The 72089-nt window shown below is 36.9% G+C and overlaps 1 long non-coding RNA gene across 1 annotated transcript; it reads left to right on the top strand.

The window, feature by feature from the left end:
• Positions 1–39445: 39445 nt before the first annotated feature.
• LOC120324093 lies at positions 39446–63406 on the top strand. Its single transcript, XR_005565102.1, has 4 exons — positions 39446–39495; positions 57539–57629; positions 58028–58224; positions 63322–63406. It is a non-coding gene; the product is annotated as an uncharacterized LOC120324093 (long non-coding RNA).
• Positions 63407–72089: the final 8683 nt, after the last annotated feature.

The following is a 72089-nucleotide window of genomic DNA, read 5'->3' as shown; positions in this document are numbered from 1 at the left end:
ATTTCAGACTTTATTAGAATTTTTAATTATACTGTATATTTTGGATATTTAAAATATTTTTTAGTGTTTTTCTTCAACAAGAGCAAAACCATTGTAATCAGAGAGTAAGTGACTGATGCTAAGTTTCTCACTCAACACTTTAAGGAGACTAGAAACTGGCATATTCAGACAACCTGAGTGAAATTCAAGTACCTAAACAGAGGCATCTAGTGCCACAGTTTTCTTCCTGGCCTCTAATTGCACTCAAGAAACTCACAAGTATCCCATATGTTCTTGATTGTATGTGCCAGGTCCCTGTTGGTTTCTTGGATGCCTTTACTCTTTAAGATTGCACTAAATACTGTCTGAATCCCTATTTTTCTTCTCACTTTCCCAAGCAACCTCTTGAGTGCCCAGAAGGTTAAAGAAATACAGGGCTGTGCTGGCTGCTGAGAGATTACTGCTAGTTGCCTTGTTCTTACTGCTGCTATCAGGGTTAGGTAAATGCTTCTTCTGAAAGAGAAATGGTTGCTTCTTCTTGAGGATGTGCTGGGTAGGGTCAAGAGAGAAAATCAACAAACATGACAGGCCATACAGGAGACCTCATCAAAAAGAGACATAAGCAATCAGAAGCATACCAGACATGACTGAGTACCAAAAGCAGTAAAACAAAACAAGAAAAAAAGAAAAGAAAGCTTTTCATATAGAGCCAATTATGGCTTTGTGCAGTTTGATGCAATCCAAAAGTTTCTAGATTAAGAGCAAGAGTAAATTTATAAAGGTTTTGTTGTTTTTTCGGTTAGTGCTAGAAACGTTGTGCAGCCAAATCAAGCTCAAAACTTTGTCAGTCAAAGCACTAATAGTTTTTGTGTCTAAAAATGTGTCTGGTTTTTTGTAGCATTTTTCCTTTTACCAAAATCCTAACTTCCACTCTCTTTACTCTTATTGTTTATGTTTCCATGTATGAATAAGAACCCAGTATGTCTGTACCTTGTGCTTCACTATGCTGGGATTAATTCAGTAAATATGATATATCTATGCATCACTACTAATTGACTTTCTAATAAAAATATCACAGCTACAATCACTACTAAAATTCTTTGTCTGGCAGCTTATATGCCTCATTAAGGTATGATAATGCTTTCATAAATTACCTCAGTGCTTAAATAGATGGTATGACAGATGAAACTAGGGTAGGAAGGGCTGCAAAGGCATGACAAAACATGATCAGAATACAAAACAATCTTGAGAAATTGAAGAAATAAACTTAAAATAGAAAGTGATCTGATAAGGACAACTGCAAGTTTTCTAACTGTAAGGAGGAATGATTTTCTGCACCAGTACAGGTCCCCTGCACAGTCATGTCTGAGTAAAGGAGATTATAGGGGATCACAAGCTAAACTTAGGATAAGATGTCTACATACTGTATTTATGTATAGTACTATTGAAACAAATGGCGATCATACCAAAATGAATAAACAAGAGTATAATTTGCAAGCTGTTACAGTTTCCTCTGGCATTCTTTAACCTCTCTTTTGGAGGTTTGTGATCAGTTGCAGGTATTGCATTTGATGGAAGCTATAAACCAGGTAAAGGTTGATCAGATGTCTAAAGTCTCTCAATCCGATTTTCATCAAAAGTCTAAAAAAGTGAGACTTTGAAGAAAAGAAAGACATAAAAAAATATAATGGTTAGCCTGAAGGAGAAAGGACTGAGGACAGATAATATTTCATGAAATGTTGAAAAAAAAAGGGAAAAATTGCAGAAAGAAGGCACGAGCTTAGTAAATATTTCTGATGTTGAGGACTATAAAGCATGGAAATAGATTGCCTAGGGAGGTCTATCATTAAAGTCTTTAAGAAAAGGTTAAACAAAAATATCTGTCAGGATAAGTGTTAATACTGCCTTGGAGCAGACTGAAGGACAAAATGAACTCCTAAGATCCATGTTATGGTATTTCTCATATCTTACTCAACTTACTTCGGCCATGATGATTGATTAGAGCGACAACTCCCAACCCAAACTAAAAACAACTGAAAAATATACAGAAGGAAGAAAATAAAAAAAGAATCAATGATAGATCAGAAAATTGGAAACTTCTGCATATATGACAGAAATTATTGCTGAAAATTTTGGATCTACACATCGTTTTTAAAGTTATTTGTTTTTTTTCTAACTTAAAATGAATACATAGTAGAAGAGATTACCAACTGGCAGTTTAGTAACAAAGGTGTCTAAAATTTACATGTGTAGAGGTTTATTAATCCCCACCATAAATTAGCTGCTCTCTTGCAGCTTATTATGTTCAGTTATACTAGTATACAATGCGTGTTTTTGTCAAAGGCTTCTGGTGTTCTTGCCCCTCTTCTCCAGTCACTTTGGTCACAAAAAAAGTCTCAGTTCTTGCTGCAACAATATTTGGTGGGATAGCTGGAAAAGGTATATGACCAACAATATTGACCTAAATGCTAATAGAAGAAAATTTCGGTAGTTGCAGAACAAAATAAGAATTAAAGTGAGACAGAAGAAAAATTCTATTCAAGAAGAAAAGTTAAAAATTAGTTTCTCATCACTAAGAAAACAAGAGAAAGAATTCTGCCTACCATGGCATTGCAGCAAAGTAGAGTGAATGTCTGGTTTTTGCTGTAAGCTGCCTGGTTTGCTTCCTCCATATGCTCCTTCCACAAGGCTTATGACAGTCCTCATGATCATCTCAGTGTGTTCAGATATAATGGTGAGCTAAACCAGCACAAAGGAGAGCCTGTTAGAGACCTACCTCTTTATTACTGGTTTACCTCTCTGATCTAGCTGGATAATAATAAGATTAAAGATTAAAGATTAAAATGTACAAGTGCGTAATTCTATAGCAACAGCCTTAAGATGATGTGTTCTCAGAGAAAATGAAGGACTAATTTTAACACAATGGTTTATATTCAAGTCATACATTTATTTTTTATTTTATTTCTTAGATTTTCCCCAAATTATGGGAGATTTGATGCCAAATGTACAATTTGATTCTTAACTCAGTATAATTACTTAAGAGGGGACTGAATCTGTAGCCTGGTAGAGCTGATGCTGCTGCAGCTGTGTGCCCCAAGTCTAACCAGCAGTGAGACTGAGTATGTATTATCAGGAGGTCCATACATGAGCATTTGTATACAGCACACATACACACATTTGTATACAGAGAGCTGGACACACAGAATAACATAGACAACCACAATCAGGTCTCACATCAACACAAAGAACACCTATGACCTCATATTTTCTCTGGCTGATTAGGATGAAGGTCTGGTAGTGGGAAGTACAGTGTGGGAAGTACGGTGCAGATCCCCGCAGAAACTGGGCTCAGACACTCAGTACACCTAGGACCTGCCTCTGTATCCCAATCTCTCCAAATATTGGCATCTGGGTATGTGAGCCTTAGTGGCTGCAGGTTCGCATCAGTTGCTATTAGAGACCTCCTTACTCACTTCCCCACCCTTCTCCATTCTCCCCCAACCTTTCCCCAGCACTCACACTGCAGATCCCCTAGTATCTGTCCTTGGATGCACAAGCCATCCATGATCTCTTCCTTAATCCTCACTATCTGCAAGTGCCTCACCCCTAGAGACACCTCATCATGGCTAGGCTTCGCGAATGAAGATTTGGGAAGGCTCTATCCACATTTGCTACAGGCACGCTGGTGGCTTATGAGGCCAATACGTGACAGACATATCCGATTGCAAAGAGACACCTACACACAGAGAAATACACATGCACATACCAGTAGGTCATGGTTGTTCCCCAGACATTGTGGTCTCTCCAGAAAGGTATCTGGGACTTTACAGCCCTCCAAAAGCCAGCTCCTTGTGCAGTGTAGGTCTGAAAGACACAGTCACCTCCTGGCTCCCAGGCCACATCACTTACTCACCAGCCCATGCATCTGGATCTTCACAAGCACTTACCCTCACTCACTCGCATTCAGTCCAGTTGCTGCACCGCACACACACAGGCTTTGGTCCTGCTTCCACTCCAGAGCTGACACTCAGATCCACACACATGTAGTTGCACACTGAATAGAGAGCCCCTTCCCCAACATAAGTTGGGACCAGAGTTTAAGCAGAAGACAGTGCAGATTGAGCTGATCAGACACACGGCATGGCCAAGGAACAGCACTGACCAGCTCTATCTACAAGTGGCTTATCCTTTTTACCCTTTTAACCCTTGATTTTTGTATACTTTTTTCTACCCCAAACAGCCTTTAAGCCTCCCTTTACCCATTTTGGTTCCTCCTCTAAATTCCCTTAATAAATCTCTACAAAATGCTCTTCCCATTGCTTCCCATAACGTGTTCCCAGGCAGTTAGCACCTCCTCAGTCCAAAAGGTCATCCACAGCCTTTCTCCTCTTGCCTTATCTTGATATGTTGTGTACCAGCCCTTTGGGGCTAAGGCTGCCCTGGGACAGCTCTGGTCAGGACCTGGATAGGATGTGCCTCCTTCCAAGTCCTTAATTTGCATTCCCCACCACCTTTGTGCTCTGGTCTTCCCTAGGCTTCCAAAGATAATCCTTTGATGGTGTGGTGGCTCCTGAAATGGGCCTGGGGGCAGACAGGGCAGAATGTTTTTTGGATCTCACAGCCATCATCACCTCTCCATGCTCCTTGTGGGTGCCCAGATAAGGTGGGGATTTTTATCTAGTATAATGAACTACTGCCAGACTCTTTTAGTTGCAATGGTATAATAGTTTCATGTGATGCTGTCAAGGCAATAGGCACACAATTTTACACTTTTTCTGGCAATTATAAGATTACAGACTTTTTCATTAATTTTCCAAGTTTTGGGCTAGCAAACTGCATGTTACATGTTACGTGTTTTGCATTATCATATTCTCCATTTTGGAACATACCATGAGCTGGTATTCTCTCAAGATAAAATCTGTGTTGAAGTATTTGTTTAATTAATGTATTCACTTTTGGGTTTGTTTTTTTTTTTTGGTTGGTCAAGGATTTGCATGGGTTTGTGGCCATTTTTATAGTATTACTGGGAAATCTCAGCAAGACTAAGATAAACCAGGTATATTTCTTTTTTAAGTACAAAACATAGATAAATTGTGCCAGAAGATCATGTAAAGAGCATACTCAATGGGAAAATAAACTCAGTAACATGCTTGACTGTGGAGCACAAAGATTTCCAAGATGGCACTGGCCTAAATCAGAAAAACCAGAGAACACAGCATCACATAAAGACTTTCTGCCAATTAGTTTCTGGAAAATCAACTTCCATCTCACACCATTCTAGGTTACTACCTAGATTAACCACAACAGATAGCAGAAAGTTGCCCTACATATTATGGTACTTATGCCTAAATCCAGAAAAAAAAAGAAAGAAAAAAAATCAAAAAGGAAAACTTTAGGTATCATAGTGTTTTTTGTTTTAAGACACTAGAAATTAAATAGAGAAATTAAAAAAAGAAATCTAAATCCAGTATTCTATCTGGTACAAGTTGAGAGGCAAGGCAAAAGGCAGCTGTCCAGCCCCATTCCCAGCCCCATTAAGCAGAGAAATGGGAAGACAAATAAAAGATGTTTGCAATTGAAATACTGTTTTGAAGACACAGCTGCCCCTCGTCTGGATAGATTCACAGGTCTGACCCATCAATGACTACTTCTTTTACTAGTCTTGCATATGTAGCACCAAAGTAACATTTTGTAGGGATTTTGCTACCACTTTAACAAACCTGTGGAATGCAAACAATGGATATTGTTTTCCATGCCATTAAAAAGAATAAAAATGTTTTCTTCTACAGAAGAAAAGAAAAAGGCAGCATATATAAAAATAAACAAAGGGCTAGATTTCCAATTAACCTGTGTCAGTTTTCATATCATGGACCTCCAGATAAGAAGAGAAAAGGACTTATACAGCAGCCTGTGAACTGTATTCTGCTTAGAGAATAACTCACTCTACTTAATGGGTCAAAAACTTAGAAGAGATATCAAAGCTTTTCTAATTACAGTTAACAAAAGCAGTTACCAAATTGCTGCTCCACTTATACCACTCTACAACAAAGCCAGACTCTCTTTTCATTAATGTTATTTAGCTTGGATTTGCAAAAGGGCATTCCTGTGCTGCATGTTACATTCATGTGCTCAGTTTAAATTGCAATTAGATTCTTTGAACATGTTAAGGAGGCTACAAAAAGACTGAAAACCAGGCTTTTCCAGATTTTGTCACCAAACTAACTTTGCCTGACAGCTATAGATAATAACAGTTTCCAATAGAGAAATTTCACCATGTTTAATTCAGAAATATGAAGAGAAGGTTTTTTACTAAAAGATGCCTTTTTCAAAGCCTTTGATATTAGAGTGAATAGTAGGAAGAGAAGAAAAAAAATCTGTTGTTCACTTTCATCCTCCTTTGAAAGCAAATTAAGATTCTCAATGTGCATTTAAAGATCACTTTAAACCTACTTTAGGATGATCCTGTATCCTCTGCCTTCCACTCCTGATGTTATTTCTCATGTTCTGGAACTAGAATTTGTACACAATTTATGTAGGGAATAAATGAAGACATGCATAAGGGACCTGAGAAGAAAACTGAGAAGTTGGCATGGGATAGATAATAGGGACTGGTTATTGCAAGAAAGCTGGAAAATGGAAGCGAGGTGGCTAAAGAAGATGTGAAAGAAGATGAAGTTTACTTGAAAGATGGAGATTACTTGAGAAGTTTTAGAAGACTGGGTCTTGCCGCGGTCCGAAAAGGGGATGGGACCGTGGCACAGCACGGATCCGGGACACAAGGCAGGGTGCAAGTAGAATCCTTTATTCACCCGTGCACGCTGTCTTTTATCAGCTCGGGAGGGGAAAGGGCCAGAATATAGGGTGGAGCATGAGACAGACAAGCGGGGGGACAAACCAGGATAGGGACATGGGCAAAAGGGGGAGGAGCAGGCAAACTCATGGCAAGCCTAGGCATGTCCAGGCTGTGCACTGTGTAGTGTGAATACAATGAAACCACATAATAACAGTAAAGTCCATATAATAACTGTAAGGTCCATATAATAAAATCCTGTCAATTGCTGTATGTTTTTCTCCACGCCTGGAACTGTTCCCATCACAGGGTCTAAAAGGTCAAGGAGATTGACAGGCAGATGAAGATGGAGAAGAAAACGAAGACAGATCTGATTGCAACCGGATTTCAGGAAAACTGCAATTTAAAATAGAGAAGCTCCTGTGAGATTTCCCTGGTAACAGACATTAAATTTGTCAAGTAGTGCCAACTGCTGACCATCATTTTTGATTGGCAATGCCATCAGAAACAAAAATAGCAAAACCACAAAATTACTAGGGGCTGTGACAAGCTGGAACTGAAAGGGTAAAGAAAAGAAAATAATAAGAAGAACTCTATATCAAAGTTTATGATTAAGAAAGTGGGCAGATGATAATAAGGCACAAGGAAAAAGGAGATTAGGATGAAAAATCTGACTGCAATTAGAACATGTCCATGTAAACCAAACAGAAGCAAGGCAAACTTGAGTGCTGCTCCACATTTATTCATCCTCTTTAATTTTTAGGTGCTATGTTCCTAGACAGGTTTGGGGATACAGTAAAAGCTTTTGATTCTTCCATCAAACAGGATGAACAAATCCACCCTGTTAGTCTGTAGCAGAGTTTAGCTATACACACACAGTACCAGCACCATTCACCCTGAAAACCAGAAGATGGATTTCTGTATAACTATAGCCATAAGAACTGACTAGTTGAGAATAAAACAGCCAGGACAAGGTACAGAATAAAACAGAAGAAAAAAAAAAAAAAACAACATGTTGTAACAGATAAATGGAGGGTAAGGATTTAAAACCATAGTTTAAAAATTATATTTGTCAGTAGGACTCAGATTTCTTCCAGCCATTTGAATGTGAGTTTGAATGAGGCCAAAACCATCACAGGAGAAAGGGGGACCTAACATTTAGGATGGTAGAAGGTTGCCCATGTTTGGAAGGTAATGTCTGTGTTTCCTCATCAGATCATATCTGGTATCAATAAAGCTACTTAATGGAAACTTTTAGTAGCTGGTCACTAATTATGTGGTTTTCATTTTTAGGGTATCTGATTTTATGCTTTGATTTCTGACCTAGGCAATTGGTGAACACTCGAGATGCATCTGAAATCAGTGAAAGGTGGGCTTTGAATATATAAAGTGCTTATATAAACCTAGGTCCTGTAAGAATCAGGTTCCTATGTTTCCCAGTTTGGACCCTTTAGACAAGAATCTTACTGTGATTTTATTGTCTGTCTCTAAAAGTGTACTTTAGTGTTAAATACATGACTAATTTGGAAGCACTCAGGTCTTATACAGATAAGCAATAAGAAAAAATAAAGACAAAATTATTAACTTCATTTTCAGAGTAGATCATATGCTGTGCTCTAAATGAAGGATAGAAAAATTTCAAGGCATTGTATTATTATTTACATACAATGAACAGAGGTCCCATAGAAAAATGTTATGCTGCATAGAAAAATATTGTGGAATGAAAATATTTTTCTCGAACATGTGGACAGTGAAATTAAATAAGGTTGCAAAAAGCATCCATATTCCTTGCATTTCTTGAAGCCTGAGCTTTTGACTTCTAAAGTTAAAAATTGTATTCACAGCATGCATATACGCTCTCTATCTCACTCTCTTTTGCATGCATATATAACAAGGAAAAAATTATCACTATCCCAACAAGACATGAAACAAAACAATTTCCCCCCCCAGATTTTAATATTTAAAAATTAAAATTATATCATCAGATAATGGTACCTTATACATTATCTATCAGTTTCTCTCTCCCGGTATTTAATAAAATCTAGTTCAGAAGACCAGTCTCTGCAAGAGTGAATTGAATGTCCTGTACTGCAGAAATTTCCCACAGCCAAAATAGAGGTCAAAGAGAAAAATTTTCAAGCCCAGGAGGTCACTAAATAGACAAAGTTTTCAACAAAATATCTATATAATGTTTAACCTTTAGGTTTTTAGGTCTCTAAGCAGTAGAGAATCTCTGAGTATAGATGGCAAAGAATACTTGGTATCCTTCAGGCGTTGCAAACCCTATCGTAAGCCAAAGAAGTGCTTAGATCAAAAAGACTTGTTTTCTGGAATTACAAACAAAGATATACCAATTGGTACATCTAGTTAAAGATGTATATCCTTTTTGAGTGACAAGTACCTTTTGAATGTATCTGGTTGCTGCCTCTCTGAACATCATGAAGCTGAACATTTAACTCCTTAATTAAACTAATTTTTAGGTAATTCTTTAGGTAATGCAGTATGTCGTCAGTTTTTCCAACCTAACAGAGACTGAGTAAGCCAGGAATAGCAAAAAAAAAAATTATTATCTACAACCATAAGGCATCTTTTGCTGCAGTGAAGTGCTTGAGTTAACATCTGAGTTATACTGATCACATTATTACAGTGGTTAGTCACCCTATAATGAGTTTTAGTGGTATTAGGTAGAGCATTGTAATGCTTCAAGATGCAAATGCAAGAGGTAAACAATGCTTTGGAGAAAAACATCTTTGCCCAAAAATAAACTTCAGCAAAATGACTAAGTATAATTACTTGAAGTTATTTAGGGCATAGTTATTGAGTGTACACTGAGCAGCAGACAAAACTTGCTTTGCACCTAATGAATTGCACTGCAATTCACTGCAAATGGAACATTTCTATGATACAGCTAGTATCATAGAAATATTACAGTAATATTATGTATGTAACAGGAGTTGGATAATAAACTGAAAAACTTTGGGAAATGGAGAGAGGAAGCAGTACAAACTTACTGCTCGAGTGCTTGCTTTTGTTTTTTTCTTTAAGAAAGATCCAAGAGGCTATGACTTTGGGATTGCTGCCTGAGTTCATGTTTTTCATTTTTGGTCTAATTCTTCATGCAATTTTCCAGTTTCTCCTCTGCAGAATCATGTCCCTGCAGCTACCATTCAAAGAGGACAGAGTATTCCTCAGGCTCACTTAGCTGCTGATGCTTGGTTATTTGTTGAGCTTATGTACTGTGGGATATCAGTACGGTCTGATCCTGCCTTTACTAAACTCAGTGCTTCAGAACCACCCTCACTACCAGACAGTTAAAAGGAGCTGCTTTACAGTGTCTTTTTTGGTTTCTGTGTCTTATATTGTTTATCATATTTATTTTTTGTGAGCTTGATGCAGTTAGACTCTCTTTTTAATGTCTCTCCCATTTTCACTTACATCTGTTAAGTTTGTCCAATTTTCTCTTTGTATCGTTGTGCTCTTCCATTCTTCTTTTTCTGAAATAATTAAACACCATGTTTCTGGTTTTTGACTGTTTCCAAATAATAGAATATGCTCCAGAAATTTTAAAGGTCTTCTGCAATTATAAGGATCAGAAGAAATCTAAAAAGCTGTTCCTTTAACTGTTCATTTAATTTTTGTCATAAATACAGCAAAGTTAAATCTAATCTTCAACCTTGGGAGTGAATAAATCAGCAAAACAGAATTGAATTTTATACTATTAATATGTTAACTGTAAAATAATTGCTTATAAAAATCTAATATTTAACTATTAAAATTAATGATTTTAATCCAATATTCAGACATAAACTACTACAAGTTCTTTACAGAGTAATAAATACAGAGTAGAAGTAGATCTTTTGTCCTTCAAAAATTATATTGTACATTTTGCAGTATATTATTATAGCTTTATTATCCTACTATTTTATGAAACTAACCTATAAGAAATATGCTGAATTTTTCAGATTTTTAATTGTCCTTTTTTTCTTGCTTTGTAATATTTCATAGAATCATAGAATCATAGAATCGATTGGGTTGGAAAAGACCTCCGAGATCATCGAGTCCAACCCTTGGTCCAAATCCAGTCCATTTACTAGATCATGGCACTCAGTGCCACGTCCAATCTGCATTTAAAAATCTCCAGGGATGGTGAATGCACCACCTCTCTGGGCAGCCCATTCCAATGCCTGATTACTCTCTCTGTAAAGAATTTCTATTGCTTCCATCCTTGATTGTAATATAAATTTACTACTAAGAAATATTTCTCTCCACTAGATGTTATTATAAAATTTTTACATGTGTACAGTACTATATGGTCTGATAAGTGCTTTGCCTAAAACATTTTTCAATGACAACAGTCAGTGTTTTTGAAACAAAAACTTACTGCCATTTTCTCAGATTGTTTTCACTGTTCAGTAAAAAGCAGATTTTATTCATATATCCCTTTTACATAATGCATGACACGCCTTCTACATTATTCATGACATAGTCTAGCACAAGAATCCTAGAACCCCTGTACAAAATGCTTATTGTGAGTAAATAGCATTTATAACCTCAAAAATATACAAATCAGTTATCAAAAACAAATGGCTCAGTGAAATCTGGTTGCTCTAAGACTCCATATAATTAAGACACAGAGTCTTTTTTTGCGATCTCAAACAAAGCTATTTTACTTTTTAGTACCAGTGAAAAGTGTATAAGAAGGAGAAAAAACCATGTGGAAATAGGCATAAATTTCAGTTTTGAAATTTGAATCAATCATGCATGCCCAAATACTTTTGTTCTTGCTCTTCTCCATTTAGTTTCTACACAGGAGAGTAGAGTCTGTCCATATTCTATACTGTGTTTTCAAGCAGTGTTCAAAGCACCAAATAAATCACAACCTGTCAGGTCGAACTATAATCAATTCTGAAAATGCTGCTTCTAGCAAGTGTTGAAAGCTGTTTTGGACTTGAGCATGCCCTCCAAAATCCAACTATTTCTGCAGATGGGAAACACCGGTATTAGTGCAACTTCAAACGAAAAAGAAACTAGTGACAACCTATTGAACTTAATTATCAAGAAAACAGTTGGCATACTTACATTAGTTGAACCTGGAGTATTTGAAACAAATACATACCAAAAGAGCCTTGCATGAAATCAGAATCACCTAAGAGATATTCACACCCAGTCCTACGCAAGATGCAAAAATGAGATAGCCTGAGGTATTCGAACTTCAAGGTGGAATCGCCCTATCACGATACCAAAATCTAGGGTTGGAAAAAGGCTGCAAGAAACTCTTTCTCAAATTTTGTATATGAATCAAGTCACATTCATTAAACCAATGTACATGATGGTCATTGTCAAGCTGCTGATACAACTGTAAAGTTACAGAACTTGAAGGGAAACAGGTGGCTAAAGAAATTACTAAGTGGCAGAAAGAGCTGGGAGAAAGTTTGTACTGCAAAACCATGCAAAATAGGAAAAATAATATTACTGATGGAAGTAGGATTATGGAGATGAGAACTCACAACAGCTCAAAAATTCAAGGGGAGAATTAAGATGGAAAGAGATAAAATTCTAAAAGAGAAATCTAAAGTTCAAGAAGGCAACCCATCAGGAAGAAACAGAGGTTGAATATTCCTCTCCTGACTGACACCTACTGCACTTATAGAGATTCCTTGTGTTTCTTATTAGGAGTGAAGAAAATTTTAGCCTGGTAAAGTTTAAAATTTTAGCTATCTCTTGTTTGTTCTTTAACAGCAGATAATTGCTTTGCACTTCTAAGTCGCAAATGTCCCACTCACAGGGAGTCTTCATGTTTGGCAAAAGGTGTCCAACCATATGACTTAAAGAGAGATAGAGATGGATCTCTTTTTATTCTACAACAAAGTACTGCAGCTGATAAAATGCTGAAATCAGTCATCTTACAATTTATCATAGAAGAATATGTACTCCAAAGCAATAGAAAAAGTAAAGAGAAGTTTCAAAGAACATATTCCCAAATTTCTGGAAATCTTACTTTCAGCTTGATGACATTGAGTTAGTTATCTATTTTTATATAAGAAAGTCAAAATTGTATAAATGTATATATATATATATATATATATAATCAAAAATTTAGTAGCACATTGCTCAGTCACTTGAGCAGTAATATTTTAGGTAAGACACCACAAAGGCATTTTCTGCAAGTTTGCTTATGCCTGAAGCCCAAGTGGGGCTTTGGTTGACACAGGTAAATAGTGCAGGTACTTCTGATACAGGTGAGATGTTTCGGCTTCGTGTTCTGGACAAGAGTCACTGGGCAAAGAGGACAAGCTGTGTTGGGTAGTGGAAATGGTGGTGTGTGTCAAATAAGGATTTCCTTGTTCTGAAGGTGGTTTCACTTATAATCATGTCAGTGCTACATCAGTCCTTCCTATGTAGCTTTAACTGGAACAGAAGTCTTTCGTGAAATGCTCATTGTCCAACACAGTCAAGAGATTTTCTGACAGATCCAGGCTGGTCAACAACACTAAGACCTGTTTTCTTTCTAGTTAAGTAGAAGAAGGCATGGGAGCTTCATATTCATTCTGAATTTGATAGAATGAGTATCGTGAGTTTTGACAAGATGTTTTCAATTTGGCTAGAGTGACAAAAGACAGGAAACTGGCTGTTCCTTGAGCATATCTAACAGTCCACAGGGGGAAATATGCAGCAACGATAAAACTTGAGCTTTAGTAAAGAGGACAAAGACCTTTCAAAAAACAGATTTCCTATTTTATTGTCTAAATGATTACTAAATCAACAATAATAATTAAGCATTCTACAGTAATTCATCATGGCTAGGCTTCGCGAACGAAGATTTGGGAAGGCTCTATCCACATTTGTTACAAGCACGCTGGTGGCAAATGAGGCCAATACGAGATAGACATATCCAATTGCAAAAGGCACAGCAGAAAGACTCCTTAGGTGGTATATTCTGCAAGACATGATTCTTTTTGCACTGTATTTTCTCCTCGAGAGTGATCCTGCGGGAGTTCTCAAAGGAAACAGCAGCGTTATAGATGGTGTGTCTCCAGGCCTCCCGATTTGAGGTAAGAGTAGACCAGTTATGTTAATCAATATGGCCGAGGCTGAGATGTTTTTTCAGGGAGTCCTTGTATCTTTTCTTCGGGGTTCCGCTCATGCGGCAGCCGGTGACAAGTTCACCATAAAGCAAGATCTTAGGGAGGCGGTGGTCCTTCATCCTTGAGATGTGCCCTACCCAATGCAACTGTGTTCTCAGTTACATGGCCTCAATACTTGTGACTGCTGCTTATTCTAGAACAGATGTATTAGTCACATAATCTGACCAGTGGATGTTTAAGATTGTACGGAGGCAGCATTGATGGAAGCGTTCTAGGAGTCGCAGGTGGTGGCGGTAGATGACTCATGATTCGGAGTCATATAAGAGAGTAGACAACACTATGATGGCTCTGTAAACACTGATCTTTGTACTTTTCTTCAAGTGTTTATTACACCATACTCTTTTATGGAGTTTCCCGAAAGCACTGTATGTCTTTGCTAACCTGTCTTACCATCCGAGGAGATGATGCTACCTAGGTAATTAAACTGCTGGACTGATTCGAGCTCTGATTGGCCAATGGTGATATGGGGATGATGGAAGACTTCCTGAGGTGCAGGTTGATAGAGAACTTCTGTCTCCTTTAAGCTGACTTCCAGACCAAAGAGCTCAGCAGCCTCTGCAAAGCAGGATGTTAAACGCTGCAGACCTGCTTCTGTGTGGGCAACAAGGGCGGCATCATTAGCATAAAGCAGCTCCCGGACAAGATGGTTTAAGGTCTTGGTATGGGCCTTCAGTCGCCTTAGGTTGAATAGCCTTCCATCAGTACGATATCGAATGTAGATACCATCCTGATCATCGAGGTCTGCCGTGGCCCTTTGGAGCATCATGTTGAAAAAGACTGTGAATAGGGTTAGTGCAAGAACGCAGCCTTGTTTCACACCATTGGTAATTAGAAAGGGCTCAGAAAGTGCATCACCATATCTGACTTGGCCGTGCTGATCCTCATGGAGTGAGATGATCATTTTAAGGAACTTGTGGGGACAACCTAAACGTTCCAAAATCTGCCATAGACCTTTTCTGCTCATAGTATCGAAAGCCTTGGTGAGATCAACAAAGGTTACATAGAGACCTTTGTTCTGTTCCCTACACTTCTCTTGCAGTTGTCTGAGAACAAATACCATGTCTGTGGTATCCCTGTTGGCTCTGAAACCACACTGACTTTCAGGTAGAATTCCTTCTGCTATAGCGGGTATTAGTCTGTTCAAGAGTATTCTAGCCAGGATTTTGCCAGCAATGGAGAGTAGAGTAATACCACGGTAATTTGAGCAATCTGATTTAATTCCTTTCTTCTTATACAAAGTGATGATGACTGCATCACAAAGGTCTGATGGTAGTTTACCTACTTCCCAATAGCATACCACAAACTTGTGAAATTTGGCATGGAGTGCAAGGCCCCCATGTTTCCAGACTTTGGGTGGAATTCCATCAATCCCAGCTGCCTTGCCGATTTTCACCTGCTGTATGGCTTTGAGGGTTTCTCCTAAAGCGGGGGCAGTATCCAATTCGTACTTCACCGGTTGTTGTGTGATGGACTGAATTGCTGAGTCTTGGACTACACGGTTGGTACTGAAAAGAGTCTGAAAGTGTTCAGACCATCGATTCAGAATGGAGGTTTTATCTGTTAGAAGCGTTTGACCATCAGTGCTGAGTAGAGGGCTTTGGACCTGGTATGTAGGCCCGTATGCTGCTTTCAGGGCCTCATAGAATCCTTTGTGATCACCTGTATCTGTACATAATTGAGTTTTTTTCATCTAGATCGATCCCCCACTTGTTCTGGGTGTCACGAAGTTTCTGTTGGAGCTTGCTGCATGAAGACGAAAGGCTGTTTTTCTTGTGTGACAAGATGGCAGTGCAAGGTGTGCTTGGTGGGTGGTTCTCTTCTTCCTCAACAATTCCTGGATCTCTTGATTGTTTTCATCAAACCAGTCCTTGTTCTTCTTGAAGGAGAACCCTAAGGATTCTTCAGAGAATTGCAGTATGCTGTTTTTAGTATGGTGCCAAATTGTTTCAGGAGAGGAATCTCTAGAATCTATGGAATGGTTTTTGAACCTAGTTTGAAGGTTTGCCTGGAATTTGTCTCTAACTGTGGCTGATTGGAGATTGTTTACTTGGAGTCTTCTCCTTGGGATACTGCCCCTTTTAGGTTTGAATTTAAGATTGAAGTTGAGTTTGCAGCGCACAAGCCGATGGTCTTTTTGGCATTCTGCGCTGAGCATCACGCGGGTATGGTGGACATCGCGGACATCTCTCCGTCGCACCAAGACATAATCAATGAGGTGCCAATGCTTAGATCTGGGGTGCATTCAGGTTGTCTTCAGACTTTCTTCTACAGTAATTAAATATACGACAAACATATTACACAGTCTTTAATGCTTATATAGCAGCTATAACTTATATATAGCTCTGTATAGATATACATATACACATTTGTTATTAAAAATTCACATTCCACCATTTAATTCCACATCACATGTGTATCCAAGACTAGAAACTGGATAAAGCTTGTCACTGATGGATCTTAGTTTTTTGCTCTTATTTTTATTTCCTATATCATTTTATATGCGATCAGGCTTGCAAAATAAATATGACTATAAAAGCAAATTGTATCACACAGATTTCTGATTTCTATCAAAAATAAAATTACTATCACAAATGCATGTTCAATCCAATCACAGTTACACAGAAGAAAACAAATGAGCATGACAGCAGAAGATTTTCTGTTATTTTATCAGTGTCCTAAACTAAAGAAACACTGAGTCTGGACAGAAAATTTCCATTTTATAGCAACCAAAGCAGAACTCCTACTTTGGGGGGGGGGGTGTGTGCACATACCTGGGGAAAAGAAATTGGTATCTTAGGTATTCAGGTTTACTTTCTTTGGTGTTTTAAATTGGCATACAATGGACTGAAACCCTTTATATGTATTTGCCATATTTTTAGCTGTCAGTGGATGAAATTATTCTAATACATGTTCATATCTATCCATTCTTCTAATACAGCTCTTTATTAGAAACGTGGGTCATCAAAAAATCTCTACATTGACTGCATGAGGAGCTGAAGTATGTCAGTAGAGAATGAGGTAATCCAATTGCCTCATCATTACCTTGAACTAAAATGCCACAGTGATTACAATGCCTTAATTCAGGTCCTGGAATAGATGATCTGAAAGAACATAAGTATAAGAATAAGGACCTGAATATTAATTAAAAACACAACACCCTTTTGTTTGTTGTTTTGTTTAGGCCATTTAAATGTTATTAAATGTTTATATGTAAAGTAAAGATTTTGTAGCATAATTATTAATATTGTCAACAATGCAGAAATATTTCAGATACTATTATTTTAATTTTGTCATCTGTGCAGGTAGAAGGCATAATTTCTGCCTCAAAATAATATTTTGAGGTAATTAGCCTCATTTGCCCTATTATTGTGGAACTGATACTACTGTAAATATCAACGTTTTTATATTAAGTAAAACTCTGTTTTTCATTGTCTTTGAGCATTGACTGAAGTTGTGAAATAAATTTGCATGTGTAGTTTAAATTGAATATTTTTTTCTTTGCAGCAAACATTTTTAACCCCAAATTTATGATGTACAACTATTTCTACTTTGGTTTTGCCTTTTGAGCTTTTCGGTAAGGTATTTTAAAATTGAATGAGCTTTCTCCATTCATTAACATAACAAAAATGCATAACCCTGACAAGTGAAACCTATCAAAACTCCAACATCAGAAAAGAAGAGTGAATTCGTACTGAGCGTGGAATAACAAAAATGATGCTGTTAAAATTCTGCAAGCCCTTGCAGAAATATAATAATATAGTCTGACTCAACATAGCCCCACCCCAGTCTTCTGGGAAATCAACATAAATGCAAACAACAATGAAAGCTACCCATCTCATTTTAAAAAAAATATCAGTACACCTTGGATATATTTAGTTGTATTGCTATTTATATTTCTACATGCAATTTAAAAAGTGAAACAGTTCCCAGGTCATCTGGGATATTAGTATTTTGAAAATAAACGCTGTAATTGCTGGCTGATTCACCATTCTTTTTATAAATGTATTCAAAAGATAAATTAATCCAATTGCACACTGCTTTTCAACTGATACACTCCACTTTGATTTCAAATAGGCATGTAAATTAGCAATGGATAATGGGATAAGATATGCACAGGTGAAATTCAGAACAGCCTTTGTTGAAAGCCCTTTCTATGCTTGGACTTAAGTCACTTATTCAAATACTGATGAAGTAATGGAAAAACAATTTGAGATATCACTGAACTTTGGGTCAGTCACTACAGAGGCAAAATGGACAATAGTGGATATTCCATAAAATCTTGAATCAGAACTTTGAAAAGTATTTACATAGTAGTATTCTAAGTACATTCACAAACGATTGCAATGGATTTTCAGCAGCGGTGAGGAGTGGAAACATTTTGATAAACAATCTATCACATCTGTTATAAAAATTTTCAGCTAAAACTATTCATAGAACCTATTATTTCAAATATTTTGTACAATTCTTTGAATGAATTATGGATGAATACACACACAAGTTATTTGACCAGCAGCATTAAATAAGCTAATCCCAGACTATGTATTTGTCAAACATTTCAAAAGAAAAATGCAAATGAATTATTTAGAAAATATTACTGAACTTGTTTCAAGTCTAAACTGCTACTGTCCAGAAAGTATGAACATGCAAAGAGAAAGAAATATGGTTTGTAAAAAAGTAGAAACTTTAACTGCATAGTTATATTATTTTTCTTAATGTAGGTGTTTGAAAATCTCATTTGAAAGCTAAAGAAATATGTGTAATTTGTAACATATGAGGCTATCTGTATATCAGTTCAGGCAGAGTAGTCATCCCTTTTTTCTGCCTGTAGGGATATGTCAGCCATGAGTCAGATATAGTCTTATGTCTACACTGTTGTCTAAGTCATAGGACCACAGTGTTGTGGTTTAACTACTTTTTCAGTCTCCTTTGACAACTAATGTAGAGAAAATAAGAGTCCCATAACAATAGTACACATTCATATGGATTTTGTTGAATTGATCTTATAGATATTTCAGTCCTCCCTAATTGATCCAGAGTTCAAAATTTTTCTTGGAGATGATAGTTTAGATGCCTATTAACCCCATTACCTTCTCTTAGGACTGATGCACAAGTTAACCCAAGATGTTTATCAGAGATATTACCTTGTTGTTCAACATGAACTATTCAAGGAGGCCAGTTCATTGCTGAAAACGGAAGCCTGAACCAGAAATTTGATAAATCAGTCTGACAAAACAAGAAAACAAATCTATTTTTAAAAAAAGGTGAAATTATATTAATTCTGGAGGCAGTATTCATCTCCTCCTGATGAAGTCAAAGTTTATCATGTAAATTCTATAATAATTGGCACAATTATTCTTAGCAATGATTACAAGATAAAGAACTTTTCTGTATTGAATATGTGAGTAATATAGCTACCATGTTGAACAGTGGAACAAAAGTAGAGTATTTAAATAAATAATTGCATTTAATGCTTACTAAAAGCATTCAATTAAAAAAAAAATCAAACAAAAAACTTCACTGCTTTGTTTGGAAGCCATAGAGCGACAGGAACTATATTGTACTGGTGATTTGCTATTAAAAGGGTCAATTTTATTTTTGTGCTAAGTAGACTGAATGTATATGGAGAGAGCTTCTTAATTGACAAGGCCGTTATTTGATTAAGTAATATAATTTCTCCTTTGTAAATCCAAAATTAAAGAACTCATCTTTGAATTATTTTTGAAGTACACTATCTCACCTTCAAAAAAGTCTTCAGTTGCTACAAGTTTTGCCAGGAAGATAAGAAAAGATCAGATTCTTGTGAACACTTTTCTTCAGATACAAATTATACTAAGGATGCATGCAAAGTGGTCTGTCTTGTACCTAGACCAATCAGTTAAGTATATGTTTTCTTTTTTTTTTCCCCAGGAAAAATTGTGTTCACAAAAAGAGGAAAGCAAAGCAGACACATCACACGGACATCTCAAGGATTTACCTGTAGCGTAATGATAAGGTAATTTATAATGATAAAATATTTTAATTGTCTCAGTATTTGCTCGTGAATTTTGGATTTCTACATGCACCACGTTCTTCCATTACAAAGATAATCAAAATGATCAGTGTTGTTTATCATAAAATTACCAGTTGACAGCCTATCTTACTACCAAAAATGAAGATACATAAACATTTTTTCCCAGTTCCAAAATGTATTGCAACCTGAAATCTATGTTGGAAAGCCAATCATGCTTGTCAAGTATCATGTTGGCTTTAGTTGCCAGATCAGATGCCAAATTCAGGACAGCAGTAGTCCAATCTTTCTTCAGCTACTGCAGCTGGAATTCTCATTTCTGCCATCCTCAGAAGATACCTGGCACCAATAGTATTATCCATATTTTAAAGTTTGCTTTTAGGTTAAAAAGCAACATGTTCTTGTAATGTTCTTATTTGACTTCTTTTAACTAATAGTCTGATAGCAGCATATGGAGACACATACTCATCTCCTTTCCTTACAGTCTCTTACCTGTGCCTTTATTTTGCTATATCTGAGACTCATCACTGTTGGTCTCTCCATCTCAGCCTTCTCATTAACTGCCAACAATGAACATTGTAACCTTGAAAGCTTTTTGGGTGACCCACCTACTTTTTCTGCTTTTTCTGAAATTATAGGGACAGGACATTTGAGAAAACTAAAGAACAACTAAAAGCACAGTAAAGCTCAGGGTGAATGTTGCCCTAATACACCATATTAGTCAAAACAGACTATGACTTAAGCGAGAGGAGAAGCATACATGAGTACTAGCGAATCACATAGACAGCCATATTTCAATAAACCAGCATAATGAATCGCTCTTTTTATGCAGTTTCCTTGGTGTTAGGTTTTGTGAGTATGTGTAGGCATGAACCTATTTACTTAAATAAGCAAAATCACTGCACTGAAAGCACATCATGGCAGTAATTGCAAAACCCTGTTAACATTCTTCCCATGCTCTCAAAGGACAGAACATTTTCATTCAAATTCTCATTTGCAAAATCACAAAGTCAGCTGGTTTTACAAAGTTAATGTGAAAAGGAAAGTTCTTAAAATTACTTTTTAATGTTCTGTATTGGCATAGGCTAGTCATACGGGGCAGCTGGGTACTGCTTGTCATTTGCTTCATTTCCACCACAACACAGCGACAGCAAATCCGTGCATCTTGTAGTTAAATATCTTTTTTTCTTCGTAATGACTAGATATATTTATTAAGTTTTCATTTCACTGCATTATAATACACAAATACATAACCAAGATAGAGCTACCTTAACAACCTTGTCATTTAAATTTTTCACGCTTTTCCATTGTGTGTGCCTTCTATCTCACTGAAGTTTCAACTCATTAGCTGACTGCCATAAACTATTACTCTGTAGCATTGCTCAGTCTTTAAAATAATAGAGCAAACAAAAAAAAAGAAAAAGAAAAAACAAAACAAAACAGAAAATGCCTACAGCCACTTTCAGACTCTTTGTCTCTGCAAGTTATGTTGGTTTGTTAATCCAATGTACCTTCAAAAGGAACAACCCCTTTACAACAACAGCAACCAAAAAAAGGCACCCAAAAAAGAAACTATTCATGAAGACTTTATTTTCAGAGTTCAAATTAAAGGTATCGCTACTCAACACAAACGACACTATTCATCTCATTACTTCTCACAAAGCCAAGCAAAATACTTTCATGTGTGCAGCATATGCTTCCTATGTATTTTGGTACCATGAAACTATGTCGAATCTAGTGATATCCGAAGGGCAGTGTATCAGTCTATACTGATTGATTTGGCTTCAGTTAACAATATTAAATACACAAAGTAGCAAGGAGTGTGCACGGTACTAGTTTGATAATCACTGCCTGCTGTAAAGATTGATTTAAAAAAAGTAGTATATTACCAAAAAATATTTATTTTGAATAATCTCACTATACTTCATTGGCTTTTACAACATTTTACCTTTGCAGATTTTTATCTTTGTTTGGTTGATTTTTTACTTCTTTTTTTAACCAGATTGTCACACTTTGTCCAGATTTTAATCAAATCTATACTGATATTCTATATTAGTCTATAACTACTAATACCATGTATGTACACATAATAACACTGTATTTCATAATAGCATTACATTAGATTAATATTAATTTCTGTTTTCCAACCTATTTTTACTTTCATTTTTATTTCAAAGTCATTTTCCTATAAAGCATTGCAAACGTGACTGTTATATTTTTAAAAGTAATTATTATTATACAACTAAAAAGTAGCAGCACCTCAAAGGATAAAGAAGCTTGGTTTACTACCTTGTCACCAACTGTCCTCAGTGCTTTGCTTTCAGGCTGCAACCTGGAATGATGCCAATAGATCTCCTAGCCAGGAAACCTGTACCCAGAAGCAAGAATAATGTTCTCCAGAGTCTGCACCCCATAGGCATTATAAGTATGGATTGTGACAGATTTCACTTCCATCGCACAAAACAATGTTGACATGAAGCACACATGACAGAAGCTTCTTGCTGTTTGGGCTTGCTACCAAAATATGAGCTAAGCTGAAGGGATGCTGATTCCTGGAAGATATCCACTTACAACTTCAGGACCAGCAATTACCTAATAGTTAATGTCATGTGCATACAGTTTTCCTCTCCAGGTGCACCTGGTGAGATAGTGTCCTAAAAGAGTCACTCTAGGGAGCAAATTACTCTCCTCAGAGAGAAGACAAAAAGTGCAAACTGACATCTCACTCTCAAAAATTGTGGCTGTGGCAGGACGAGCAGGCACACTACATTTGTTGTTTCCAAGTGGGCTTTGCTTTCATAGAATCATAGAATCATTAAGGTTGGAAACAACCTTTAAGATCATCAAATCCAAACTTTGACTGAACTCCACCATGCCAACAAAACTATAGCACTAAGTATCATGTCTGGTCATTCCTTGAATACTTCCAGGTATGGTGACTCCACCACTTCCCTGGGCAGCCTGTTCTAAAGCTTAACCTCCCTTTCAATCAAGAATTCTTCCCAGTGTCCAACTTGAACCTCCCCTGGCACAGCTTGAGGCCATTTCCTCTTGTCCTGTCACTAGGTGCCTGGGAGAAGAGGTCAAACCACATCTTGTTACAACCTCCTTTCAGGTAGCTGTAGAGAGTAATAAGGTCTCCGCTGTCCTTTTCCTCCAGACTAAACAACTCCAGCTCCCTCAGCCGCTTCTCATAGGACTTACTCTCCAGACCCTTCACCAGCTCTGTTGCCCTTCTCTGGACACTCTCCAGGCCCCTCAATGTCTGTCTTGTAGTGAGGGGCCCAGAACTGGACACAGCACTGAAGATGCAGCTGGTGCAGGGGGACAATCACTACCCTGGTCCTTCTGATCTCACTACTGTTGATACAAGCCAGGATGCCGCTTAGCCACTTGGATACATTTCTGGCTCATGCTCAGCCAGCTGTTGACCAGCATCCCCAGCTCCTTTTACACCAGACACCTTTCCAGCTTCTCTGCCGCCAGTCTGTAGCGCTCCATGGGGTTGCTGTGACCCAAGTGCAGGACCCAGCACTTCACCTTGTTGAACCTCATTTCATTGGCCTTAGTCCATCAATCCAGCCTGTCCAGATCCCTCTGTAGAGCCTTCTTACCCCTCCAGGAGATCAAGGCTTTGGTCTTGTCTGCGAACTTACTGAGGGTGCATGTTCAGATCAGGATGACTGATCTTGTAATTCATGCCCAAGTTAATTTATATTTGATTTTCAGGCTGGGAAAGAATTTCATTATTATGAGTAGATATTAACTTTGTAATTTGAGGTTGCATGAAATTGCAGATCCCTTTGTGCCTCTTTTCCTTCCCCAAGCTAAACATTGCCAGTGCCTCCCTTTCCATGCATGCAGGTCGGGGAAGAAGAACATATGAATTCTCAGAGTATGTTTGAGCAGAGGAACCTGTGTCTGAGGATGGCCTTTCTGAGATAGCTAGCAAGAACCAAGTATATTTCTGCAAAACAGTCTCTCAGCCTAAAAAATTTGCAAAGCAAATTTCTGGGATTTTCTAAGTCGTGTTTATTGTCTTTGCAATTACTATTCCTTCAGTGATTTTTCTTCCATGAAATTATCCTGTTTCTTTTTGAAAGAAATCATGCCCCATTCATCATTCTTGTTACTCAGAATCCAATTATTTGCCCTCAGATAAGTTTTTCCTAGATCGAAATGACCTTTTCTATGTAGTCATTCTTTGTATAGCATAGGTTCTGTAACTTTTGATCTTTCTTGTTGCTCTTCTCTGAATTTTATGCCTTGCCATACTCAGCTAACAGAGGAGGTTCTATCCCTTTCTGCATTTCTTGGTGTTGCCTGTTTGAAATGCAAGCTCTGTCAGTACCACCTCTTGGTGTATGACTGTATAGTGTCTAACACTTCCTCGTTTCCAGATGCCACTGTGGGAACGGGAGTTAGAAATCTACTTGAGGTGCTGTGTAATAGAAAAAAAGATCTTTGCTTTAGAGATTAAAATCACTTTTAACTAGGAAAAGACATGATCACAGGCAGTGATAGTTAGCCTAATTCATCCGATGCTGAAGTGCATGTAAGATATGGAAAATAATTAGCCTTCTCAAGGTTATCTTTCTCTCTGCACTGAAAGTATGAGAACTCCAGGTGAGAGTACAATCTAACTTTTAGATGGCAAAAATGAGGTGAAATGACTGCTAATACAGTTGCCAAGTAAGTTGCCTAAGTTAGTTAAACTTGGAATTCCAGCCGACATTTATTTTGCCAAGAAGCCCGAGAGTATGCACTACATTTTCAAAGTCTGCAGGAAATACTTCAAAGCTCTGTATCTGGAGATGCTGTTGATATAGTTCCCTATGTTTTGAGAGGATAATGTAAATACTTACCACGAAGTCCAATCCTTCCTGTACCACAGTAATGCACAGGATTGATGAAGAAAGAGGGTTATATTAATCAGATTAGCAACAAAATAATCAGAAAGCAATTTTGTGTTGCCTCCTTCCATGCCATTACCGAGATATGAATAAATGACAATATGTGCACACATTTATTTAATCTTTATAATGGGAAAGTACCTAGAAACTAATTTTGATTATCAGGGTCAAACTGTAGTGAGTCAGGTGTTCCACAAAAACACCTGGGTAGACGGTACATGCCCTTCAGTATTGAAACTTTAAAATAAAAAGACTTATGAATTCAGAGAGAGAAGTATCCATGCTTTGGATGGGTATACTTACATCAAATATTATATAACTTTTTTCTTCATATTCCTGCCATTGGTGGGTTTTATATTTTTTTTATTTTATTGAATTATAAGACTATAATGTTTCAGGTCAAAGAGCCTCAGCATGTTTTCAAGACCTATAAAAGACAATAATAATAAAAAATGGAAGTAAATATTTCATTCATAATTTTGCTTTCTCATAGTATATTTATTTACTGAAATATGCAGCACAGATCATTAATAAAATTCCAGATTATTAAGAGAAACATCTGTAAGTATTAAATAGACTACAAAGTAATAAAATATGGAATAAAATATACCGAATGAAGAGTTCTGTCTATATAGTAATTTCTGGCAATTTATTGAAGATTTCCAGTAAGTTCAATGAAAGCCATATCTAGAAAACCTTATGCTAGAGTACTCATTTTCAAACTTTTATTTTTTTTAATTTATTTTTGAAAACTAAATCATTTTGAGGTGCAGAAGTCTGGAACATAATAAATGAAATGTGGTGGAATCACCATCCCTGGAAGGCTTGTGTTTATGTCACTTGCCAATATGGTTTAATGTTCTTATTTGTATTACGTAGAGCACTTAGAAACAGTTCAGTATCCAGAAACAGGCATGGACTAAAGTTTGACTATTGTTCAATTAAAATGTGTACTCTTTGCATAATTCTCCCTTGAAAGAGAAAGTGTAAAGCATGGCAAGATGCTGCAAAGTTAAAGTTGTGGATTTCTATGTGATAGATACCTACCTTGTTTACAAGGTCTTGATGATACAGGGAGACTTTCTTTTCACCAAAGACGACATAAAAAATAAATAAAAATTCTCATACTCAGAAAACTGTATGAATTAGCAGATGCAAAATGAGAGATGTTCAATTCTGGTACATACTACTAATACAGTGTAGTTACCAGGACCTGCTGTTCTCCAAAACCTGACAGATTAGCTATGTTTGCCATTTTTTATTTAGAAATTTCTAATAAAAAAAGAGATGTTAGACATGCATCATTTTTTCCACAGGTTAGGCACATATATTTAAAACCTGGAGACATTCCCAAATGTTTCTTAAACTAAAGTAGCTGAATTCACCTGACTTTGAAGTTAGACATAGGTTGTAAAACAGATGAGGGTTTGACATGTATAAGTAATCCTGTAAGCCATATCATGCAATGTTTCCTTTTCTAAAAGTATTTTGCATTAAATATGAATTCAATTCTATATAATGATGTTGAAGGCACTGATGAGGTGGAACTGCAATGCTATTTCAGTTTTCACTCCGTATTGCAGCACAGGAGCAGTTCTGCCATCCCGAGTATAGAAGGAGCACACTCCAGGAGGTTTCATTTCTTTCACAATCTCGTTTCCAGTCTTTCTCAAGACCATATGTATCAATCTATGTCTTCTGCCTTTTGGGCCACTGTCACTCATCATTCTTGTTTTTACTTGGCTTTCTGTAACCTTTTGCCTCTTTCTGTTATCTTGCAGGTTGTGTTATTCTCAGACATACATTCCTACAAATCCATAACTCCACTCTCTGCACCACTCCAGAAAAACTCTACTCATTTTCCCTGTCATGTTTCTGTTCCAGTCTTTCCCAGTACCTCAGAAAATAGACTGTGCTATTTATTTTTAAACAGAGAGATTTTAATTCCTTTCCTGTCCAAAAGGAGTAAAAACTGGCAAACAAAAACCCCTGAATTCAGTGACCTTGGTGACTGCCTGTGAAGTGACATCACTGCTGGCAGCACACAGGACCTTTATATAATAACACCAGAATTGTCCGTATAAGCTGTCCCATCATTTTTACTGCTGTATTTGTACCTCTCTCTTTCTTCCAGTATTTGTATTTTCCCTTTGTACTTAATTTTTAAAGACAAATACTCCCTAAGATAAAATTTAAATAATTGCACTCTACTTTGCTCAATATTTGGCTGAAGAAATTCACACCTATGAAAGTAGGACAGCTCGGTCATTCCAGGAAATCATCAGATCATAGGGATACTTAGTTGGAAGGAATCTGTGGAGTCTCTCTGGTCCAACCTCCACTTCAGTCAAAAAAATAAATTGAGTCAAAATCTGCTTTCACTTATGAAGATAGTGAAGAATATTTGGGCTTTAGACTCTTTTTCTAGAGCTCAAAATTATCACAAAATGGGTAAAAAGACCTTAAAATCACATATCTCTCCTACTTCTCCTAAAGCACCACTCTTGCTCAGTGGTCATCTCCTAATTTAAGGTGTTTGAGATCTGAGCTAATACGTAACATCCCCCCCTCCAGAATTTAATTATTTCTAGCTAATTTTATGAGATGTTGCTAGGAGCACACCTAGAAACAGGTAGCTGTTTCTCTTCCTCACAAACTCTTCCTTCAATGTCTGCTAGCCAAATATGTGACTTGTAGCCCATAAGGATCTGTACAGCTCATTCTCACATATCCATGAGCTCTCCCTCAATGTTTATTAGCTTATCTTCTATATACTTAATACTTCTTTTTGTTATTACTTCCAACATAGATTTCCTGTTAACCAGCACTTAAGATCTCTGTGCCCTACAGCAATTTTTAAAAGCTTCCCTACTACTCTCCTAGTAAAGTTTTGCCTCTAAAAGAGTGACATGGTTGAACTTGTAATCACTGGTCATTACCAAGCAAATTTATTTTAAATATAGAAAAAAATCTGCTTCATAACATTTATGCCATCTTTGTTTTATTTTAGAAATGCACAGATGTTGGATTTGCCAGCATTTGAATGATTCATACTGAGATGAACAGAATTTATAAAAATGGATTTCAAACTTTGCTTGGTTTTGTCCATCTGTTGTCATTGTAAGCTACTGGGCTCTAGCATGCAGAAGTAGGTAGTTTGCTTTCATAAGTTTTCAAATATTTCATGGTAATAGGATGACAAAAAGGCTTTACACATGGAAGTAATTGAAATATCCATACTGCAGTATTTAGCCTGAGCAACTGACTGGGTAAAAAATGCAGTAACTGTCTTCAGTGATAATTTTGTAAATACGCCAGCTTTACACAGCATAACTATAATACTATTTTCTCTCCTTAAATATTTTATAGCATATTAATTCGATTCATAAATTGGTCACTTTTCCAGTCACTCACTCACTCACTCACTCACTCACTCACTCACTCACTCACTCTTATTTTTCTAGAGTTTGCAAATATTTGTTGCCTTTTAGTTAGAGAATGAACTAATTTTACAAGTACATGTGTGAATTTTATTTATTCAGGGAATTTGGACTCTTACAGGGACAAGATTCAAATGCACAGTTGTGTTTTATAATTCCTACATAGTTTATATATTCTGCTCCTGTTCAATGTCTTTTATAGAATTCAAAGCTATTAGTATGACTACCTATCTACAATATTAGGAAATGGCATAGAAATTACAGCAGGGAAATTTACTAAAGTTTCAAATTTCTAAGTATATCCTAGTGAACACTGATCAATCTGCTGTAAATCTTATTTTTTTAACATATTATCCTTCATACCTTTTAGATTAAATTATGTTTATAGTTTTAAAAATAATTTAAATATCAAATTATTATATTTGTTATTTTAATCTTTCAATGGAAATAATTGTCAGTCCACATTTATTTGCCACAACAATTACCATCCCCAGCAGAATGTGTGCACCTGAAAATAGTGTTGTATACAAATAGTTATTGTAAGGTTTTGGTTATTTTCCTGATTTTTATTTTTCATACGGTTACCATAGCAACAAAAACCTAGAATTGTACTTTTCATTATTAATATTATTATTTGGCTAAAATAAGGAGCAGTGGGATCTCCCCCTCATGCCACACCATGTTGGACTTGACACAGGTCCTATGAAGAGTAAAGATTCCTACAGCATTCTTTCATCTCACTTTTGAACAGAAGTTGGGCTGGTCCACCTGGGGCTTGTATTTGTTGTTGAAGTTAGCTGGTGGAATGGCCAAGTGCTGTGGAAATCTAGATTTTTAAATCTTGCTGATGTTGCAATGTTTCCTGGAAGAATAAACTGTTTTTTTAAAAGATAATGAAGGAGTTAAAAAATCTTCATGTGTTCCTTGTTTCTAAATAACTATCTGTATTTCATGGATAATGAGAAAGTTTAAAATAGCATCAAAGTGTGACAGACATGAAAGCAGAATGAGACAAAGGAATTCCAATTTTATAGATGTTTTACTTGTCTCCTATATTACTTTGTGGATAAGATTTTCAGAATTACCTAATAAATTCGGATTAACATTTAAATTAACAAGCACGGAGTGTTAAAAATCACACAGGCACTCTGAAAACTCCTGAGTAGCTCTTGTTAGAAATCACAAGTGTATGGGCATTTGACATCAGTCATATAATTTTCTTTCTCACAACACTTAGACAGCAAGATCAGGGGCAGCATTCTGAGCTATGAGTTTTTACATATGAATTGTACGTTCCATGTACATCTGTAATGGTTTTCCTTACCATTATGAGAGAACTGTGATGCAAGCAGTGCTTTTTACTAACATTGATCATCTTCAAGGTCCCCTTCAACCCAAACCAATCATTCCATGATTCTATATACTGTACAAATATTTCTTGTATTAAGATCAGAAGACCAGAATAGCCATTAGTAATATTGACATCAATAATGCTAACAGCTGTAATACCCAGCATGAAAATACTGATACTAGATAGTAATAGATTGTATTACTTCACAGATGATGTACAGAAATAAATAAAAACTTGAGTTTACCTAGCACAGTCAATCAAAATTTGTCAAAATCAGATTCTGTAATATGAAGGAATTATGCTATCTTCAATTCCTGAATGAACTCCACAAAAATAATAACTCCTATTTACAAAAAATAAAGGAATGTTATTAAAGAGATGTGAAATGCCAGCTTTGCCAGTTGTTTCACTGAGGTTTCTCACAGTGATATAAAGCCAGTTGTTTATTAGTTTAGGGGCAGGGGGGCAGAAGGTTGAGTAAAAAGTGCACTGAATGAACACTGAATATGCCTGTTCTAATAAACAAATTTGTGCAGAGGCCATAGTTTTCCCTTTTGTGCAAGTAACCATGTTGCTGGAATCTCTTTGCATTCTCCTTTCCTTTCCCCTTCCAGAAACCAAGAGGATTACCCTTATGCAAGGCTGGCAGGAACAGTCCTTGTCTTTGGCTCACACCAATCTCAGTCTGCTCTAGGCAGAGCCAGAACTATGGCAGAGATTCTGCTATTGATTTGGTAGTGTACATGCTCACATTCTAGTATTCAAGTGTTTGCCTTGAAAATGTTTAGTTTACTAATCTAGATAAAGCCTCAGGAATTAATTCTGGAGTGTGTTTTAACTCTGGAGTGTGTTATACTTGACACATTGAATTAGAGCACATGAACATAAGCTTCTGTTATGCTTTTCCTTCTTCCTTTCTTTTTTCTCCTGCTGTTTAGCACTGACTTTTTACATTCAATTTTCATTTTACCTAATCTTGTCTGGGTTCATTTGCATTTTTGTTTTCTGTTTGTTTCCTCTTTTTTCATCCTTTCCTCAGAGAGCTTGAACACAAGTTTCACATTTTATCTGAACTTTTAAACCTACAATGTTCCAGTAAGGAGAAGATTGTCACTATGTTGTGTTCTCATGACTTTGCGTGCTTGCTTGTGCTTCTCAAAACGTGAGTTAGGAACCACATGGAAGTGGTCTGCAAAAAAAGACAGATTTACATAATGCTTTCTTTTTTCTCTCATCTTAGTATTGCTACTCTACATGGAAGCTTATTTTATTTTCTTTTTTAATGTCAATATTGCTTGCTGATCACAGGAATATTATTCAGTCACTAGTCTCATTTGGTCCAAGTGATTGTGAGAGGAAAGGTGTTTTTTTCTAGTAAGATACCACAGCAGAAAACATTTTGAGTACCAAATATATAAAGAGGAAAAAAAAATGAGCTGCATGTTAATTTCAGAATGGAATAAGGTTTATATTTTAATATGAAAAACTAAAGTTTAAAAAAAAGACCACAATATGCTTGTTATGAATAGGAATCAGACAGCATCTTTTTCTTATATTTCAAGAATATCTGGTGTGGATATGGTTTTAGAATTCCTAAGGAACACAGAGAAAGAAATGAGACCACAATTCAATTTATTTCACATCTATTTTTCAGCAATAAACAATGAACTGTCATGACTGTTAAACAGAAATAAAAGAGCCAATCCTCAGAAAAGTAGGAAATTTCCAAAGCATGAGAAAGTTCTGTTCTCTGAAAAGTATGATTGGTTTATCCTCATGTCTGTTATAGCCTCACCATTTTCACTCACTCCCATGTCCCTTGATACATTTTTAACTTATTACTGAATTTCTAGGCTGAAGGGTATGTACTATGTGGTCTACATCTATTTGTGTTAATGCATATTTAGTTCTGAATATACAGAATACGCTCAGCTATAAGTTTATATAAATCATGTACAGAATATTGATTGCTCCATTGCAAATATTCTGCATTTTTGAGACTTTTGTATGCATCTCATAAAGGGGAGGAGGAACTTTATTACACAGAAGCAAAAATCTTAATGATAGTCTAGAAATGTTTGTTACAGTTAAAAGAAATACACGCAGTATTTCATTTAATTTTGAATAATAGATCACAGAATCTCTCAAATAAGTAAACATGAAACTAAAAAAAATTTCACATATATATGAAATGGAATCATGGTGTGACTCAGATGAACAAAAAACAAGCTCATAAAATAAATGCTACCTATAAACTGTTTTTTAATTGATAACACTGGAAAAGTTTTCGCAATACTTGAAAGCATGAAAAATGTAATTTGTAATAGAAGTTGAAGTTTTCAAGGTCATAAACTTTCAAAGGTTAAATCTAATCTTTGATCCAAGAACTTTTCAATGCCTTTGATCTCTAAATTAGGGTACTAACATTCAATAGACTTCTGCACACTAACTGTGCTAAATATGATGAACAGTTCAAATCCATGTCAGAAATTCTGCTGAACTTTGTAATTTTGTAGGTAGAAGTTATTTCAAATCTTGCAGTTCACATATCAAAAGTTTTAGTCATTGAAAAAATCTTAATGATTTAATTCAGAAGTTATTATGAAGGGGGACGGGGCCGTGGCACAGCACGGGTCCGGGATACAAGGTAGGGTGCAAGCACAATACTTTATTGAAGCGTGCACTGAGTTCTTTATCAGCTCAGGCGGGGAAAGGGCCAGAACATAGGATGGGGCATGAGACAGACAATCGGGGGAGCAAATCAGGATAGGGGCACAGGCGAAAAGGGGGAGGAACTGGGGAAGGAAAGGACAAATGGTAGCTGTCTCCTCTCTGCAGCTTCTTCAGCCTACTAGAGAGGGGAGCGGGGGAAGCAAAGAGCAGACAAATTCATGGCAAGCCCAGGCATGTCCAGGCTGTGCACTGTGTAGTGTGAATACAATGAAACCACATAATAACAGTAAAGCCTATATAATAACTGTAAGGTCCATATAATAAAGTCCTGCCAATTACTGTATGCTTTTCTCCACGCCTGGAACTGTTCCCGTCCTGAATCTTGCTCCTTCACACCTCTTATTGTAGCTTATTCATAAAAGATAACAAGTATTAATTGATGTTGCTGTGCAAATATATCTCACAAGGGCACCCTTTCTTCTCTTTGGGCCAATTTTCCTGATCTAATCTGGTTAAAAAAAATTATTTTAATACATCCTCTCAAATGCCTTTAAGAGTCAGCAGAATTAATTTTATGTATTACTGACTTTGATCCTGTGTAACAAATGTTTTTGCATCAACATCCATCTAAATATCTATTTTATCAACATCCATTCATCAATATCAACATCCACCTAAATACATATATTTTATTAACAACTGAAAGTTGAAATCTTAAATCCTTCCCTATTATATTGACAAAAAAGATAAGACTTTCACTGTATGAATATGATCCAGATTCTACACTAGGGGACTAAAAAAGAGGCAGTGCTATTTTCATCTTAGGTTTCTAGCCAACACTAGGTAACTGGACTGTCTTTTGTGTACTGAGTACTTGTTTTCACAATGTATTACTGATATTCCTGCAGTGGTAAGGAGTTTGAAAACAAAAGTTTCATAATGTGAAAGAAAGAAAAACTATTCCCGAAGGAGATCTGAGGTGCATCACAACCTAACAGCTGCAAGTGTGAAAATTATTTTAACTTTCCATTTTACACTATTTTGTGCTGTTTATCTGTGCAGAACTGCATTTCACTGGGTTGCTCTTTAGGTTTCTGGCCTCCACTGTCAATGCTCATATCAGCGTTAAGTTCACCCACGTTCATTCTCTCCTTAGTCAGCTGCTTTGAATCCCTAGCTTCACAATCGCCCAGCATCACCAGGCTGGATTTTCTACAGAGGTTTTCCCTGTTCACTTAAAGTGACTCAGGTCCAAAATTACATTCTTTAATTGCATAGCTGAAGTAATTTGCCTGTATTCTAGTTTTAGACACTTAGTTCTCAAAATCGTGGTAAAAACGGCTATGTGCTCCTTAGCCACATAGGGAGCTTTGTGGTCCAGATGAACAGCCTAAGAGATGAGACAGCAAACTTGACCTCCACAACTCCATGGGCCTTTCAGAATGCATCCATGAGAGCTGAGAGCTGGCACTATCAGGATTTTTTTCACACTATTTTTTTCTTACTCCTGTCCCTCATAACTGCCTCACAGATGTTTTTATCTACTCTTAGATATATTGTCCCAGAGATACCATCATCTTGGCATCTGGGACCAGTTTTGGCCAGTGGCTATTTTGCACCCAGTTGTGCCTGTCCATGTCTGGCATGAGGCAGCCCCTGGCCACTTCTCATAGAGGGAACTCCTGCAGACCCCTCACTAACAAAACCTTGACACCTTCAGCTGATACCAATAGTCTTCAGAATAATTTGATTTTACTTTTTGTTCAGAGCAGTGATTCTTTCCAAATTAAAGGTAGGAAACTTGTAATAGAGGTCAGGCTTGTGGTGTGATCCTGAAATCTAATCACACTATAGCCAAAAGCAGTGGACTGATATTCTTTGAGGTAAGTGGACCTGAGAATGACAGAAAGTTTTTGTTAATAAACTTCAACAAGACCAACAAAGTGTATAATATCAGGAAGATCTGAAAATAAACCTAGGTAAACATTTGTCAGTTAGGAGGAGTTGAGCAAAACCATCTTACTCATAAAATAAGCTCAGGACTATATTAGAATTTCAACTACATGAATGTTTAGTTGACAGGTGTAGTCATGGGTAGGCTTAGCAAACAAAGATTTGGGAAGGCTCTATCCACATTCGCTACAGGCACGCTGGTGGCTTATGAGGCCAATACGTGACAAACAAATCCGATTGCAAAAGGCACAACAGAAAGACTCCTTAGGTGGTATATTCTGCAAGACACGGTTCTTTCTGCGTTGCCTTTTCTCCTCGAGAGTGATCCTGCGTGTGTTCTCAAAGGAGACAGCTGCGTTATAGATGGTGTGTCTCCAGGCCTCCTGATTGGAGGCCAGAGTAGACCAGTTATGGTGATCAATATGGCCAAGGCTGAGATGTTTCAGGGAGTCCTTGTATCTTTTCTTCGGGGCTCCTCTCATGCGGCAGCCAGTGGCAAGTTCACCATAAAGCAAGAGCCAGTGGCAAGTTCACCATAAAGCAAGAACAGGTGTAGTAGTTCTGTAGTAAAAACCTAGTTAGTGTAAGCAAATGTATTCAATAGAACCTACAGGAATTTCACAAGAATGGGGAATTGCTTCCTATGCAGAAACAGCTGACCACAGAGAAGCAGTAACTGAGAAGGTGTATCTCCCCTGTATGGGAATCCTTTGATTACAGTTTTCACTGAACAAGAGACACCAATGTTAAATGAACGAGCAAGCTTGGCACCTTGCTTCTATGATAGGCAGTGAGCTGAAGTTCCCCTGGGTTTTGAACTCAGCAGGAATTAGGAAGTCATAGCATCATACAGACCACAATATCAGCGATCAACTGAATGGCAGCTTGTCATTCCTCAAATTAGCATCTCCCTTTTCTTTGAAGTTCATGCAGAAAGTATGCTGAAGAAACATTGCTTTTAACAGAAACAAAACACTGACAGTAAATTATAACTCAGCAAATGCAGGAACTGCTGCCTTCACAACGTATCATCAATTAGCTGATGGACATACTGCATCTACCTTGGGCAAATGCTTCCAGTTCCTCTTATATTCAGAATGATACTCAGATTTTTTTTTTTTAATCAGCACAACTAATATGCATGAAATACATTGTGTAATTTTTACGCATTTAGATTCACATATGCAAATATCTATGTGCATAGGAAACAGATAAGAATAGATGAGAAGTATTAATGTGTTTCTGTGTGTATGTTCACAAGCAAAGTACCACTCTAGCTACACATGAACATAATCCCCACAACATATCAAACAGGATATAGAGATCTGAGGTAGTAATAGTTTATGGTCTTATTGTTGGAATTCCTTTTTTTTTCACTTGAACACACCCTACTATTGCTCTGCACCAAAAAAAAAAAGGATCAAATCTGTCCATTGTGGACATACCTGTCTCACGCAGTACTTACTGTGCTTTGGTTGCTGCAAAAATACAATTTGCTGGTTCACTGATAGTGTGTTCAGAGTGAACCATGCTGAAATACCAATCAAAACTGAAGAAAACTAGTACTTTCAAACCAAACCAACACTTCAGAACCAGAATCGTCATTTCTGAGATCTCCATTTTTAGAAGACCCTCTACTGAAATTTGCAGAAGACGAGCACTCTATTAGAAACATGCAAACGAATTCATGCCAGAAATGATAAGCTGCCACAGCCAGTGACCTGCAGAAAAGATAGGATTGAAATGATATCTGCAGAAATAAATAACATGGTTGAGGGAATAGAATCGAAACAGTCTACAGAGGCTATGTAAAGTAAAGAACAGACTGCGAATTAAGAAAAAAAAAAAACAACAAGAATTAAGAAAAGAAACTCCTAATGTGTAGATTAAAAACTGCTATATATTCTTGTCAGAGACCAAAAAGCATGTCTTGTGAAATGGTATTTAGAAGTGTTGACACTCTTTGAGAAAAGATATTACAGTATCTTTGGAGACTTTCAAACCATTGAATGAATAAATGAAACCAGAAAAACAAAGACAATTAATTTATGAGTGTGGGCAACACAACTATTTCATAAAAGTGAGAGAGGGAAGCCAATATAGAGAATGGACCATCCTAAAGACGCTCCATAGTGCTAGCTAGCCCTTCACGACAGTATATAAAAATGAGTCCATTGAACAATGTCCCCCCTGCACGTATGTCATATTTCGAGTGTAGTGCTATATTTCATATCACTAAATGCTCATTCTGACCAAGGGAAGGAGGAATAAACACAAAACTAACTCTTGAGACAGACTTACAGAAGATCGGAAATGTGACTTTATAAGTAAGATTCTTTTTCCTTGGTCCCTAGAAGAATTAAACTTCCAGATTATTTTAATATGGACCAATTTGAAAAGCAAGGTTTATATCCTAGAAAACATATAACTGTTTTGCTTAAACATATATATTTCTTGGTTTTTGACTCTGTGGATCAGGTTAGATTAATAAGAGAAAACACAGAACCAGCTTTTCTTTAATGAATTTTGGTTTTATTTATATAAAATATTACTAACCAGAATATGACAAATATTTATTATAAAGATTTTTTCTGATTACACATTGAAAAAAACATGAAAATAATTAAGACATTATTTCTGCTTAATTAAGGGTCATTAACTTAGTATAATATTGCTTTGTGTAAATATTTCTGCCTTATTACATGGTGTAAAAGAATAGTGGGCCAAAATGTTCCACTCTAGAATGCTGTACTGTAAGGAAAATAAACTAAAATCCATACAAAGGTCTCTTAATTCTGTTCTAATATTAGCCTCATAAATTTTGTTATGAAAACTCATAGAAGACCTATTAAAGATGATGTCCTGTTAAATTATACCTTTACAAAGAAATTTAACTTGTAGAAACATAAGTAGGTAGCACAACTTTAACACATCATGGGCTTTATGTTTAACATAAATGATGCCTGCCTGTATGGGTCCAATTCATGTTATCTTTGACTTCCATTTCTTCACTAGGAGTTTCACAACCCTAGTTCTTGCTCTTAATCCCACCCAAAATTCATAAGAAGATTACTTCCCCAGTATGCAGTAGGAAATTCCTGCTTGCATAGAAATGTCTTTTATTTGTATTTGAAATGCTTCATGAAGAAAATTCAAAGTGTTTGCAAACTGTTTGAAATTTTCTAGACATTAGCATGTTCTATTTGCTCAACTACAGCTTTCCATTTGGTATGGAAAAGGAGAAGTTTTGTTACCTTCTTTTTCCAGATTCTTCTAGTAAGTTTATAACTATTCTCAGCAAGAGTTATGTTCATGTGGGTACAAGATAAAGCCACACTTTCATTTGGCTGGAGACAGTCTTACCCTTTGTCTTCAGAGTGATCACTTTTGCTACATGAAGCCTCTGGCACATCCACTATGTATTCAGAAGTTTTGTGCAATTCATTATTAAAGTGGTAATATAAAGATAAATTCTTTTAGTCATTGTACTACTGTCAGCAAAATCCATCACCGCTTTCTTTGTTAGTGTGATGCTTTAATTTAGAAATTAAACCCAGTTTGAAATAGAATTAATAATCATAAATAATATTCAGACATAAAGTTAAAGACTTGATTAACTATTACAAGCAGAATGGACATTTTGACTGAGGAACTTTTTGCGTAGGTGCAGGGAAGGAAAGATAACTTATGTCTCCTTATATTTTCTCTTCTGTTCTCCCTTCCGTGCCCCTCCAACCTTGGAGGGGCTATCATAGGTCTTCATGGTAATTCCTTAAAGTATCAGCTAAAGTAAGAATTTGGAATGGGCAGGTTTTCTTACTGACACTAAAGGTGAGATTTGCAGAAGCACTCAACCTTTATTAATCTCTGCTCTCATGGATGTCAGTGGTAAAACAAGGTCAGTGGAGTAATTATTTCACAGTTGAATGCTCATAGTAGATGAGAGTTGTCTTCTTTTTCCTTCTTCTTTTTTTTTTCTTTTTTTTTTTTTTAACTTCAAGCTCTCTAGGATTCCTACAGTTTGAAATATGCCTCTGAACTCTGCAGCCCCAGAGGGGCTGTTATCTATAAAATGTGCAAGGTCATCCACATGGAGATTTTCCTCCAGTCTGCTTGGGTTTTTTTAGTGTTTTTTGGTTGGTTGGTTGGTTTTGGTTTTGAGGTTTTTTTGGGGGGGTGCCTCTGAGGAAAATGATGATATGAGCCAGTGTAATTCACAATGCCATTCACAAAGGAATGCTGAAAGACAAAGGAGAAACCAAAGAATTATAACCTTGAAACTACATTTTACATTTATAGCAAAAAATATACCTCCTCTGTGGATAAAAAAAAGAACACATTTTTCACCCAAATGCAAATATTTGACAAAAGAAAAATTTAACCGTCATTGCATCATAGCAGAAAGGAAAGGTGAAGGTCAAAGGGCAATTTGCTTGAATGATGACCTTACTTGCTGAATTTCACTTTCCAGACTAACAGATGATAAATCACACATCATAATTAAAAAAAAATCAAAATTAACAACCTCATAAAATGAATGCTTTAAGAGGAAAGAAACTCAAATGGCATGAGCTATAGGGCTGAACCACTCAAAATGTTTAACCTTCACAAGATCTAGTATCCTTCCCACTGCTATAAAGTCTAATAATTTTCATTAACATATAATAAGTCAGTAAAGCTTTTCACCACAGTTACTCTAGATATATATATAAGAACTAAAGAAAAGTGACTATAATATGCTGTTCGTTCATTGTTATTCACATTTAATTTAGTATTTTGTAATAAAGTGAATACTAGAATTGTCCAAAGTAGGGTTTTATATGAGTCACTGCATCAGGATCCAAGCAGCACCCCTGTTCTCAGGCTGAGACTTCATAGAAGGCAACCTCATTATAATTTCACTGAAATGTTATAATGTGTAGCAGTGAAAGAGAACAGTGTGTATATAGGTCTGCTTAAGCAATGTGGTAGTTTAGTCTGGGCCTTCCCTGGTGACCAGTTTGTAACCAAGGAAGTGGCCAGACTACCCGGTATTCCCTACGATTTTTACGTAAGTCAGGGTGTAAGAAGAAAGGAGTAGAGGCCTTTGCTCCTCTTGCCTTCCGGTGGCTTTGGAGGTGCAGGTTCCCTGCTGTTGAGTCTGCCGTGTTGGGGAGTGAGGCCTGGTAAGGCCTGGCCCACCTTGAGAGACGGAGGTTGCCGGCGATCGTTCCAGCGTGACTTTCCGTTGTCCCAAGGAGAATAGTAAGATATTCTTTTGCTAATTCTTTTAGTTGCTAGATCTTGGGCTGTCGATCGTGTATATTTTATTTTGGTTTTGTTCTTTTTTTTTCCTTCCCCCTCCCCTTTCCCTTTTCCTTTTGAAATTGTACATATATTTCACTTGTTATAAATGTAATATAAGTGTAAATATATTTATATATATATTGCTTTAGCTGCCTCTCTCTCTCTTCGGTTCTCTTGGTTTTTTTTTCCTTAAGTTTTTTTTCCTTTCCCTTGGTTTTGGGGGCGGGGGGAGCTCTTGTGGTGAGGTTTGGAGACTTGGTAGGGAACCAGCTTCAAACCACCACAAGCAATTAATATCTTTTGCATATTTTTGTAAGCAATTCTTGCTGGCAACAGAGGCAGTGGATTAAACAAGTTTACTGATGACACCAAGCTGTGTGGTGCAGTTGACACAGTGGAGGAAGGGATGTCGTTGAGAGGGACCTTGACAGGCTTGAGAGGTGGACCCTTGTGAACCTCATCAAGTTCAACGAGGCCAAATGCAAGGTCCTGCACCTGCATCATGGAAATCCCAAGCACAAATATGGGCTGGATGGAGAATGCATTGAGAGTAGCCCAGAGGAGAAAGGCTTAGTAAAGTTGGTGGTCAAGAAGCTAAGTGCGTCCTGGCAATGTGCACTTGGAGCCCAGAAAGCCAATCATATCCTGGGCTGCATCAAAAGCAGCATGGCCAGCAGGTGGATGAAGGTCATTCTGCCCCTCTATTCTTTTCTGGTGGGACTCTACCTGAAATATTGTGTTTGGCTCTGGGGCTCCCAACAGAAGGACATGGACCTGTTGAAGCTAGACCAGAGGAGGCCATGAAGATGATCGGAGGGCTGAAACATCTTTCCTATGAAGACAGGCTGAGAGAGATGGGTTTGTTTAGCCTGGAGAAGAGAGGGTTCTGGGGAAACCTGAGACCAGCCTTCCAACACCTAGAAGAGAGCTTAAGAGGGGCTGTTTTGATAAGATAGGGGGTAATGGCCTTAAACTGGAAGAAAAGATATTTTTATCCAATTAGACTTCTTAGCTATGTTATTATTAGGTATGAGGAAGAACTTGTTTGTTATGTGAGTGGTGAGGCAGCAGAATGGGTTGTCCAGCCAAATTGTGGATGCCCCATCGGTGGAAGCATGCAAGGCCAGGTTGAAGTGAGCTTTAAACAACCTGGTCTAGTGGAAGGTGTACCTGTCCATGGCAGGGGACTTGGAACTAAATGATCCTTAAGGTCCCTTCTAACCCAAACCACACCACTATTCTATGAAATATAACTTAGTTTAGGCATTTTGAAAGCTTTTGTTTAAAAAAATTTTGTTAAAAAAATTAAGGCATAAATATGTAGAAGTTTCTGAAGCCCTTGACACTTCATGTCTATAGAATTTTACCCAGCTGCAGGAAGGATAGTGTGCAGATAATGCAGATAGCATCAAGAAAGCACCTTTGGAGAGAAAATGTCATGAGAGAGATCCGCAAGTTAGAATTACAATTTCTTTTACAATGGTAGATTTAAAAGAGGTCTTTTTCTAAGCATTACAGACCCAGAGACCTGAGATGTGATAATTCTTTATTGTTATCTGCCTCATAGAAACTAGATTTGGTGAAAAGAGGAGGAATTAAATATTGTGTCATGGGAATGAAAAAGGCCTAAGTTCACTGGTGAATGAAGAAGCAGTGTATATAGGTGTAAAGGGTGGATGTTAAAAATGTGTAAAAGCAGATGATTTTCTCTCCCATCCTGTGTCTCAGGGTCACTACCAGTGCAGAAAGGGCCACATTTACAGTCAGCTATCCCATGTGAAAAAGGTCTTCGCAGGCATCCTCTCCCAGCTTGTGTGACACTGATATTGAATCAGCTGCTGAATGCACTCCAGCTTGCAATGAGGCAACCAGAATACTTGATCATCGTGGCAGGAAAACAGAAGCTAGCTGAAATTCCAGTAATCCTACATATCCATGGATAGGGAAGGACTGGCAGGGTAGGCAACATTAGCCAAAAAGTAAATGGACAGCTTAACACAGTATTTTTATCTAGGAGAAAGAGGAGGCTGTTCTACCTCAATGAAAGACAATCAGATAAAAAAGTACAGTTATCATAGACTAGGTTGCTGTCCATAGCTCTGTCTTAGAAGTTAAATAAGCATAGACAGACTCTGTCTCTTAGCTGGATCTTAAATTGGCACTGGAGAATCCAAACCATATATTTTTAAAACTCTGAAAATATCAGTAAGATTGTAGATGATCTGAAAAATGAGACTGAATGCCCGATTGCAACGAGTTGACTTATTTCCCCTGAACTGACTCCTCTTTGACCAACTAGGAGGTGGTTTTCTGGCATTGTGGAATAAGTCTTGGTAAGTGATCCTTCTCCCAGGTCTGGAAAATAATACCAATGAACAAGGTGATGCATTAGCAGAGCCTGTCAGTGTGGTTACAAAGCAGACAAGGCTGAAGAGGTGTAATAGAATGCATCTTATCCCATTACTACACTCCTGCTGATATAGCATATTCTCAACAATCATGAGGCAATAACAGAATGACTACTTATTTTTATAAATCCTAAATGGAAAAATGAAGAAAATAATGAAAAAGCTCAAAGGACAGAGCATTATGGTAGCATAAAAAATACATGGAGAAGATTTAAACAGCAGTTTATTCCATGTCTGAAGCGGGTATGTGCAACAAAATAATAAAACTCAGCAGATAATATCATATCTCACAATAGCTAGCTCTGAAACGCTTGATGTATTTAATAGTTTCTAGTCAACTCAAACAGATGAACTTAAACTGCCAAAGCATGTTACAGAAATTAGAACATCACTGTACTACATTAGAAAATGAAATGCACACAAGAGAAACAGTTTTTATCAGAGAATACAGAAGGAAGATTATATCATCAAAGTGTTTGTGACCGACCTAAAGCTGAAGAGCAACAAGGGAATGAGGAGAGGGAAGGAGAGAGGAAAGGAGACTGCTTGAGTGTCTGATAAGAAATTGCATCAGAAATGAGAGGAGGGAGTAAAACTCAAGAGAATCTAAAAATTGACAGTGAAAGATACTCAAAGGTGATAATATACTAGATCTTATTAGACAAGAAAATCATCAATCCCAGGCTGAAGTTCTGCTATTTACAACAGATGCTTGAACAGTATTATAAATTATAACAATTTTGCAGTTTTTAGCAACCTCTTTTAATAAATATATTTGGCAGCATAATCAAATGAAGAAAACATTCAGTATAGATTTATTTACTCACCTTCACTTTTTATTTCCTAAAATGGAAATTCTTTTTTTGCTATTAAAATATTTTTCTCTGATTGTTCAGAGATATGAGTGACAATGTTTACTTTTCCTCATTTTGGAGTAAAGCTTCTTTTCCTTAGAGCAAAAATAGAAGATCAGAAACAAGGTACTGGAGAAGTTGTTCTATATGAATAATTTTCTTTTTTAATAAATAAATACAATCATCCTGCATAAGGGAAGAACTACCATTTCTTAATCTCATTAAAATCAGTGAGAACTCATTTTTTAAATAAAATTGGAGCAGATTTGAAAATCTATTCTTCCATCAAAAAAAATTTTTACTAGACTTTTTAAGAAGTCATTTGCAACAAACTCTCATTATGTTAGTGGTAGTTAGCTATTTAGATAATATGGAATGATACATGAGGGCAAAAATGTTTGTAATTTATTACATAAATATAGTTAAGGGGTTGATCCACAGACTTTTGAAAATATGATATAGAAAATTCCATGCTGCTGTACCTGACTCAAGAAAGGAAACTCAGGTATTTTTAAAATCCTGCATTACAGTACAAAGCTATTAAGAACCTAGGAAAATATATGATACATATGAAATTTCATAATTGTTTACAAGAAACCAGTCAATGCTCCTCTATTATATAGCTTGGCCATGTCATCCATGAATGGGTAGTAGTTTCCTGAGAACGAACTTACAGGAAGATTTCAGATTCTTAACAGATGTCTTAAATCAGTTAAGATGCTCACTTTAATTGTACTGTTTCATTTGTTCCATAGAATAGGATTATTGAATTTTGTATTTAAAAAAAGAAAGGTTTAAAAAGGCAACCTGCATCTGAGATTAAACATATGGGTAAAAACATTTCATGATTTAAACACAATTATTTTCTTGGATATGACTGCTGAAATGAGTGAGTAAATTCATATTTTGTGAAGTCCAAACAAGCTCAGGTGTGAGGTAGATACTTGCCTAATTTGATATCACAGCACTTAGTTTTCGTTTATATGGCCAAAAGAAGGAAGCTGAACATTTTAGTATTTGACCAGTGAAAAGCTAGTTGTTGTGAGACTTCTGTATTTTCAGGGTAACTCACAGACTTCTTAATGACATAAATCCTGACACAGGATTTAGATTTAGATTTGTATGTAAGTTCACCTGTGAAGAAGAGAATGGTAAGAAGAGAAAAAAATAAGAATCAGAGAAGAAAATAAGAAGAAAATAATCAGAGATTAAAATAGGAAAGAAACAACTATTAAGCAGCCCATCTCATTGTTTTCTTACCTAGACATTAGTTTTTAAATAGTGTCAGACATACAGTCACATAGCCATATAACAAAAGTTATAAAAGTTAACAAAAGTTATAAAGTTATAAACCCAAACTCTGTTATGAGTTCTAGACCATAAAACAAGTCTCAAAGAAACAGAACAGAGATACAGATCAGAAATGTCCTATGCCTGGAACTTCTTTACCTCAGTTGTATGCATTTTCCCTCGGGTCTGGGCCTTTAAGTTCATGCATGAATAGAGCTGAATAGAGCTGAGTGAATAGAGCTGAGTTTCAGTGCTTGGTTCTGAAACTGGAAGTTTGAGTTGGAGTCATGCAAGTATTTAAATGCTAAATTTAGAAGCCACTTTACTGTGCCGGGTTACAGGTTAAGAAAGGAATGAGTGAATGTGATTTGATAAGGGAAGGTAGACCAGAGAACAAATTGTTAAATACTGTTTGTGAAAATGAAAGATCTCAGCACTGTTGAGTACACTGTTGAATATCCTGTAGCATCTGTATTTTTTGAGAGTAATTATATTAGAGCCACTGCAGAGTAATTACATGAATTTTTTTTGTTGTTGTGACTACACACTACAATACAAGTGCTGCTTTTCAGTAGAATGTGGATGGTACAGTTCTTAAAAATTAACTAAAATGTGTAAAAGTATATGGTGAGAGGAAGTGACTAGTACAGTTCAGTAAATAATTTGTACGTAAAAATTTCTTTATAAGACTTGAAAATTCATTTAGTCTCATTTACATTTAGTTTCAAGATCTATTCAATCACACAGTCACAAAGCACGGTGAAAAAATCATCGTTCATACACAATAGCAGAAAAGGGTATACCATTTGCAGGAGCAGAAGGAACAAGTGCATTGTAGAGGGAAAATGAATTTGCTTATACAAAAGTGTGGGGTTTTTTCTCCGTTTGAATTACAGATCCTTTTTTATATATAGTTAGTCCTGTGAGATTTCTCTACCTCACAAATTATGAACGTCTTAATATCATTCTGTGTTCTCAATAAGATATAAAGGAAAATAAGATAATTAATAGATTCTTCAGTTATTTCAGATAAATCTATTTCTCTTACTATAAATTACTAAAAATGTCTTGACTATCAAATTTTGTGATAAGTAAGATCCTGTCTGTTGTCTTTCCCAGCAAATACCATACTGTGTTGTATACACGTGGAAAGAAAAAAATAATTTTTATATTTTTTTATTTTTTATGATTTTTTGGTGCTCTTTGAGCATCTTCCCATAGACAGTCCCCTGTGTTCTGGCCAGAATTTATTATCATAAACAACAGAATATTTGATAGGATTCAAGGCAGAAAATAATTTGCTTACCTTCCTTCCTGCATGATGAGTTGTTCTCCAAGACTGAATATTAATTCAATTTTCTTCCATTTAAATTTATCAGCAGAGTACATCTGAAATATTTCACATAGCAAGCAGATTTGTCTTAATTTTCTTGTTTTAAAATTCTGTTCTAATAAACTTAAACATATGGAAAGAATATAATTGTATCTTCATTGTAACTTGAAGTAACAATCTAATATGCATAATAACAATCACAAGATTCAAGATATCATTTTTTCAGTCATCTTTTTGTGAATAATTCATGGATATAAAACCAAGGAAATCCAATAAAAAAGAAAGATTCGTTCTATTTATCGGTTTACATACTAGAACAAATTTCATTTGTATTTGTTTATAGAATTGCTAACAATTTATCACATATCTCATAGTGATTGAGCTTTTTATAGTGTAGGAAGGACATTCCAGAGTATAGTGGAAAGTACGCTAGATGTGTGTTATACATACCAGATTTTAATTTAAAAACAAAACAAAACAAAACAGTACAATGCCTATAAGGGTTTTTTAAAATTAATCCAAGCAGGTAAAAATATAGACTAGGGTCTCCTAAAACAGAGAGGAATACAAAACCAAGCAAACCAAAACCACAAATAAACAACCTCCAAACAAAACCTTCTTGAGTCTAGTTGTCTTCACAGAATTATAGAATCATGGAATAGTTTGGGTTGGAAGGGACCTTTAAAGGTCTTCTAGTCCACCTCCCTCTGCAATGAGCAGGGACGTCTTCAACCTGAACAGTTTTCTCAGAGCCTCATCTAACCTGACATTGACTATTTCCAGGGATGGGGCATCTGCCATCTCTCTGGGCAACCTGTTCCAGTGCTTCACCACATTCATCATAAAAAATTTCTTCCTTATATCTAGTCTGAATCTACCCCTTTTTAGGTAAAAACCATTATCCCTTGTCCTATTCTAGAGGTCCTCCTAAAAATTCTGTTCCCACCTTTCTTATAATCGCCCTTTAACTATTGAAAGGTTGCAACAGTCTTCCTGAAGCCTTCTTTTCTCCAGGCTGAACAACCCAACTCTCTCAGTCTGTCTTCAAAGGAGAGGTGTTCTATCCCTCTGATAACATTTTAGGGCCCTTCTCTTGACCTGCTCCAACAGGTCCATGTCTTTCTCATACTAAGGATTTCAGAGCTTATTCCACTTAATCACAGCTGAAAGGTCATCATGACATATTTAACATGGGTTTCTACAGCACATCTTTTTTTGATTCCTCAGTCTTTTCATCTTAATCACTAGCAATGATTTCTTAAAATAAATAATTTTAAAGAATAGGTTTGGACATTGCAAGAGGGTGGTGTCTTTTATTTGAATTGATTATATTTAGCAATCAAAACAAAACAATAAGGACAAATACTGCACAAACTTTAAAGAATTATATAAGAGGATGCTTCTATCTATTTTTACAAAATAAAGATAGAACTGTTAAAAAAATCACTGACTAAGCAATTTCTTGATGCTAAATGAGATGCTCTTTCTGATTCTGTTCTTCATGGAGCAGTGTGAGATTCTAGACATTTGTGATGTAAGTATTTGCACCATCTTCATAGTTAGGATAATATTTTAATGTTCTGTAATTGACAGGGATCACTCTATAGTTTATACAGATCACGTTTTTTTATTAATACTGATTTAGTAAATGAAATGTTTGCATTGAGAGGTCCAAACATAAAATAGCTATGGGGTGTAATTTAGTTTTCTGTCACTTGGTGCATTCACTATACTGAGGAAGAGCTTTCAGGTAAAGCGATCTTTAGTCTATCAGAAAGAAATACGAAAAGATCCAGTAACTGGAGCTAAAGCACAATGATTTCCAACAACAATGATTTCCAGCATTTCCAATGTTCTTTAGAAATATTACTGGAGCAATCAATTACTGAAACCATTACAGGAACATTAAATACAGGTGTGTGTGATCAGAGATCTGCTGTGAGCTAAAGCCTATATACAAAGCATGTGACGAGAAAGCTTAATCAGAAGGCAAGATCTTCTAGCTATAAAAAGCTGACTTCATATTCTTAGATTGCTCCTAATTCTTATTGTCATTTTTGCAAAAGCCCTTCGGTTCCACTGGTAAAGCAGGTTTTTATACTATTCTTTTGGTCTTCTTAGAAAACACAAAAAATGGCTAATTTAAATTAGAAAAATTAAATCTGTAAAATGAATATGTAAACGAAATAAACTTGAACAAATTAAAATAATGCAGACAAAACCATTCTAAGTCCTCTCTATAGGAAAATAAGAATAAATGAGACATAGAGGTGGTTTCGAAGCTAAGTGGATAATAAGTATGAAAGGAAACAAATGGGGCTGCTAAAACAAGTTATCATTTAGCAGTCTGTGTACCTTTGTGTATGAGAGGCAGATAAGCACCAGGAGAATTTGACTAGCATATTTTAAAATTTCCATCTACTGAAGCTACATATTTTAAAATTTCCATCTACAACATGAGAAGGGATTGTGTATTAGGAATATCCATCTTTCAGTATTTCCTATGTATTTTAGCAAGATACAGGACTCTGGGAGGACAGGGAGTAAGATGTAGAAAGGTTTTATGTCTCTTTAAATACATCCTCCCATCCCATATATTAGCTGGGGATGTGCTTAACTGGGAGCATAGCACAACAAATACAGCTCTTCTAAGGAACTCTGAGCTGTGCAACAGTCTGTAACCAGTACAAGAAAGAACAACATAAAATAAAAAGAGATCTCAGTGCCTTAAATTGTTTTATGGGAGGTACTGACTCCCCAAAAAATCTGTAGTTCTATGGGCAAATTGTAGCTTAAAATGACCATTTCCTGCCATGCTGATGGTCACTTCCTTCATGTGTCATTTGTACCTCTGAGGGTCATAATGAATAAATGCAATGAAAGTCTACAATATGACAATATTGCTTATAAGACTTTATGATCAATTAAGCTGTTGTCATTGCAATTATAAAATGGACAGCTGTCTAAGCTGCTGTTGCAAGCTAATGTCTGAGATTGCTTTTCATTTTAGACCTAGTAAAACATCCTTTTTTGTCCTGAAACTCTTTATTCTTTGCCAGAAGATATAATTTAATCAAACACACAAGAACGTATTTTAAAAATATAGAGTTGTTGCACAAATGTTTCTATCTTTGAAGTGCAAGAGCACTTGGTTTATCTGTAAAATCATGTATATTTTTAAAATTATCTCAAGTTTCAAGTCAAACTGAAAGTGGATGTAAGCACTAATTATTTACATTAATTCAGTATGTAATGATGGTACCAAGGAAAGTCGAGGCTGCAGTTAAATTGTGGAGAACAATGAAAGAAAGTTAAGGTATAAATGTAAATTGTTCTGGCACTAGAAAAGTATGGAAGATTGATCTGTTGATTAAGCTGAGGCAACCATTCAAGCAGCAATTATAGAGAATAGGAAGGAATAATGCATGCTTCATTGCACAGTCTAGACCCTGGTAAAATTTCAAAGTCATTTGTCGCTTCTCCAAATCAGACAAGTGTGCACCCTGCCAAGAGCATTACTTAGATGAAAATTACTCAAGGACTTGTGAGTCATCCTTTTTTCACCAGTGCTGCAGTCACAATACACTTTTTTGTGGACTTTCTCTCTATAAAAGCTTGTGTTCTTAGACGGGTTATGAATATTGTATCCAATTCAGCTCCAGCATAAATATGGAACACCATCAGAACATGAATGAAAAGATATATATATGCCAAATAATATTTTAATTGACATAACAAAATGATAAATAAATAGTTGCTAATGATACACATGATATAAAATTTGATTAAATAGAAACTCATAATATACTTAGTTCTATTCAATATGATAAGGTGTGATACTTAAAACAGCTCTTTAAATGTAAAATAATTATTTAAATTCATATTTCCTGTAAATGACACATGACAATAAATTCATATTAATAAACTATAATAGAATCATAGAATCATAGAATACACTGAGTTAGAAGGGACCCATCAGGACCATTGAGTCCAACTCCTGGTCCTGTGCAGGACACCCCAAGAATCACACCATGTGCCTGAGAGCATTGTCCACATTCTTCTTGAACTCTCTCAGACTTGGTGCTGTGACCACTTCCCTGGGGAGCCTTTTCCAGCACCCAACCACCCTCTGAATGAAAAAGTTTTTCCTGATATCCAACCTAAACCTCCCCTGAATTAGCTTCATGCCATTTCCTCGAGTTCTGTCACTGGTCATGGGAGTGAAGAGATCAGTACCTATCTCTCTGCTTCCCCTTGTGAGGATGTTGAAGTCTTCTCCAGGCTGAATAGAAAAGGTGAAGTCAGCTGCTCCTCATATGCCTTCCCTTCCACCATCCTTGTTGCCCTCCTTTGGATGCTCTCTAAGAACTTGATGTCTTTTTTATCTTACGATGCCCAAAACTGCACACAATATTCAAGGTGAGGCTGCACCAGTGCAGAGCAGAGCGGGACAATCCCCTCCCTCCACCAGCTAGCAATACTTTGCCTGATGCCCACCAGGACACAGTTGGCCCTCCTGGCTGCCAGGGCACTACTGACTCATATTCAAATTGCTGTTTACCAGGATCCCCATGTCCCTTTCTGCAGTGCTGCTCTCCAGCCTCTCATTCCCTAGTCTGTAGGCACAACTAGAGTTGCCCCATCCCAAGTACAGAATCTGGCACTTGCCTTTGTTAAATTTCATACAGTTGGTGATTGCCTATCTCTCTGATTTGTCAAGGTCTCTCTGCAGGGCCTCTCTACCTTCAGGGGAGTCAACAGCTCCTCTAAATTTAGTGTTGTTGACAAACTTACTTAGCATTCCTTCAAGTCCTGCATCCAAGTCATTAATGAAGACCTTGAGGAGCACTGGGCTGAGGATGGAGACCTGTGGAACCCTCTAGGGACTAGACGCCAGTCTGTTACCCCATTTGCTATAATTATTTGTGCCTGACCTGTGAGCCAGTTGCTCACCCCTCATGTGAGGTCGCTATCCAGCTGTACTCTGGACATTTCTCCAGAAGGATCCTGTGAGAGACAGTATCAAAAGTTCTCCTGTAGTCAAAAAAACCTAAATCTACTCGCTTTCCTAGATCCACTAGGTGGATTATCCTGTCGAAGAAGGAAATCAGGTTTGATAAGCAGGATTTTCCCCTCATGAAGCTCTGCTGGCTGTTTTAACTGACTGCTGCATTGTCCTTCAGGTGTTTTTTCACCTGAAGATTATTCCAGAATAATCTTCTCCATGATTTTACCAGGCACTGAAGTGAGACTTATGGGCCTGTAGTTTCTGGGGTCCTCCTTTTTGCCCTTCTTGAAAATTGGGACAACATTGACTAGCTTCCAGTCAGCAGGGACCTCTCCAGATTCCCAAGACTGCTCATCCATTAATATATTTGAAAAAATTCTTATTGTCCCCCAAATTTCTGGCCTGCTTCAACTCCAGTTGAGCTTTGCACAAGTTTTCTCCCTACAGTTGCAAGCGGCATTTCTGTATTCTTCCCATGTCACTTGACTTTGCTTCCACTGGGCATACCCCTTTCTTTTTTGCCTTATTTCCAAAAGAAGATCCCAGCTCAGCCAAGCCAGCCTTCTGCCTTGTCTGTTTGACTTCTGACATTTGGGAATTGCCTACTCCTGTGACTCTAGAAGGTGATGTTTGAAAAGTGACCAGCACTGATAGACTCCAGTACCTGCAAAAACATTTTCCCAGGGGACCTTACTTATTAATTCTCTGAGCAGCCTGAAGTCTGTTTTCCTCATGTCCATAGTTTTAAGTTTTGCTGGCACTTTTCCTTTTGTTAACAGAGATTTTAAACTCTATCACCTTGTGGTTGCTGTGTCCAAGACAGCCACCAATCACCTCCCAAGCGGGCATCTTTGCAAATAGGGTCCCTCATAATCTGTTCCATAAAGTTGTCATCCAGTTTTTTTAGAACTTTATTTTAAAAAACATTGAGCTAGTTAGCAGAAAAAATTGATCAGCATGATAGTCTGAGAAACAACATATTCACAACAGTGTAAATCTTGACAAGCTTATTTATTTCTGAATAGCCATTATTGTTCTGATGACTAAACATCTTTAATAGGTGCTACATGTACAGTAGTAAGGAACTTAGCATTTGTAAAAATGCAGATACAATAGTGTACAGAAAAGAACCACAATATGTAGCAGGAAAGAACTTAGAAAAATTGTTTCCAGAAAAAAGCAAATATTTTTTCTTATCCACTATCAAAATTCATTACAGTTTCTGATAAAATGGAAATGACATAATTAGTTTAAAAATTAAAAATTTTATAATTTTATCTAATATCCAAGTTTTCTCTTTATAGAAAAAGAAATAATTACAGTCAATGCTACAAAGAAAACCATGCTGAGTAGATAAGCAGAGCGATAATAAAGAGGAGAAGGAGTAATATTTTAAAAGGTAAATTCCACTGCATTATTAAAAAGCCAGGGAGATACTATAAAGATCAGTAAAAGGAAGTATATTAGGAATACACTGGGGCAGTACTATGTAGGTTTAATCTGGGACTCCTGATAAAAAAGAAGCAGCCCAAATTATGTTTTCTCCAATCGTCTTTTCGTCAATATAAAGAGATGCTAACAAGACACTATACTTGCTAACAAGAAACTGAAATTATCATATAATCCAGCTACTTGAAGGGTGAGAGAGAGGAGGAAGGAGTAAGAACAAGGGTGTGGCAGTGAACCTGATGAGAAACTTGTTTAAACATGTTTTAAAATGGCTCTTTGTGGTCCCTTTGCAAACACGTGTTTCTTCTTCCCAACACCCCCCACAGCAACTGTTATCTCCCATGCAGGAATGTCCTGGGAAAGGTGTCCTGAGGTGTCCTATTGGTCCTTTGTTAAACCCCTTCCTATTGGCTGTTGACCCTTTACCTGATGGTTTTTTCTGTGTGACCCTGAACTCGTGATTGGTTCCCCTTTGACCCTCCTAAAAGCCTTATAAACCCCTTCCCAACAATAAACTCTCTCTTGCCTCCTCTCCACGCCCGGTGTGCTGTCTCTGTGCCTGCCATGGAGCCACGTGGGTGGTGGGGGGAGGGGAGGGCACCTCTCCCCTCCAGGCTCGGGGCCTGAAAAACCCTGTTTCTGGAGTCCCCCTTCCCCGTCCCACAAGACGTCGGAAATGGTTCTTCAGACGGAGAAGGAACTAGAGCTGGGCTCCCCCACGTCGAGGATGGGGAAAGGGAAACCCATATCTGGTGCCCACCGTGTGAGGAAACGAATCTTGCTGAACTCTTCTATGAAGATAGGTGGATTCCTAAAGCACAGATGCGACATCTGTGTTCCCCGGCGCCCCGAAGTCTCCCCCATCCCCCTCAATTCGCCGTAATTGGGCCACGTGGTGAGGCCACGATTGTTTGAACTCTTCTGTGAAGATAAAAGCAATCCTAACGCATAAACGGGGCGAGTTTATGTGCAACGGCGAACCGGGTCTAAGCGGCAAAAGATATTAGCAGGCTTGCATCACCACAAGAGAGGAGCCTGATCTGAGTATCTTCAACCTTCCTGAGGACAGTCAGGTAAGGAGCAGGCCCGGCATATTCCCTTTTAAGGAAACTTCGGCATACTCCCTAAACCTCTCCCCCTGTAAACCTGTAACTACAAGAAGCGTGCATGCCTCTTTAAGAGAGAAAAAGCAAGCTTAAAGAACATATGTAATTCCATCTGCAAGTCATCTAATAAGACTGCTTGCTAACCTGAAAGATAGTTACCACGCCAGCATGGCGAAAAAAGGGTTAAAGCTGCTCGAAACAGCTCCGCAGCAATCCCCCTGCGCGGCCCCGCGCCGCCCGCCGTGCCGCTCGCGCCGCCCGGCCCCGGGCCGGCCCGCCGCGCCGCGGCTCCGGGGAAGCCCCGACATCAGCCAGCCCCGCTCCTGCCTCGCTGCTGCAGCTCCCGCCGAGCCGCCCGGGGCGGACCCTGCCCCGCAACAGACCGGACCGGACACCCGCGGTGCCGCCGCCGCCCCGCCGAGACCCCGGCGCTGCTGGCGGCCCCGGCCCCCGCCGATCCCGCCTGCACCCTGATCCTGCTGCACACAGCAACCCCCCGTCCCGCCATGCGGCCGCAGCAGCCACCGCCGCAACCCCTCCGGACGCCGAGACTGCCTCCGAGAAACAGAAGAAAACAACCATTTGGACTCTAATGAAACTAAAATTAACAGCAATAAGTAGTTTGTTTGGTTCTGCAGTAAATTGAAAGTTTGTGCCAGTGAAAAACTTGTTTCATCAATAAAACCATTTTTAAATTCTGTCTTATAGGGACACCCTCAGACACTAAGAGAATGAGGTAAATTTAAAATCCTTATATCAATAAAAGACATATTCATCTTTAGGGAATAAATAAGGTTGGGATATGGCAGTGAACCTGATGAGAAACTTGTTTAAACATGTTTTAAAATGGCTCTTTGTGGTCCCTTTGCAAACACGTGTTTCTTCTTCCCAACACCCCCCACAGCAACTGTTATCTCCCATGCAGGAATGTCCTGGGAAAGGTGTCCTGAGGTGTCCTATTGGTCCTTTGTTAAACCCCTTCCTATTGGCTGTTGACCCTTTACCTGATGGTTTTTTTCTGTGTGACCCTGAACTCGTGATTGGTTCCCCTTTGACCCTCCTAAAAGCCTTATAAACCCCTTCCCAACAATAAACTCTCTCTTGCCTCCTCTCCACACCCGGTGTGCTGTCTCTGTGCCTGCCATGGAGCCACGTGGGTGCTGGGGGGAGGGGAGGGCACCTCTCCCCTCCAGGCTCGGGGCCTGAAAAACCCTGTTTCTGGAGTCCCCCTTCCCCGTCCCACAAGACGTCGGAAATGGTTCTTCAGACGGAGAAGGAACTAGAGCTGGGCTCCCCCACGTCGAGGATGGGGAAAGGGAAACCCATACAAGGGGGGTAAGGAGAACAAGAGAGGAATGAGAAAGAGAGAAAGATTAAGATAGTGTCTACAAAAACCTTCCCGTTGTGATTTTTAAAGAGATTTAACACCCATGTGTTTCTGCAGATACGTCTTTTATTAAATGAAATACAAAATTAAATAAACCCAAATTCAGAGTGCACAACGAAGATAGAAAGGACCTGGATTGTTTTTTAAAACTTCTTACTTTGAGGATTGATATCAATTGACAGGGAAACTTCAGAAGAGCAGGAATGTCAGTTCAGATGAGGATTATAGAAAAGGAATTTTTTTATCATCAACTGAACCATTTGGTTTACTAAGTTAGGCAGGAAATTCTCAAAAAAAAGATTTTCCTACAAAATTTTTCTGTTTGTTTTTACCATACTGGAGAGAAATATGAAGAAAACATCATTTTATGAAACTGAGCTAATCCAGTTTCTGATAGAGACAAAAAGTACCACAGGAATCAAAAACTATTTTTATCAAAACTTCTGTACCAGTCCTCTTTAACTTGTACAGGGAGAAACAGATATTTGATGTTAAGCAGCTTCCCAAATCTGGTTAATATTGGTGTAATATTTTGTGTCAATAAGAAAGAAAAATGTGTATTTTTATACGAAATATAGCAAAGTTAATTTTGTATATACTAATCAGAATTCAAATAACCAACAAGTAAAATAAGAGGCTTGGGATGCAAGTACTGGGAAGTCTGTAAGTCTGGGCTGAATAATGGAGAGACTAGCAGGTCTGAGTGTTGGCTACTGCAGGGCCCAGGGCATTCAAGACAATTCCTGAAGAGACTGTGGGACCTGGGAATCAGCTACTGATTCAGTCATAGGTGAGGACCAGAGAGACACACCTGCATGTGTGACTTTGGAAGCAACTGGAGATCTAAGGGAAATGTAATGAGTAGACTGACTAAGACCAGTTATTGAGGGGATCCACAGCTTGTATGTAAGTCTGAGCACCAGCAAGAAGAATGGGGCTGTGACCTTGATGACTGGTAGGCCCAGATGCCAATAACCAGGTAGACTGAGAATCTGAGTTCAGATTCTGGATAAACACATCATGCAGTGGGTGAGCAATTAGCCTACGGGTTGAGCACAGAGGGTAACAGTGAATGGGGTAACATCAGACTGGCGACCTGTCACTAGTGGGGTTCTGCAGGGCTCTGTCTTAGGCCCAGTTCTCTTCAACATTTCATAAATTACTTGGACACAGGACTAGAAGGGATACTAAGAAAGTTTGGGAGGAGCTGATGACTCCCTTGAAGGCAGGGAGGTCCTGAAGGGAGACCTTGACAAATTAGAAGACTGCGCATTCAGCAATCATACGAAGTTCAACAAGGGCAAAGCTGGATTCTGCACCTAGAAGGGGCCAACCCTGTCTGTTTGTACAGACTGCAGAATGAGATGCTGGAAAGCAATCCCATGGAAAGGGACCTGTGAGTCCTGGTCAATGGCAAGCTGAATATGAGCCAGCAGTGCCCTGGTAGTGAAGAGGGTCAAGTTGGTGTTAGTGTCTTTTACCTTTAAGAACTCAAACCAGTGGATATAAAGAATTTTAAAGTCTAGTTATTAATTAGCTAATATAGAGTCTATACCCCTATCCCTTAATGACCTTAATATTAGAACAATATATTTCCACATGGCAAAATTAAATGGAAAGGTGTAATTTATTAATCCCATAAATACATTCCCTGAAAAAGAGGTTTCAGTTTGTCTTAGTGTTTAGGAGTTTATATGCAACATTTCTCTGCAAATGCCCTCATTACCTTACAAACTTCAGCTGCTATCCAGATACACAATGCAACTATTCACACCTCATATCAATTTACTTTCTTTTGAGTGTATGATATGATGGACAGGTTTTTTTATCATTGTTCTTTCTATATGCATTTGAATTTTTGGTAGATTTGAACTTTAGAACAGGAAGACTAAAATATGCCTAATCTCTGTATATTCTGATGTTTTTGAAATAGTACAATTAATCAATATGCCAATAAACATTACAGAAAACAGATGGTAATTTTAAAATATGTTTTAAAGTAGCATTCAAATATAACAGATAATAGCAAATACTATTGTGGGGGTATGAGTCATTGATATTTAGTACTCCAATAAACAGATGAAAGCTTATGCAGGGATTATGATAAAGATGAAGGAAGAGATTCAGATAATTCTTTTTAAATATAGATCACTCAGATTTTAATCACAGTGATCACTTATTTGACCATATAAGCCTAAGAAGAATATGTTTAATTAAACCAAAGGACATCTGTGTATGTGGATAGCTGGGTAAAAAGCATCTAGAAGTAGTTAAGAGCACTGGAACTTTTGTCACATAAATCAAACAATTTGCGGGTTTTTTGAAGCAAAAAAACAAAGGTTGACCTTCTGAGTTTTGATGCCAGGAAAAATCTTAGAAGTTATCTTTTGCCTTTCAAATGACAAAACTAACATTATTTCATCTAGAAAGAATGTAGTAACATTTTGCAGATTCACTCTATTCACATTTGGTGTTATTCAAATATCACCATCAGTAGCACCCTTTGTCCTTAAGGTATTTCTTTATTCTCCATATTAAAGTACAAAGAAAAAATGGAGCAGTCCAACTTCTGACACATCAAGCAAAAAAGGATCAGATAATATTATCAGTGCATACATAATAAGTAATTAAATGAACATTCTCAGGTATAATAATCACAGATGTATTTTATACACAATAATTATTTTACATTTATATTTTAATTATTAGTGAAATAATATTAGGACGGCTTTTCCCTTTTATTTAATATAGTAAAAATATACTTGCTTTCCATCGAGATGTATTTCTTGCAGTCTTCCTGTCTGATAGGTGTTGGAGAAAAACCTTTTGTTACCCTCTGGCAGTGCTTCATTCATATGCAGGGAGAAGCACAGACTGCTCTTGAAGTAGTTATCTTCTGAATCCCAATGGGATGGGCTCAGCTACAGCAAAGCTCATGCTTCACTTAACTGGATCTTCTTAAATGAAATGAAACTTGCTGCTTAAGAAAGTACAGCCTAAGTCTATTGCCTCCTCAGTTGCCTGCATTTCAACATTTGTGAATGTTAGGCAAGTCCAAGAAACAGCTGTAGACTTAGAAGTGTTGTAAGAGCCTAGGGCTTATAATTCTTTTTTTTTTTTTAAATAGGGTATATTATTGATTGCTGGATTCTCTTTTTTTAATCAGAATCCTCAAGACAATGTTTCTGCTGTTCTGAAAGAGCACTACCTGAGAGAAGAGAAATACTCTGCCTTTTATCTACAAGGCTGCTGTGCTGGTAATGGGGGAATAGACAGGGGCTGTCTGTAGAAGCATGTAAAGAAAAAATTACAGCAACTGTATGTGTCTTGGATTTTTAAATCTGTATCAAATGAAGGTATAATTTTAAATAACATAGGAATAAAATTAAAATTGATATACAGTGGGTTCTGTCAGAAACATTTTAGGCTGAAATATGTCCTGATTTTTATTGGTTTTAGGAATGGAAGAAGGACATTATCTGGAAAATAATTAGCATATAGAAGTAAAGTATCAATGTCTAATTTTATCAAAGTATTTTGTTGTGCCAAGCATGCCATAATTTCATATTACTTTATTAGTTACATATTTACTGAGGATATTAATACTATAAATCCTAAGGATCCCTCTCATGTATTTCATCTATTTTTCCTATAGGTTAGCCAAAGTGCCTGTCGATGCTTAAAGCAGTTTCTGCTATATTTCTCCAGTCAGGTATATAGCACAAAGATGTAGTATTGCAATGGCTGACCTCAAAAGTCCTTCTTATAAAACATTGTTGGATCTTCGATGTCGCATACATTCTGACAAACTCTAATCAATCTGCCTTAGTATCAAAGGAAACTTCCTTCCAGGTATGCTCATTTAAGTGCGAATGTCAGAACTTTTGACCTTTTCTTACCTCTCGCTGCTTCTTCTTCTTTGTGATTTTGCCTTTGTTGGCTTTGCTTTCTTTAGGAACTGTCAGTGTTTCCAGCATGCTTCTGCCTCTCCCTGAAACTCTGAATGTTCTTTTTCAGAGAGTTATACTGTAACTGTCTAGCCTCATTTGCTCTTCCTTTAAATTTATTCTGAGTCAAGTTCTCTTTTTGTAGAGGACTGTCAGGTTAGTGGGGAAAAAAAATGTTTTCTATTCTTTTCAAAAACCTTACTTGAATGATGCTTTTTCTAATTCGGCAGGCAGTGCCAAAATAAAGATCATTAGCCTTTTTTCCTCCCATTAAAATCATACATGTCTCTATTTTGTTCACATAGGCTTTTCCAATAAACATAAGGCTTTCAGAGTATCTGCACTAGACTTTGCATGGAGAAAGCTTATTTTGTGTCAATCTTTCTTCATAATTCCAAAAAGGGTTCACACATAAAAGTAAATTCCTCCTGCTCTAGTTCTGTTCCTACAAATACATATTTACTCATCTGATGATGGAGACACAGAGCCAGAGGGTTCACTAGGAAAAAAGTCAGTCCCAAATGTTGCCTGAGACTGTGACCTCCCCTTATCTCTCTAAAAAGCTCAAATCACCACTAAAATTCTATAATAATGTTCTGTCAGAGGAAGTATGAAGCTTACACATTGATAGGCTTATCTTTTTTTTTTTTTTTTTGTCATAGTTATCATATGATGGTAAGATTGACGGAGAGATAGACAACAGATTAGCAAAGGCATATAGTGCTTTTGGAAAACTCCATAAAAGAGTATGGCGTAATAAGCACTTGAAGAAAAACACCAAGATCAGTGTTTACAAAGCCATAGTGCTGTCTACTCTCTTATATGGATCTGAATCATGGGTCATCTACCGCCACCACCTGCGTCTCTTAGAACGCTTCCATCAACGCTGCCTCCGTACAATCCTAAACATCCACTGGTCAGACTATGTGACCAACACATCTGTTCTAGAGCAAGCAGCTATCACAAGTATCGAGGCTATGTTGATGAGAACACAGCTGCGTTGGGCAGGGCACGTCTCCAGGATGAAGGACCACCGCCTTCCCAAGATCTTGCTTTACGGTGAACTTGCCACTGGCTGCCGCATGAGAGGAGCCCCGAAGACAAAGATACAAGGACTCCCTGAAACAACATCTCAGCCTTGGCCATATTGATCACCATAACTGGTCTACTCTGGCCTCAAATCGGGAGGCCTGGAGACACACCATCTATAACGCAGCTGTCTCCTTTGAGAACACACGCAGGATCACCCTCGAGGAAAAAAGGCAACGCAGAAAGAACCGTGTATTGCAGAATACACCATCTAAGGAGTCTTTCTGCTGTGCCTTTTGCAATCGGATTTGTCTGTCACGTATTGGCCTCATAAGCCACCAGCGTGCCTGCAGCAAATGTGGATAGAGCCTTCCCAAATCTTCGTTCGCGAAGCCTAGCCATGATGAGTTATCATATTGACAACTGTTTACTTTGTTAACTATCCACCATTGTTTATGGTGAGCCCAAAGAATGAGCAAGGTGATTGCAGTTCTGTTTGCAGTATACTTTAGAAACATATCCTACATTTTTATTTTTTTAATATCTGCTAAAATAGCAAGAGACAGTGAAACGGACATACATGAACAGAGTGAGGGATGAATAGAAATTAAGACATATGACTTGTAGGGCTTTTCCAGAAAGAGACTACAAAAAAAAAAATATTTATGAGTCTGTTCTAAATACCTAGGTGTGTGTAAAAAAAGAAATAAAATAAAAATAAAAGGCAACCTCCCAGCTTTTTTTGTAAAGAGCAAGAGATCAGTGTGATGGAGTCCTAACCAGGAAGAAATTTGCAAATGACAAAACTATTTCCAGTTGTGCTGAATTTAAAGTCCTCTAGTTCAATATGCATATATATCTCAGTGTGTAAATGGGTTCCTATTAGTTAAATACAAATTTTGTTCTATGCATATAAGCATTACATAAAAAATAATAAGCAAGATAAAGAACTCAAGGGTAACTGATCCTGCATTAATGAGGATGTTTGCTGTGAGGTCATTAATTAGTACTAATTAATAGTAGAGTTAAAGTTGGAGTTTAAAATGCATAGTTAAATGCTTCATTCAGTTGATGAATATCTCACTTTAACCAAAATCCTTTAGATCATGTAGAATGTTATTCATTTCTATATATTGAGAAATACATTGTTTTGGTGATACTTTCTTTTGAAATCTGGGAGAGAAAAGAGAAGAGAAAATACATGGGAAAAAAAGAAAGGGTAGAGAAAGGAAAAAAGAAAGAAAAGAAAAAGGAAGGCAAAAAAATCTCTGGTATAAGCACAATTTCCAGCTACAGGATAAAAGCAAGTATTTCTGAAATTTTCTATGGGGGTTTTAAATTCTATTTAACTTTGAAATACTTTGGAGGCTGTTTGCAAATGTTGACTTTTATTCCTCTTATCTGAATCTTCCTCTCCTGCAAATATATATTGCTAGAGTGCATCACATGCTTCAAAAGGTTATTTAATGTCTTTATGCATTTTGAATGTTTTATTTTCATTACAATTCTCTCTGCCTATTTCTCCCTTAATTGGTAGCTGGAAGTTATTTTTCTCACCATCTTCATATTTTTTTTCGCTCAGCATATCTGAACTGTTTAATTTGCCTACTTGCTAAAGTAGAAACTCATTTTGTGGGGGCCTATAATTCACACTTGTGCTGTTCTTATGGTATTATTGATGTTTTTCCTGGTAGACAGTGTTAAGTTTACATTCGTGAGTCAAATGAGACTCTCATGTGTCTGTATTTTTTATCTGTTTTCTAATTTTGCATACTATTTGTTGTCCCTTTGTCTTCTTTTTGTCCAAAATAACTTTTTCCCACTAACATTTTTTTAAATGTACTTTACTTTTAATATCACTGCTAGTGATTTAGGATTCACTTGGGATTTCATGTTCAGAAATATTTAGTTCTTTTTTTCTAAAAAAAAAGTACTTAGATATAACAACATTTACCTTGAAGCGTGAATCTTATTATTTATCAAGGGTCTAACAGAAAATGAGATTTTATCTTTAAAAAAATCATAAAAACAGTCAAAGTATACCATTTTAAAAGGAAAACCAAATTATTATCACTTGACACTGAAAACAGCTAGTTAATTAATCTCATTTTAAGTTTGAGCATAACCTGTTTCTATGGACTATTATCTTGAGTGTCAGTACCCTGAAGGTACACTCCCTTCACCTTGCCTCTAACTCAGGACCCCATCTCAGTCCCCACACCATCAACCCCTGCCCCGGTGATGCCAGAGCAAGGCTAGTCTCCACCTCCCACAGTCCAGCCCAGGCCCAGGTCCCAGCCCTGATCTGAAATGGTCCCCAGGTGACTTCCTTGACTCCCTGTCTTTTAAGAAGAGGCCAGCCTTCACTGCTCCCTGACACTGGATATGAATAAAAGACAGAAGACTAATTAGTCACAGCTCCATTGGTTTATTGATGAGGAATCAGTCCAAAATGTTAACCCATGTTGTGCCAACTCCTTGCTGTGTGTCCCCCCACTCTCATCAGCATGGAGGGTTGGGCAGTATGCTGTTTCACTCAGAGGTACTGTAGTCAATTCGACCAGTTTGTGATACAGAGTTTTGTCTTCACCTGACTACAAGATAAGCTCAAAGGCAAAATGAATGACATTCTGAACATATAGACCAAACCTTCCCGTTATTTTCGAAGGATTTTAAAGGGTATGTAAAGAAATAAAATATGTACAAACCCCAACAGAAGAAGAATCTCATTCTTCTCCACTAATTTAGCAAGCAAAAAAGTTGGCAAGGTACTAGAACATGTTCAGTTGGGCCTCTGCAAAAACAAAAAATCAAGAAAACAGGATTTAAATTCATAGTTCCTCATCTCAAAAATTTCTACAATGGAACAGCCAAAAGAGTAGCATATGTCAAATAGCAGATTAAAATTTTTAAATTTTGCTGGATTAGCAAGTATAATATTAAGAACTGTGAACTACCGATAAAAAAAGAGACCACTTTTGGATGCCTTCTTCTTTCATCAAGGACCTCTGGCAGCAATCCTAAGAAAACTTTCAAGAAACTCAGGCAATACTGAATTTTATGCAGACTATTTTCCTGTCTGTTTTAAGCTACTCAAAGTCAATCTCAGAGCAACAAGAAAGAACAAAATTATTTATTTATTTTCTTTTTTGGAGCCGTCCCCATGGCTGTGACAGTATCGGTTCTAGGTCAAAAGTAGCTCAGTAAGTCTGTGCCAGTTGAAGCAGCAGTTGCATTTTGATAACATGATAACCATGAGTCAGAGGGATTTTCAAAGGAAGACTTTTTCAGTAGTGGGATACAGTCTAAAATTGCTGTTAAATTGCAAACGAAAAGATGACACTATAGGTCAGTGTCTCATATGTGCTGGAGCTATTTGTGTAAGATGAGATGTCATAGGAGATGTTATCTCTATAAAAATGGTGATTTAAAACCATTCTTTTTGTACAAGAGAAATGATACAAGAGAAATAACGCAGAGCTATGTCCAGGACACAGCACAAGCACTTGCATAGGTAGACTAGGTTAGTGAAATTAATTTATTACTTCAGCCATAGTAGGACTATTATAATAGATAATTATTTCCTGTACTATATTTTCTATGGAAAAGACAGGGGAGTCTTTATTTCCTTTATAAGTAACAGAGAGGTAATAATTACAGCATCTGGAAAATCCTGTATAGTAGGTGCTGCAATGGCATGCAAAATTTCCCTGCACTGTTTTATATTTTCAATTTAATAATTGTGTATGATGTTAGTAAACAAACTGTTAGTCTTTTAACTATACTATTGATGGTTTTCCCTTTAATACGAAGGAAATATAGCCAATAAATGAGTCAGAACACCTTCACCTTAAATAATACTTTTGTTTAGCTATGTTGTCTGTAGCTACGCCACAGTTTATCACAATAAACCAAAAATGCTACAGAATTTCCTAAAGCACTGGAACCAATCATTTACTTATTATATTCTTAGGATGTCCTGGATTTGATGTTGACCAGATAGCACTAACCCAAAACTCATCCAAAGAATTACAAGGCACAGTCGAGGTAGCATGGCTTAGAGACTACTCTTAATATGCTGTTTGGATACAGCTTTGATCCAGGTAACAGGAGAATTTAGTCAAATGTGTGTGGACCTTTCTGTATCTTTTTGACCTCAGTGACAGAGAATAGTGGTTCCATGTAGATCGTATTTATTACTACAGTGTGGCCTCTCATTACATGTATTTTCCATATTTGTTTTATATTTATATACCTGATTATTCCTAACCGGTTTAACTTTTCTTTGGATATTGCTATGACCATACTTTAGTTTATTTTGTAAAGAAACATTTAAAATCTGTATTAAATATTTTAATACCTTGCAGATATTTGAAACCTTGTGTAGCTTGAAAAAACCCCACAAGACACAAACATCTTGCAGCCAATGTGTTATACTGAGCTCTGCAAGCAAAGGCACCACACCGTGTTAGCAAAGCTATGAGATGAATCTGATGTTACATTGATGAGAATCAGAACAAACTCTGCGGTCTGTAGCTGAAGCTACATGACAGTAAGAAGTCACAGTGGTGTAATAAGTCAGACCTGAAGTCACTATACTGTGATGTGGATCGGGAGTCAGGTCTCTGAAATCTGAGAAAGAATGCATGCAACACAGCAAAGCAGGAGTGCAACATGAGGCCACGCAAGTGCACAAAGGACCGAGGTTAGGTTTCAACAAAGTCTAAAAGATTACAAAGCATTCCACTTTTATTGCAGTTAATTCGTGGTTCTTGATTTGAACACTCCTCTGAATTTGTTCAATACACCTTTTTCTTTCTTTATCCTTTGAAACACAATAGAATATGTTTCCTCAAAGGCTTAAGTGTTTTTCTAGTATTTTCTTTGCTGCACAAGGATCACATAAGTCCTGAATGCAAACAATGTGTATTATGACTAGACTAGAAAACATGTTACTTTCAGATATGGATTACCTTTTTACTTGGGCAATAAAGTTAAGGTTTATGGAACAGAAAATATTTTTCCATACACCCAAAGGAAATGTGATGGAATAACTGCCAACAGAGCAAATTATAAACATTTACCTTGATATCACAAAGGCAAGTCTCCTAAAGATAGATCTCTATTTTTTTAACTTCTGATTAAAATATTATTGTACCAGTTAATGGATCTGTGTGTGTGAATATACCATGCAGATACCTTACTATGCTCTGAAGAACAGTTTCTTCCTTTAGACTTGCAGTGGCATGCTCAGTTGTGTTTTTCAGCTGAGAAAAACAAGCAGGATAGTCATACATGAAAATCTAGGAAAAACATTTTCTTAGGTTGTTTGGAGTTGGTTTTTTGTATTTTTTAAGACAAGTGAAAGCTAATTTTGAATTAATCCACTATCCATTCAATTCCTAAAAGTTATTTCCCTATAAATCTTTTAGGTGTTGTGGGTGGGTTTTTTTGTTTGGTTGTTTCTTTTGTTTGGTGGTTTTTTGTTTGTTTTTGGTTTTGAGGGGTTTTTTTTGGTGGGGGTTTTGTGTGTAGGGGGAAGGGTTAACTATTTTGTTTTCTTTATGTTTTGGGTTTGTTCGTTTGTTTGTTTGCTTTCCTAATTTGTGCTATTTGAGTATAATAAAGAATTTTGGGGTTTTTTTTAAGTTGATCATTTATCAATGCTTTTTATTAAATTATCATTTCATCTCTACCTTGAAATAGAAACTATGCAAAAGCTGTCCCTTGATAACCTGAAATTTCAGTTCTTCTGTATGATTGATCAGAAGCACTATCAGCTCACTGTTTTAGTCACAAAATTGTTCATTTTTGTTACTCTTCCTTTTTTGTTGATAAGCCCTTCAGAGTAGGGAATATGATGTTGTGTTTGTAGAATCAGGCCCATCCCAATCATGCTTTGCGTGTGCGACTGGATATTAGAATAAAATATAATAGATAGAAGCAATTATCTCAATAATTTTAAATGGCTACTTTCATGCCAATTGCAAGATCAAACTCTTTGCAGTTATACATGTACAGTCCACAATGGATGCTTTTATTCACAATCGAGAAAACACATTGAAGAAAATAAACGAGCCTTTTATCCAGGCTTTTACTGAAGGGAACAGGTCAGATACCTCATCCAGAAGGAAATACACTCTGAATTTCTGACAATAAATGAATATTCATATATATAAAATAGGCAGATGTATAACAATTTTAAAAGAACCTCCTTAAGAATGCCCATGTAAAAACAAACCCATGTTTTCAAAACAAAAAGGTCCAAATTGACTTGAATTTTTTCTTGCTTTTATTACATGCACTTATGAAAAGTAATTGATTTTAGCAAAAATGTATGCGTGTAATTTGGGGTGGATTTTTTTTGCTTGTTTTTTTTACTCATGAAATTTTGGCCAGATCTATTATGAAAAGTTAATCGAGACAAACAGAGTAACACTCTGGAAGTTCATCTGTAAGGTGTTCATGAACAAAATTAGGAATCGTGTCTCTCTACATACAATCTCTTGTAGTGATAGTACCTTTACACATGGCTCATGCAATTCCATTAACTTCAGAGTACTTTCATAAGAGCAAAGAAGATGCAGGCTACACATACTTCCTAGTTACATCTTAATCTAGATCACAGGTAAATTTATCTTAGATCATGTCAGTTCCCAAGATGTGAAATACATATGATCTCATCTTTTGCACTGTTCCTTCAGTCCCTCTGGTAGCAGTCACTCTCTAGCATTCAATTCTCGACCCCTACAATACCTAGTGTCAGGGAACTATATCTGCAAACTACTTCCTCAATGGAGATCTCTACAAATTACGTTAGTGGAAATTTACCCCATAAAGGTGCACAGAATTAATTTAATAAGTTTTGGCTAGATTTTGCATTACTGAATATGTAGGCACCTACTGTAAAATGTCTGAGGAGAAGCTAGTGCCTAAAAATAGGATCTCAAAAAGAAAATAAATTAACAATTGAAAGAATCTGCCTCAGCTAATGAAAAATTCTGAATACCATCTCAAACTTAATTCCTGTCCTTGGTAGTGCTAGGTTTTGATGAAATTATTGTCTGTGCATCCTTCAGTGCAAGGATTCACCCCAGAATTTTAGCCACCACTCGATGCTTGTATGGGCAAATGCACTTTGGTTTTCTCTTTATCCTGAGAGGTATTGACCTATCCCTTCACTTCTCCTTTTCTTTCTGCTATAGCTGAACTTCAGTGCTTGAACTAGAAGGTTACTCTACCTAACCCCCTTCAACTTCCACATGACTGCAGATGTGACAGCTTAGTCTAAAGACTCTCGGGATGAAGATGATTAGATCCTTTCTTGTCCTAGATCTGAGCATGTTGTCTACAACTAGGACTAAAATGTGTGCACATAGGGTGTATACAAGTATAGTTGACCAACTTCTGGGTTTTAGGCACTCTATGTTCTTAATCACACATGTCTATAAACCAGCTGGGGGGAAGAAATAAAGTTTTCGTACAAGTACTTACACAGGTGTGGTCAGTTGACCCCAGCTGGGGCACCACGTACCCACAAAAGCCTGTCTATCATTCCACCTTCTCAGTGAGACAGGGGATAGAAAATATGAGGAAAGGTTTTGGATCAGGTTAAACACAGGGAGACATCACTCACAGATTGCCATCATGGAAAAAACAGACTTGAATTGGGGGTTATTACCAACCAAATCAGTGTAGGATAATAAGAAATAAAACAAATTCTTAAAAACACCTTTTCTCCACCCGTCCCTTCTTCCTGGGCTCAGCTTCATTCCTGATGACTGGTGCAGGCAGAGGGCCAATAGATCTTACAGTCTGTTCATCATACACTGTCTCTACCACTGTGTCCTCCTCAGGAGAAGGACCCCTCGCACTCTTACACTGCTCTAGCCTGGGGTCCCTCCCACAGGAGACAGTCCTCCATGAATTTCACTAACATGAGTCCTTCCCAAGGGCTGCAGTTCTTTATGAACTGCTCCAGTGTAAGTCCCTTCCATGAGATACAGTCCTTCAGGAAGTGGCTGCTCCAGCATGGGTACCTCACAGGGTCACAAGTTATGCCACAAAACCTGCTTCAGGGTGGGCTTTCCACAGGATCGCAGACTCCTTCAGACATCCATCTGTTCCAGTGCTGAGTCCTCCACAGGTTGCAGGTGGGTGTCTGATGCAGCGTGGACCTCCATGGACTGTGGAGGCACAGCTGTCTCACCACGGTATTCACCCTGGGCTGCAAGGGAGTCTCCACTCTGGTGCCTGAAGCACCTCCTACCCATCCTTCTCCACTGACCATGGTATCTGCAGAGCTGTTTCTCTCACATATTCTCTGTGCTCTCTTGTCTGGCTTGTGCACAGAACTTTTTTACCCTTCTTAAGTATGTTATCCCAGAGGCACTACCACCATCATGGATGGAATTGGCCTTGGCCAGCAGCAGGTTCAACTTGGAGCCGTCTGGCATTGGGTCTCTTGGATACAGGGGGAGCTTTTTGCAGCTTCTCACAGGGGAAGCCACCCCTTTAGCCCTCTGAGTACTCAAACCTTACCATGCAAACCCAATACAGAGGAATTTCAGAGAAAGTTTCTTAGTTTATTACAGTTTAAGTAATCCTTCTTTCAGACTTCCTTCAGTGTGAAGTTAGGTACTAAACTCAAACTGGAAAGACAATTTCTCAGTTCAAACATACATAATATAGGAATGCTGGACTTAATTGTCACTGATTTTGGCAGATAAGCACTTCCAGAAGAGCTAGGCTTCAATGGTATATTTAGAACACATACTATTATTAAAAAAATTAGTTAAACCATAAAGCTTAATTGAAATAGGCATGGTACAGAAGAATTCTAATCCTTTTTCTACCATTAGTGTACCTTCACTGTGCTTCATACTCTCCCATCTTTTAGTCTGTGATTTTTGCTGAAAATTTCCTTTGAATCCCTTACAAAATTACTATCTGTTTAGTGACAGAAAGAAATAGCATATCCCTTCAGTAATTCCAAGCACTATTTTAGTTTAGTCTCTTTTTTTGTACATTGTATTTTCAATTTTTATATTTATATTCATATTCACAGCCAAAACTTACTCATATTTCTATGAGTTGCATCTGTTTTTCATAATAGTCTTCTAAAAAAAAAAAGGTACACAACACTGCTTTATATAAAAGGTAGTACTGATGACCAGCACAGAAAATAATATCTGGGATGTAGTGTGAGCTTCATGCATCACTACATCTACTTTTTATGATTTATTTTGTGCTTCTTGAACAATGCAATTTAGTGTCTCTTATGTTTTACTTGGTGCAGTGGCAAGTTGAGATGAAGACTTTACAGGTTTCTCAATCACTGCATTCAGAATTTCTCAAGGTCAAATGCTGCAGTATCTTTTCATTTAGCATTCACTCACCCTTCAATTTGTTTTGCAGTCTTGTGATTAATGATTCTGTTGTTTTGTGTATTGAAAAAACATTTCTCATTTCTTCTAGCTCTGTAAAGATGCATCTTATCCATGTTTACTGGTCCCTTACTTTTATGTCATTTACAAACTAAGAAATGCTATTCTCAATATCATTGGCTAAGTAAGGGATATAAAGCCAAAAGAGTAGCAGAGTCTGAAAAACTGATTCCTCTAAGTACATCTCTAAAGCCTAGTACTCCACAGACTCTTAATGATACAAATTGTTTCACTAATCCAAAAGTGACTGTTAATGTGATTGAGAATTAGAACCTGAAACTTTTAAAGATCTGGGAGACAATGAGATGTTTTATATTTCAGCTATTTCCACAGAGAGTACTGTCAGTGTGTGTTCAAAGTTCAATTTATTCAATGCCTTTATTGATCTGGCTAGTGCAACTATTCTTCTTTTGGATTAAATTAGTTTAAAGACTATGACAGCAGAACACAAGTGTGAACCTATAAAGAATAATGGCATTGGCTGAAATTCAGGCAAGAAATGAATGCCTATATGTACAATTCACAGTAAGATGAGGAATATAAGAGAAAAAAAGAATGTAAGAATATAAGAAAAAAGACCATCTTTAGTTTCTACCTAAATTTCAGGTCTTTAAGCAACTCAGTTTCTGAGTTTCTCTGACTTCCTAAAGTTCTCCATCTGTGCACATGGACGAACAGTTTAGTCATGACTGCAACAATTGTAGCCTTCCTTTAGTTGTGACCTTAGAAGACACTGCACATGTAATTTCCTTCAGAAATTTCCCTTTCTTTAATTGTGTTTCAATTGACCAGAGCATGCCCATGAATATTTCAGTGGATTTTAAACTGCAATTCTATGAGTTAGATATGTGCACATGCATGTATGTTTGCAGGAAATATTAGGGAAGAGCACTCACTCCACTGAAGGTACAGAAGAAAGCACAAGTTAACTGGTGGATTTCTCAGTCTGCCTCAGTGTTAATGCTGTATATCACGAGTATAATAAATCATCTACTCCTAGCATAGAATGGGAAAATAGTATACCAGAACCTAAATTTTAAAGTGCAGTGCTATTAAAAAGCTGAAAGCCAGTTTTGAAGCTGAATCATGTTAATAATTTTTTAAAGGCAAAGAACGTCTCCTTGTGGTCATAGATCCACAAGGCTGAGTTAAAAAGCAAGTGCTACAAGAAAACAGCAGCCTATTACTTAGGCATAATTTTTCTAGGAGTGAATGACATAAGAGGAAATTCAGTTACTTCCTATTTCTCTCTTCCAGTGACTAAAATATTATTTTCATTATAACTTTTTCTTAACCCAATATCAGCCTAATATATTGCCCTTTACCATTAAGTTAATAATTGGTAGTTGATATCTGAAAATTCAGTAATACAGGTTTTCATTTGGACAAATAATACAGTTGTGGGGTTTTTTTCCCTTAATCCTAATATCAGATAAACCCACTTACCAGTGATAATAAACTATTTACCATCATATGGACAAATGGGCTACAAATTGGTAGACCAATAAAATTTTGATTAGAAAATTCAATCAAATAGATGCTGGGTTAAAAAAATTCTCAGATTTCTTAATGAATAGAAAAAAAAAACCACAATGCATTTTTTTCTGTAAAAAAATGTTCACATTTCAGCATGCCAATTACAGTTGTTTCATAAAGGAATTGTCTTTTAAAAAACATTTAAAACTCACATTCTTAAATAGGTCATTTCAAGAAGCCTGGTTCACCTGAAAGATCATTCCAACTATAGGCAGAGGACAGAAGAATAGAGAAAAACATTTCAAAAATGTAGACTTTTCTCTTTTTATCTCACTTTACATTTTCCTGGAAAAAAAGGTGTGTCAAGCAAAAGAAATTAAAAGAAAATATTTACTACAAAAATAAAAATAAAAATAAAAAAACCAACCACCACAACAACTCATTGATGGCTATCAAACTTCTCTGAACAAATCATATACTTAAGTAAAGGAAAGGTAGTGTTCCTCAGAGGGGAATACAAAACGCCTGTATAAGAGAAGAATCACCTAGATATACCAATAAAAATGAATAGAAACTGCAGAGGAGAGGGGTAGCTTTTTGTGGGAAGACTTTACTTCACCTGGGAGTTTGAGTCCACAGTTGTCTCCATTAGAGCATAAAACCTCTTCAGTTTTTTGGTTTTGTTTTTTTTTATTTTTTGAAACTGTGTAACAGAAGTTAGTACCTGTTCCCAGAAGTTTAAGATCTAAAAATATAAAATTTCTTAGGCCAAATCAGATAGCAAGTTTCTTCTAAAGTCTAACTTGGACTCCTCTTTCTTTGCAGAAAAATCAAGTCCCCACTTGCTTCCCCCCAAATAAAAGGTTTTCTAAAAGAAGAAAAGTGAAAGAGCAATTCTCTGTGAGTGTTCTTTATTCTGGAACTCATTCACTTTATGACTTTGTTCACCAAAGGCTGAGTATGTTAACCTCTGGAAATAGTATTAAACTTATTTTCTGTCTATTCTACTGGGGAAACTATGGTGAAGGTTGGATTTATTAGCTGTCTAAATATATGGGTGATGTATATATTTGTGCCTTTTTATTTTAGGACTAGGGTTCAAAAGGGGTTCAATCTACCATTAAGTGGAGTGTAATTTCTTGACATACTTGGTATTTTGGATATACTGTATTTATTATCACAATTTGAAATTTGCAAGGAAGAAGAATGTGAACAAATTATTGTCAGGACTTTTTTCCTAATGATGAACATGTAATTTACATATATCTGTGATGAATTTACTGTATTGCCTTTTCCCTGCTTCTCTAAGATAAAATAAATTAAAACTGTTGTGGAACTAAAACTATTTTATTATCTTATTGAAAATTTATGTCTCATCAAGAGAGGTAATAGTTAAAATTTGACAAACTCCTCTTAAAGTATTTATATTACTCTATAAAATTAGATTTCCTTTAGAAGTGCATACTACTACAAATGAGTGGATTAAATATTTATTTTAAACTTCTTTTTACTTGTATAGTCTCTACATCCGAAGTCATGATGTTTGAGGATACTGTGCATTTTTACTACAGGGTAAGAGTTCTGGAAATTCCTAATTTAAAAACAATCCAAGCGTAAGTGGCCAAACAAGATTCCAAAACCTCTCAGGATTTTCTAGAAGTGACTTTTTTGTTTTATTAAATCATGAAAAAAATCATGAGAGAATCTGATGTACAACAATCTAATTTTCATCCATACTGTTTACCAAATACATAGAATAATAGAATCACAGAATTGTTATGATGGGAAAAGAAATCTAGCATCAATGAGTCCTGCCACG

This window comes from Pipra filicauda, unplaced genomic scaffold (genome assembly GCF_003945595.2).
Source record: "Pipra filicauda isolate LSUMZ 115617 unplaced genomic scaffold, ASM394559v2 scaffold41_size5083284_pilon, whole genome shotgun sequence".
NCBI lineage: Eukaryota > Metazoa > Chordata > Aves > Passeriformes > Pipridae > Pipra > Pipra filicauda.
The sequence above is the reverse complement of the archived record's forward strand: the minus strand, read 5'-3'. Positions and strand labels throughout refer to the sequence as shown.